Source organism: Harpegnathos saltator, unplaced genomic scaffold (assembly GCF_003227715.2).
Source record: "Harpegnathos saltator strain DR-91 unplaced genomic scaffold, Hsal_v8.6 scaffold73, whole genome shotgun sequence".
NCBI classification, from domain to species: domain Eukaryota; kingdom Metazoa; phylum Arthropoda; class Insecta; order Hymenoptera; family Formicidae; genus Harpegnathos; species Harpegnathos saltator.
Window position 1 is genome coordinate 8,990 of NW_020230571.1, and position 63,454 is coordinate 72,443.

The 63,454-nt window shown below is 40.6% G+C and overlaps 5 protein-coding genes and 1 pseudogene across 5 annotated transcripts; 4 read left to right on the plus strand and 2 right to left on the minus strand.

Annotated features, from left to right (window-relative positions):
- Nucleotides 1-7,555: 7,555 nt before the first annotated feature.
- On the plus strand, nucleotides 7,556-8,136 carry LOC105190434 (protein ALP1-like; annotated as a pseudogene).
- An 8,751-nt stretch (nucleotides 8,137-16,887) lies between these two features.
- Nucleotides 16,888-17,481, minus strand: LOC112590149 (sialidase-like). The gene has a single exon (XM_025305943.1). It carries the CDS (start codon nucleotides 17,479-17,481, stop codon nucleotides 16,888-16,890), a length of 594 nt encoding a protein of 197 aa, XP_025161728.1.
- A 2,405-nt stretch (nucleotides 17,482-19,886) lies between these two features.
- Nucleotides 19,887-23,216, plus strand: LOC112590151 (uncharacterized). Its single transcript, XM_025305946.1, has 4 exons — nucleotides 19,887-20,988; nucleotides 21,984-22,521; nucleotides 22,663-22,882; nucleotides 22,988-23,216. Exons 1-2 carry the CDS (start codon nucleotides 19,896-19,898, stop codon nucleotides 22,007-22,009), a joined length of 1,119 nt encoding a protein of 372 aa, XP_025161731.1. The 5' UTR covers nucleotides 19,887-19,895; the 3' UTR covers nucleotides 22,010-22,521; nucleotides 22,663-22,882; nucleotides 22,988-23,216.
- A 7,752-nt stretch (nucleotides 23,217-30,968) lies between these two features.
- LOC105192630 (histone-lysine N-methyltransferase SETMAR-like) lies at nucleotides 30,969-31,583 on the plus strand. Its single transcript, XM_011156888.3, has one exon. The coding sequence runs from the start codon at nucleotides 30,969-30,971 to the stop codon at nucleotides 31,581-31,583; it is 615 nt and encodes a 204-aa protein (XP_011155190.2).
- Nucleotides 31,584-44,447: 12,864 nt separating this feature from the next.
- Nucleotides 44,448-45,740, plus strand: LOC109504396 (histone-lysine N-methyltransferase SETMAR-like). The gene is made up of 2 exons (XM_025305944.1): nucleotides 44,448-45,312; nucleotides 45,699-45,740. The coding sequence occupies exons 1-2, from the start codon at nucleotides 44,482-44,484 to the stop codon at nucleotides 45,738-45,740; spliced, it is 873 nt and encodes a 290-aa protein (XP_025161729.1). The 5' UTR covers nucleotides 44,448-44,481.
- A 13,318-nt stretch (nucleotides 45,741-59,058) lies between these two features.
- LOC112590150 (glutamic acid-rich protein-like) lies at nucleotides 59,059-59,960 on the minus strand. Its single transcript, XM_025305945.1, has 3 exons — nucleotides 59,940-59,960; nucleotides 59,292-59,841; nucleotides 59,059-59,189 (listed from the first exon to the last, which is right to left on the minus strand). Exons 1-3 carry the CDS (start codon nucleotides 59,958-59,960, stop codon nucleotides 59,059-59,061), a joined length of 702 nt encoding a protein of 233 aa, XP_025161730.1.
- Nucleotides 59,961-63,454: the final 3,494 nt, after the last annotated feature.

A 63,454-nucleotide genomic window follows, 5' to 3' on the forward strand; every position in this document is an offset into this window, starting at 1 on the left:
CAATTGTGATGTTTTTGCAATATTTATTATTTTTATAGAATTTTTCGTTATAGCTTCTCGTAATTTAATTGATAAATTTTGTAATATTTCATCAGTTATTTTTTCCTGAACATTATTTTTACATATGAATATTAAATGTATTTTATTTCCCCTTTTATTTATAATTAAATCTCCGGGTTTTGTTTTCCTTATTTGTGGAATTAAATTTTAAGATCGGAGTTCTTTAGCTCCTTAATCACAAGGTTCTCCGTTTACCGTTAAGAAATATAAATAATTATCCTTTCTCATAAATATTTGATCACGATTATTAATGATATTTTGTTTTTGAGTCCGTGTAAATATTTGGTTATTAATTAATTCATCTGTTTCGCAGCCTAATTCATTAAACGTTTTATCGATGTCTTGTTCATTATTTTCTTGTTCATCATCGTTGCTTTCTTCTTCGTCTTCATCATCTTCTTCTTTTTCACTATTATATTCCTCAAACTGGTCTTGATTAATTGTTTCTTTCTCAATTGTTGAATCTGGTTTATCTGATTTAAATTGATCATCTTGATATCTTATTAAATTGTCAAGTATTTGTAAAAGATTTTGTGGTATGTCTGTTGTCAAATGGGAAAAATTTGGATTATTTAAGTCATTATTTTGTTCTGCTGGTTCCTCGTTTATTTCTGAAGTTGATTATTTAATTGTTCCTGATTGTCTGTTTCATTATTATGTATTTCTGCCTGAACTATATGTCTTGTGAATGGTGGTTCGTTTAATTCCCTTTTTGTAAATGGAAAGCTTTCTCCTTCTGATTTTTTTGAGTTACGTGTTGTCATATGTTTCATCTCAGGTTCTGGTTCCTCAATCATTGAGCCTGTCCGTGGTGAATTTTTCAGTGGTCTTGGATTTGCATTTCTTTGCCTTGATTCTTCGTCGGATGAACATTCTTGTATTTCATCGTACATAGGATTCATAGGATAAACAGGTTTGGGAGGATTCCGGGATAGAGCGTCAGCATTTAAATTGACTTTTCCTGGTTTATATATTATTTCATAATTATATTTAGCTAATTTAATTCTCCATCTTATTAAATGTGAACTTGGGTCTTTTACTTTATTTAACCAAGTCAATGGTTTATGATCAGTTACCAAAATGAATTTTTTTCCGTAAAGATAAGGTCGAAAATGTTGCACAGCATATATAATTGCTAATAGTTCTTTTTCTATTGTTGAATAATTTTTCTCTGCGTCATTTAATACTCGTGAGGCATAGCTTATTGGTCGATCTTTTCCTATTTGTCCCTGACTTAAGACCGCACCTATTGCTGTTCCTGACGCATCTGTTGTTAAAAGGAAAGGTTTGGCAAAATCAGGATATTGCAATACTGGTTCTTGACAAAGAGCGATTTTTAATAATTCAAATGAATTTTGTTCCTTTTCTTTCTTTTGTATTCAACTTCTTTTTTTAACAAATTGGTTAATGGTTTAGCGATTTTTGAAAATCCTTCTATAAATCTTCGATAATACCCAGCTAGACCAAAAAATTGTTTAATATTTTTGACATTTTGTGGAACTGGAAAGTTTTTAACGGCTTCCACTTTTGTTGGGTCTGGGCGAACCCCTTCTTCTCCAATTATATGTCCTAAATAAGTTACTTCTTTTCGTAGAAATTCACATTTGTCTGGTTGTAATTTCAAATTTGCCTTTCGTAGTCGGTCGATTAATTTTTCAAATTTTATTGCATGTTCTGTTAATGAGCTTGAATATAATACTATGTCATCTAAATATACAAAAATTTCATTTCCCTGAATTCCGCTAAGTATTATATCCATTAGTCGCTGAAAAGTTGCAGGTGCATTTTTAAGTCCAAAAGGCATTCTATCAAACTCGTAATGACCATGTGGGGTCGAAAAAGCAGTTTTATGACTATCATTTGGATGCATTCGTATTTGGTGAAAACCTGAGGCAAGGTCAAATACCGAAAAATATTTTGCTCCTCCTAATTGGTCAAGTATCTCTGTTATATTTGGAAGAGGATATGCGTCGCCTATCGTCTTGTCGTTTAGTTTACGGAAATCTAACACCATTCTCCAGCGTTTATGACCGTCCGCGCCTGCCCTTTTAGGTACTATCCACACTGGCGTATTATGTGGTGAATTAGGTGGTTTAATTATTTCTTGACTTAAAAGTTCATCAACTTGTTTATTTATTTCTTCCTTTTGGATTACTGGAAATCGATATTGTCTTGTATTTATTGGTGCTTCGTCTGTGGTTACTATTCGATGTTGTAATGCATTTGTATGTTTTAGCTTTTCTCCGGGTAGATGAAAACAATCAGCACCCTTTTCAATTAAATTTTCAATGTGTTCTCGCTCTTCGTTATTTAGATGTTTTAGATTTAGTAATTCAATTATTTTGCCTTTTCTAGTGTCATGTTGTATACAGTAGCAAGAGTTTATATTTTCATCTGAGTTAGGAATTGAATTTCTTTTTGTCTCTAAGATTGAGTGTGATTCTGATTCTTGAGTTTGATTATTTTTTGTTTCGAATTCACACACTTTTATTGTTGGTACATATATTTTGTGATCTTCTTCTGTAGTATTTATTGCTTTCAGATATGCTTTCCCGTTTTGAACTGTAACTAGGGCATTACCTAAATAAATTCCTTTGCTTACAGTTAGTTGTGGTACATATCCTTCTTTTAATTCTGGATTAGCAATGTTTATGTGAATTTGAAAAATTGATCTTGCAGGAATTGTTAAAGTTTTTTCTAGATCTTCTTTGGGCTCAAATGGTATAACAATGTTGTCCCATTCTAGACGATTTTCTTGATAATTGACATTAACTTGGAATTGCTTAAAAAAGTCTGATTCTAAGATCCCATCCTGCGGTATAGGAAAGTTATCTTCCACTAAATGAAAAGAGACTGGACATCCTAAGATATCTATCAATGCCAGCCCTAAGGTGGTCACGTGATGTGTCGTAATTCCACTCAGTTTTAGAATTTTATTCCTATTTACCCAGATGTCTGATTCTAAGCAACTTTGTTTAATTAAATTCGGCCCTGATCCACTGTCTACAAGAAACTTTAAGTCCCCCTTTAAGTGTGTGCCTGCTAGTTTTACTGTTGGTACTTCTTCTACCTTTGCCAAATTTACTGTTCTAAATTTTGCGTAGTTTCCTCTGCGGTAATTACTCGTGAGGGGCGCGTATTCATTCTTCCCGAAATTGCCCCAGTCCTTTCGGGAGGATATTGGTTTCCCTGATTAAATTGATAAAATTGATTTTGATTTTGATTAATTCTATTATTATATTCTTTTTTCCGACATTCTTCAATTTTATGACCAAATTTTTTGCAATAATTACATATAATTGAATTTGATTGATTTAATTGTGCAGCGGAAGTTGAAGGCTGATTAAAATAATTGTTTCTTTGATAAGAACCAGTGTTTTGAAGAGGATTTGGATGTCTTGGTTGAGGGTTTTGGGAAAAATTTGTATGTCTTGGTTGAAGGTTTTGAAGGAAATTTGGATATCTTGGTTGTGAGTTTTAAGGAAAATTTGAATATTTTGAGTTGGGTTGAGAGTTTCGTGATTCTTGTCCGACTTTCCGACTTGTCCGACATTTGTATAATTTCGATTATTGTTTCCAGAAAGCCTTTTTTGATTTCTTTGTATTTCTCTACATCGATCAGCTGTATGATCCCGTTTTCGACAGTATTGACATATCTCTGTTGCGCCTATATATCGCGACGAAGCATGCCTCTGTGTGTTCTCAGCTAACACCACTCGACGAATCATGTTTATGATTTCAAGTTCTTCTTCCGCGTCTATTGCTCGGCTTTCTATTTCGTCAAATGTTCCTTCTCTAGATATGGTTAACTTTTTATTTAGTCCTCTTAAAAAGCTTGTTTTTAAATGTGCTTCAATTGAATTTTGAAATTCAGCACTGATATTTCCAATTTCTCTCTTTTGTGTATCTAATATTCTTTTTCCTAATTCCCGAACACGGTTTGCATACGTAGTTACTTGTTCATCTTTTTTCTGATATACATAAGCTAAACGTTCCTGGGCTTCATAAACTGTTTCTCTGGGACCATATTTAGCTCTTAAAAATTCTATTAATTCGCGCATATTGTTAAACGTTCAGCCGAGTATTGATCGATGTGCATCTCCTTTTAATTTATTTCTTACTGCTCGTATTAAAATATTTTCTTGAGTTGGTGCAATCATACTTAAAGCTTCTTCGCATCCCTCGACAAAATATACGAACGGTATATTTCCTCCATCATAGGTAGGCACAGCTTCGAGCGCGTCTCTTATTGAGAAATGAATCAGATTACCTTCAGCCAAGAGTCCCATTCCCTGATTTCCAATTTGCTGTTGTTGCAAACGCTCGATCGCTCTTTGTTGTTCAGTTAAGGTTCTCATTAATTCGTTGATATCCATGTTAGCTTGCATGTTGCCTTGGTCTCCTGCTCCACTACTAGGTTCTGGTGGAGGACTTCGTGTCAAGTTTGGCATTTATTCTTAGTCACTATCACTCACTTTCTTTTTACACAATCCTTTGACTATCCCACCGCTGTCACCAATATATGTGTCACGACGTGAAACGTGAATGTATGTAAGTTAGTCCTTTTCGAGGTCAATAGATTTAACTAATTTACCCCGGGACGGACTGGTTTGTGTGAATTATGTTTTAACTCGGAACGAAAAAGGATCTTTAGGATTTAATCTGAGAAGACAAATATTTAAGTATCAAATCTTTAATTGTTACCTTTTACAATTGAGAGTCAATAGATCAGCGTTTTAAGAATGTTTTTTATGTGTGTTATAGTCATGAAATACAAGAATGTGTAAGTGAATGAATGGTATGGAATGAATCTTTCTGAATGAATGAACGACAACCGAATCAATGAATCAATCTCTATCTCTAGTCTGCGCGTCGCTTTTTATAGGCAGGTGGTGAGATACCCCCGCGCGAGTTCTTACCACCTTATTAGTAGTAAGGGAAGGATGTTTTCCATGATATAAGAGTGATAATCAATAATCATGGTTATGATATTTGTTATCTATCCATTGTTCTTTATATCTTCTCCGATGAAGAAGCATTCGGTGTTGTATTTATTACGTCTAGACTGAGGATCAATTGACCAAAATATCCGGTCTAAACGTTATTGTCGAATTGATTTTATGATTGAATTTATATTGTTTAAAGTTAAATATTGTTTAAAGTTACGTGGATGTAACATCCCATTGGTGGGTCTTTGGAGGGAACTTCGGCCAATTTTCCGAATACAAGCTCGTGAGGAGTATATTGTGTGCTTTCGTGGACGCTAGTGTTGTACGAGAACGTGGCTAGGCGTAAATACTGGTCCCATTCGTGGGTTTTATCTACGTATTGTTTTAGATACTCCCACAACACGTGATGACTGCGTTCGAGGGACCCATTTGATTGTGGGTGGTACGCGGTGGTTTGGTAACGTTCTATGCGAAATTTACGAGTGATATTACGTATCAAGGCGTTTATGAAATGTGAGCCCTGGTCGGTAAGCAATGCTCTCGGGGCACCGTATATGCAAATGAACTCCTGTAATGTCCCACGACGTGCCCCCTTCCATGTTCACTTTTTTCGCCTTGAAACCAATATGCCAATAAGAAACATAATTGATTTTAATCATCCAAAATATTTATTCACAGTCGAAATAGAGAATAAAAGCTTATATCTTTTAAGGCAATAACGATTTGACCAAATTGGTTAATGCAATTGGAAGATCTTTTAAAATGCTACAAATATTGTGTTAACAAAATTCTTGTCCAATCAATAGCTTAAAGGTTATAGCCAATTAAACTTTCAACCAATTAGAGAAAAGTCGATATATAACCATAACCATAACTCGATAACCATAAGACTCGGAACTAAAATTCAAAATGCTGTAAGAAGCATAAAAGAACCTCTACATAATGGCTATGCCAGAATCCGATTATGTGTTAAGAATTAAGAGTTATATTAAGAACAAACCGTTTCTAGCGACCGAAAATTCTGAGATTGAAACTAAGAGACCCATAAGATCCCACCAATCCGTACAATATGCGAAAGTCAAGAAAAAATTGAATACATTTTTTACACCTGCGTATTTAGAAAATAGTCAGACTAAGTATATGCTCTAATCAAAATTAAGATTCATTTAATAGAAAAGAAACTAGAGTCAATTGATAATTATTAATTCTTCGTCAAAATTAGAGAATCGCTCGAAACTACCATTCACAAAGTTTAGTAATTTTTACTTGAAAAATAACGAAACTCGTTCAGGTTCAAAAGACATTTGAATACCCTATTTGATGCGTTCAGTGACTTGCGACCTCTTTATATGTTACATATGAACCAATTATATTCTAATATACATCAAAGCACTCGCAGATCCATATTATAAGCTATACACTTGCACTCTTAGTCACTTAAGGTTTGTTATTTTTAGCTGAACTAGTGCTGAACTGGGACTATACTGGAACTGAATTGGAACTGGTGAGGACAGCAAGTGCAACACCAGTGTTGCACTGGTACAAAAATACAGAAAGGTTAAAAGAACGCAACAGTACAGTGATAAACATGGCGCACCACATTGTTCCAAGTGTTTTTGATATTTATAATGCATTTGATTCCGATTCTTCCGATGAAGATTTTATTCTACCACCACCATTTCATTATTTAGAACCTTTGGATGAAGAGGATAATGGTAATATATTATTTCATTGGCAAATTGATTAATACTAACAACATGAAAATCTCAAAAGAAAGTAATCTAAAAATATATTTTAGATTATAACAATTTATAAATTCTTCACCCAGTTTCTGGACTTGTTCAAAGAATAGAACATGTGAAGATACTACACTACATAGAAAATATTGTCCGCAATTATAATAACATTTATTTTATTATGCATTTTCGTATATCGAGAGAGAAAACATATGAATTAATTAATAAATTTAGAATATCTGAAATATTTACTTCTTTAGAAGGTATGTATTTGCATATATAATATATTTGTATGTGTATATGTGTATTATAACAAAATTGTGTTATTTTCATTATAAAAGAAATTGACATATTATTTTATATTTAGATGCAGGACGTCTTACTATAACTGCTGAAAAACACATATTGTGTTACCTATGGTTCATAGGACATGAAACCTCATCTTACCGTGATGTAGCTGATCGGTTTGGGATAACTTTAAGTGCTTTATACAATCTAATAACTAGAGTAACTAATTTCATAATGTCACTTGCACAGAACATTATTAAATATCCGACGTTCGTTGAAAAAGAGGAGATTGCAACATTTTTTAGAGAAAGAAAAGGGTTCCCTCGTGTAATTGGTAACATAATCATATTAATATTTATGTACGTATATTTTATTCATTACTACTTACTACTTTTTCCTGTCTTTTAAGGTGCTATAGACGGATCACATGTCAGAATAGATAAGCCATTGGAAGATTCAGAGTCGTATATTAACAGGAAACAATACTTTTCGTTACATATTCAGGGTACAGTAGATCACAAGATGAGATTTATCGATGTTTTTATTGGATATCCTGGCTCTGTGCACGATGCAAGAGTTTTAAAAAATTCATCATTGTATAATGATTTACGTGATTTATGTGCAGGTTAGTTATAATACAATACAAATAATATATGCCATAAGGATTGATAACAAGAATTGAAGTTCTTCTTTTAGACAATTATTTTTTGCTAGGAGGTAGCGCTTACTCATGTTTAAAAGAATTAATAGTACTGTACAGAGATAATGGACATTTGACACATGCATAGAGGAATTTTAACCAAAAACTAAGCTCTATTAGTGTAATAATAGAAAATGCGTTTGGATGTCTGAAGCAACGTTTTCGACAACTGTATCATCTTAAATTACGAAATATAGTACGTATGGTACGAGTAACACATGCCTGTTGCTTACTTTACAATATAGCGAATATAGAAGACTTACAATATTTCGGAGCACCTATAGATGATCAATATCCTGATATAGAAGCGCAAAATTTACGTGCTGATTTCGATGAAGTGCAAGGAGAACATGAAAGTGGAATGCATATTCGAGGTGAATTGTGTAATTTATTATTTCAATAAAATATTAAAATCAATAATATTAATATATATGATAGAAGGAATAAAAAATATAGAAAATAAGAGTGCAATGGTGAAGTGAGGATAACTAATATATTTATTATATAACTTATGTCACTTAAAATAAAACTTTTACTTTAAAAGTAAGCAGTGCAGTTTTACAACAAATAACGTACTCCTTAAAATATACGAATAGAACAAAACTCAATTCAAAAACTCAACTCAAAAATTTCATACTTTTTCTAATAAGTAAAATAGAGTAGTTAAGGAAATAAAAAATAAAATTTCTTCTTATTTTATAAATTCTATACTTGCAACTACTTCAATTTATAAGTTTATAACTTATATTGTATAATTTAAACTGTATTAAAAAATTCTCTTAATAATTGATTTTTTCTTCTCTGAGTTGATTAGCTCTTATTAATTGTTCCTTTATTTTTTTTGTTGAGTCTTCATATGTTTTTCTTATTTCTTTATATTCTGCAAGTATCTCCTTTTGTCATTTATCATTTCTCCTAACCTTTTCTTGATGGATATCATTCAAAAGATTTTCGACCGCTTTTTTACAGGTCTCTAAAACTCTGGCCGTGTTACCTTTTTGTTGTCTTACGTTAGTATTTGGTAATAATGAATTAGTCTGAAACGCATATAGGTTCCAGATTATATCAATATCAATTATATATCAGTTATGCGCGATTATTAAGTTTGATGAATACAGTACTTACTTGATTTAAATGATTATTTGCAATATTATTCATTTCATTAGAGACAGTATTTATTTCATTAGAGAGAGATATAGTATTCGTTGATAAATTTGATTTTGTTGATTCCATATTAGCTTCTGTATTTAAAGTTACATTTTCGTTATTAACATCACTGATAGGTCTGTAATAAGTATATAATTGATTAGTAAAACAATTTTTGTTTTATAATATATTTCATTATATCGTTAAGGAAATAACAGACATAAATTACAATTTAGATTTTAATATTTCTTTTTCGCAATACTTGTTTCAAGTTTATTTACATAAATGTGCTACTTTGAATGTCATCCCTTAGAATTAAGCCTTGCTTCCCTGATAGTGCCAATGGTTGGATATTATGTTTGTGACCCATAATTTCAGTAAACTGTCTGCAATAATAATCAAATATATTGTATTGTATGTTTTTTGTACGTTTCTATTAATTTTAAAATTAAATACATATTTACGTTTCATATGGACATGACATGCGATTTCTGCCTGTTTTCTTATTATTTAAAATCATATTTTTGTATGATCTCTCTAACGACTTAAATTTATTTTCCACTTGTACAAGTGTGATGTTATAACCATGTTTTTGCATATTTTCTCTTATTTTTTCCCATAACATTTTCTTGTTTTTTATTTTCCTGTTTTTTAGAAGATCTTGTTTTTCTTTTGTTACGTCCTGGAGGAGGAGCGTAACTTGGCGTTTGCTTTCGCAAGCTCCGACGTACTCGCAAGTCAGCGGTACAGATCAAGGATCGGAGCGATCCCTTTATCTGACGCGGACGTACGCCGATAGTCCTTGATTTAGGTTAAGGAACTGAATCCTTTTACCTGGGATAGGACCGTGAGCGACGGTTGAGGGAAGGGAGAATTTTTGTTGAGAATAATTAGTCGGAAATCGTAATTGGATTGCAATTACAAATAATTTGTTTTATTGATGATTAAGCGGAAGTTTATGAAGAAATAAAATTTGTACGATTTTATTATGTATACATATGTGTTATGTAATTACATGGGTGTGGTGGTGTGGTGGGGTTCTGGCGAGAATTCTTAATTAGTCCGAGGGATATTCGGATAAGGAAAGATCTTGTGTCGGGGTGGCTGGCGATGAGGGAGAGGATCGTCGCAAGGACGCCTCTGAGGGAAAAGGAGAATAAATGGGGATGAGCCTGCGAAGTAACGCCGCGTGGAAACCACGTGTGCCCCCTCGTAACGGTGAGGTCGACGGGGAAGGTATAGGGGATGGACTTTTAAGGAACGGAGAGGTTGTCGGAGATCGGTTCTCAGTGGGACTCAAGGATGTAGGAGAGAAGATATGGGAGGGGTTTCGGGAGGAGAATCTGGAAAGAACAATAAGCTCGGGATTTTTGGTTCGTTAGGGCGGACAATATAATCCGGACGATCTTGTAATGTAAAATTTATAAAAGCTATTTCTAAATCCTCGCGGTTTTCGTACTCTCCTGCAGTAGTCAAGTCCGTTTGCATTAGATAATTTTGAGCCACTGCAATTGTATTTTACGGTTAAGGAGGAATGACAAGGGGAATAGAAAAGGAGGTGAAACAAAATGAAAAGAAAAGAGATCACTCAGATGAAAGAAAATATAAATGACTTACTGCTGGATTTTCTCTGATATTATTTGATTCTGGGAAACGTCTCTATGCACGATAACTCAGCTTCCGTACCAATGACAGGCTGCTAGTTCTGGCAGGATCTCTCACAAGGGCCCAAGACGTTGCACAAAATTAATAATTCAACAAAATTAAAAATACTGGTGAGTCTACGCCACAACTTGGGTAGATGATTAGAAGGCCCTGAAGGGGTGTTGGAGAGAGGATTCTGTCCTGGCTGGCGGATTGGCGAGAAGTGGTCGAGGCTTTCGACTTTTCTCAAAAAGTCAGCTCGGTTGAGAGAGTGGGGTTTTGGGGGAAATATTCCAGAAGATAAGAGATATGATGAGTGTGACAATAAAAGGGTTTCGAAAATCTTTGTAAATAAAAAAAACGTGGCATCTATCTTAAAGGGTAAATATCGATATTTATAGGAAGGATGTCGTGATGCTGGTGGTCAGTGACTAAGTTCGTGGGAAACCAACTAGGGATTGGGTTAAGATTATTAGTATTTTCGGGGTATCAAAATTTCCGGAAATTGTTCGTGTGATAACTCGTGAGATAGGTCGTGTGGTAACACGCCTGAGCGCATTCGGACGCATAATCAGTAAAAATAAATTCGATTTCTCTTATTTATATAAGAATTTTAGGGTTCGCTGAGTCAGCATGACGTAACACTTTGTATAATTGCAAAAACAATTTAGTTTTTGCATCGTCCCATGAAAATATCTCTCTTGATTCTCGCTCTGTTCCATTATCATTATTTGCATTATTAGGATCGTTTTCATCATAATTATCAATATTATTATTTTCATTATTTATTTGTTTGTCGTTTCTAACATTTTCATGCAGTTTAATAAACATTAAACTTTTGTCAACAGTACATTGTACTGTATCGTAGTCAAAATCAATATCTTTATATTTTAATTGAAATGTTATACCTCTTACAAGAATATTATATTGTATTAAAACTCTTTTACCTTTTTATAAAATATTTTTAAATTAAACTGTATTTATTGACTGCATTTAGCAGAAAAAGCTTAGTAAGTGCTTCGTGTTGCGTTTCATCAGCTTTGCAACTGTTGCAAGATTTTCTGCTGAATAATTCTAGCTGTTTGCATTTTTCTAACATATTTATTAAGTAGTTTAGTATATAAGAAATATACTGAAAAGAATGGTGATTGCTTAATAAATATGTTGAGAAAACATTAACCGTTAGGAGCAGAAAATCTTACAACAATTATAAAGCTACTAAAGTCCAGCATTAAACATTTACTAAGGTGCTTTTTCTACTGAACACAACTATTGAACAAATTAATATTTAAGATTTGTTTTGTTATTGCTGTACAAGTGTGCACTTTTAGAATTTGTAAAGAAACAGTATATAGTTGAGACATTAAAAAAAAGAGGAAGAGAATGTAACCTAGTGTATAACAGGCAGCACAGCAATAAAAAATTGATCATTTAATAACATCTACTCATATTTATATAAATAATTTTAATATTTTCTGATTCACACGTAATATATCCATTTATGTCAATTAAAATGTTTCCTACTCCCTCTTTATATATGCAATATCCTTCTCTTTCTCCATATTATTTAAATTTATAATGATTTTTCTTCCACGGCTAAAAAATTTAAATATTTGTAGGAAGTTAAATATAAAATACATAATTATAGTCAAGTTTTACTCACTAATCTACATTTTACAACAGATGTATATTTATTAATAAACAACAGTGGTTACAACCGTAAACAAAAGGAGTTGCTGCAGTTGGTGACTATCTATGTTTCTTGTTACATATTACTTACGAACTTTTAATTTTAATGTTATGCTTTTAGGTTAACAGATTAATGACACTTTCGTTTTTCTTTACGTATGGACGCTGCCATATTGAACTGTACCGCTGCACTACCTTGAAAGCTAGGGCAAACAATGCAGTGAAGTTCTGTACTGAGTACCGATATACTGCTAAAAAGAACGGCGTATCTGACGTCACTTCCACTAAAAAGAACTCTTTAGTGTACACTACTTGAACTAATGCAGCCAGTTCAGCTAAAAAGAACAAACCTTTAGTTACTAACTTACATTTATACAGGGTGTTATAAAAGTCCCGGAAGAGCAGAATAACTCGAAAACTATGAGTCCTAGAAAAAATACGAAGTACAGAGTTTTTATGATTTTTTCCTGGCTATCTGATGGTGACCTTGGACTTGATCTTGACAATGACCTTAAAGGTCATTTCAAGATCAGGTCAATTTTTTAAATGGGATGTAATATTTTTGACCTAAAAGGTCAAAAGGAATGAAAAGAGCGGAATATTTTACGTTCGGATATGACCTTGAACACTGCCAAATTTGACCTCTGAAGGTCACATAAAGGTCTAAGCTTGTTTTAGGCTGAAAACGCGAATATCTTCGAAAATGCACCTGCTAGGGAGCAATGTTACGCATAAGAATAAGAATGTAGAGGTCAACGAGGGACATTTAGCCGTGATCTTGCCCATATTCTCAAGGTCATGAGTTAAGATTATTATTAAGGTCAAACCGGACTTTTTTAGGACTGAAAATCCATACTTTTGACCTAAAAGTGTCAAGGTTGAAAAATTTTACGTTCGGATGTGACGTTTTCAACCTTGACTTTGTTCTCAAAATTATGCGTTTTACGTTACTTCACTGATCGTGAAGTCTATTAAAAGTAAAGCGTCTCGGAACCCGACCACTGAAGGCAAGGTATCTCAAACCCGACCACTGAAGGCAAGGTATCTCAAACCCGGCCACTTAAGGCAAGGTGTCTCAAACCCGACCACTGAAGGCAAGGTGTCTCAAACCCGACCACTGAAGGCAAGGTTCAATTAGTCCCGAAGGCAAAGTATCTTGTAACTCGGCCTGAGATTACAAGAGATGCTCAAAATGTTCTCCATTGACCGTTTGACAGTGTGCTAAGCGGACGTACAAATTGTCAGTCGCACTCCTTATCATTTCTGGAGGTGTTGCAGCACATTCGTCTATGATCCGTTGTTGAAACTCTTCCAGGTTACGAGGTTTAGTGAAATAAATTTTATATTTTATGTCCCCAAAGAAAGAAATCAAGTGGTGCAATGTCGGGCGATCTCGGTGGCCATTCAATTGTTCCTCTTCTACCTATCCATTGATTAGGGAAAGTATCGTTTAAATAGTTCCGAACAATGCGTCCATAATGTGGCGGTGCCCCATCTTGCTGTAACCAAACATCATCAAAATTATCACTAACAATCTCCTGTATTGATGGAACAATTTGGTCTGTTGGAAGCTGCAGATAGGTTTCTGAGTTCAAATTCCCATTTATAAAAAAAGGCCCAACCACTTGATTATCATAAAGACCTGCCCAAACATTCAATTTTTGAGGTCGCTACGTATGTGCTTCAAGCATCCAATGAGGATTTTCGTTGTCCCAATATCTAAAATTATGATGGTTTACCTTACCAGTAATTTCCAAAGACGCTTCGTCTGATAAAACGATATTATGCCAAAAGTTCGGTTGCTGATCAATTCTTTGCATCATAACTTCTGAGAATTGCACCCTGCGGTCAAAATCATCCTCATTCAACTCATAGTAGAGATGAATTTTGTAGGGGTGGAACTTAATGGTCTTTAGATTTTTGGAAATTGACAATACACTCATTTGAAGCTGTTGAGATGCTTTTCTAATTGACAATCTGGGATTTTTAACAAATGATTGGGCTACTTCAAATTGTCGCTTTTCTGTCGTTTGGGACCTTGGTCTCCCAGATTTTTGGCGGTTTTTATTACTCCCAGTTTCTACAAATCGTCTGATGGTGCGAGATACAGTCGATATTGAAATACCTTCGCCTTCATTACGAAAGTTTTCATCGAACAGCAATTTCACTTCACTGTATGACCTTTGTCTCCCCCCATCCTTTCATCATCAATAGCGAAACTCTCTCATGCTCTGTAAGAGAAGCCATTTGGAATTGAAAACAAAAAATTTGCAAATTTGGTATAAAAAATTCGGTTTCTTTACCTTTAAATAAAAATAATAGGTAATGTACCATTGATCGTTAATAATAATATGATAGTAATTCAAAACGGACTAGGATGGCATCAAAACTTGTTAAATCGATGAAAACTCAAAAACAATCTATTATCTGTTTGACACTGATAGAATCGAGACAAATGAAAACCTTGAAGCATACACTTTATCGATGGCGAATAAATTTTTCGGATACCGATCCTGGGATTTTTGAGCTCGCTAAAACTGAATCCAACGTCGGATTTTGCAAATTCAAGATGGCCGATTCAAGATAGCGGCCGATATTTAAGAATAACAAAAATTGGATCTCGTTTAAGGAGTTTTTGAAGTCGTTTCTGAAATCGAATCCGACGTTGGATTTTACAAATTCAAGATGACCGATCCAAAATGGCGCCCGATATTGAGGAATTACCAACAATCGGAGTGTGACCTCGTACGTAACGTAAAATCTCACTCTTCACATTATGAGGGGGTAAAAGTATGTGTTTCCAGCCTAAAAAATTAATTGACCTTGATATGACTGATACATAACCTTAAGAACAAGGTCAAGGTTGAAAACGTCACATCCGAACGTAAAATTTTTCAATCTTGACGCTTCTAGGTCAAAAGTATGGATTTTCAGTCCTAAAAAAGTCTGGTTTGACCTTAATAATCTTAACTCATGACCTTGAGAATAAGGGCAAGTCCACGGCTGAATATGTCCCTCGTTGATCTCTACATTCTTATTCATATGCGTAACATTGCTCCCTAGCAGCCCAGTAAGCAATCTGTGCGCAGACTGACGTCAGACTGTCATCAAATTCGAGCAGACCCTGTCGGCAGATCTATATCCATCTGTCGAGCCAGTATGCTGTTAGACTGTGTCAGAACCTGCCGATAGGCTCTGACAACAGATTGTCGGCAGTATGCGCGCAGAGCTTGTCGACATGCTGCGATAGCAGACTAACGGTAGAATATACATAGTACCTGTAGACATACTGCGATAGCAGACTGACGACAATATACGCACAGAGCCTGTCGACATGCTATGCCAGCAGATTGGCGGCAGAAATACAGGAGATTCTGTCGCTTTTAAGGTTATGTAATGAGAGGGCCAATAAAATGGAAGTTAAATTTTAAATTGTTCTGATAAAAATCTTTATTGTTATATATATTAAATGATATATAAAACAAAAAAAGCTACTTTCGGCCGGTCAATTAAAAATCCAACATTTGTCCATCTAAATATTTACATATATACATCTTGTTAATTTAATCTGTAACTTCTTCCTCCTCTTCTTCTGGCCAGTCATTGTTCCACAGGTCCCGATCATTTTCTTGTCCTGCTGACTGATGTGGGCGACGATTTTTACTCCGGACTCTCTCCTTTGCAGCTCGGAGAGCTTCTCTTATAAATTGTTGAAAATCTTGTCGAGTCGGCCTATGAAAATAGGGATTTCGACATACAGCATCTGAAATAAAATATAAGATATTACTTATTGGCTGCGTTTTGAAATTCACTGCCAGTGCTGAAAACCTATTCACGTTATTCACCTATTCGCTGTTCACGGATGTTATAAAATATCTGTACTGGCAGTAAATTTCGAAATCTAACTATTATAAATTACTACATATATATTTGCATATATATGTGTGTGTGTGTGTGTGTGTGTGCGCGCGCGCGCATGTGTGTGTGTGTGTGATGTGTGTATAAATAGAAATGTTAAAAAATCTTACCAAAAATTGCAAGTATAAGTCTTACATTGTATAATGCTTTCAGCCCTTTTCCACCTTGCCATGAAAAGAGAACGGAAGCTGAATCTGCGATGTTTTCCTTTAGACATAGAGTTATCGCTTCTTTGGCATTGAAGCCTCCAATGTTTCTAAGATATTGCACTTGCTAAACATAAATTTCTATTATTACGTTTAATAAGTATTACACATGTCATAAGTCTAAAGTTTTATTTTTTACTTACAACGTTATTACATTCGTCATCATTACTTTTTTCAAATGCCTCAACGTCCTCGACAGATTTTATCGGTATGACGCTTGGTTTTATTATTTTTGACCTGTTATTCTGTTTCTGTGTATCCCGAAGAATAGCATATATTTCACTGAAAAAGAAAATGTGTGTTGAAACATTGATATTGACAAGAAATGTATTATACTAAACTTTTATTTAATCCATTCTACGTTATACAAACTTGACTTTTGCCTCAATTCGATTTAACTGCTCTTTTTCATCATCTCTCCTGGAATGATTAATGAATACCACATGCTTAAATATAATTGTATTGACTTTAAACAAACGTTCTAACGCGAATTTGCACCTGTGCGAACAAAGGGTATATATATATATATATATATATAAATGCATATAAATTTACCAATTATTTGTCCTGTCTCCAGCCTGCGCAAAGTTGTGATAAGTATGTCCATACATGCTGCTGTCTCCCTTCCTCTGTACGTTAGTTGGGACTATGTTTGTTGCTTGGCCATATGGGCCCCTTCGCTGTTGTAAATGTGTGTATGTATTGGAGTCATTTTCATGCTGTGAGTGTGTATCTAGCTGTGTTTCTGGCTGCGAGTGTATATGTAGCTCTGCTACTGTTACTGGCTGCGAGTGTGTGTGTAGCTTTGCTACTGTTTGTGGCTGCGAGTGTGTGTGTAACTCTGCTACTGTTTGTGGCTGCAACTGTGTGTTTAGCTCTGCTACTGTTTGTGGATGCGAGTGAGTGTGTAGATCGGAGTGTGTTTGTGGCACCGAATATGTGTACAACTCTGATCGTATTTGTGGCTGCGAGTGTGGTTGTGGCTCCATTATTTTTAACTCAGTGCACAGGTCAGATTGTTGTTGCGCATTACAATTTGGTTGCATAAAACTATGCAATGAGGCATCGTTGCATCGTTCAGCATCTTGTTTCATCATTCTTCGAAGATCATTGATATCATCATCAATATCTATTGCCTTTGCCATTCTCTATCGCTTAGGGGCTTCATCAGATGACGAGGTTGTCATATATCGCAAAGGTTTGCTTACAATACGTTTTGTTCGGAAACTTCTGTAAAACAACAAAATCCATATTTAATATATTTAAATATTGTGTATAGATTGTTTTTCATTCAACGTGATCTCTGCGATACACATACGTAATTCAATACAATATACGCTCGTACTTACTTCTTTTGCGAGTCTGTCATTGTAAGAAATTATATACGACGTGGATATATATATATCCACGGGATTCAACTCTTCACGTTGAGTGAAAGTGCGGTCACTTTGTAAAATAAAAATGGATGAAGGATGCAAAATAATAGGAAAGAGAAAAGGCGAGAACGAAAAATGAAAGCAGCTTTTTGGAACAACAACAGCGTGCACAGCTATCTTGGAAGCAATTCAGCGAGGCTCACCACGACCAGGTAACTGCCGGCTGAAAATCGGCTTCGAAAAATGTTAGCACGATTCAACTGTTTACATTTCCTTCACATGGTTACCAATGCTGCGTTCCGATATTTACTGCCAACACTGAAATTCTATTGTAATGCGGCACACGGTGCTTGTTTTCGTGCTGGATTGCTTGCTGGATGAAAACACTGCGTTCTGATTGGTATATTTCCATCCATCTCCGGAAATGCACCAATCAGAAAGCAATATTTTTATCTAGCAAGCAATGGCCGCGTTCAGTAGAACAAAGTGATCAGAGAGCGCTTACTGATTATTGTCTGTGATTGGAGCATTTTTTTAGATTCTTCATAGACCCTGTAACGGCCGAACTCCGCGGTTCGGTCGCTGCTACGCGTTTCGCGCGGATAAGGCTCGTCGGAGTCCGGGTTCTGTGAGGAGGAAAGCAGCGAGACGTTCGTGAGTAATATAAGTACGTTAGCTTTATTCTATATTTAATTTGATACAAGAGTTCGGCCCCGAAGACGGTGTTGCGGGTTGCGTCTATAAGGCGCGTAGGTACGGTACGGTGCGGTGCGATGAGCGGTACAAGCGCTGGTATGAACGGATAGGCCGTGCGGAAGGCGGGGCCTATTACGCGACGCGTGTAGATCGGAACGACGGTAACGGCGCGGTGATCGGTCTCGCTTCGCGACGCTGGGCGTCTCGGACAATTATCGCCCAATACTCGCTTCGGATTTGCTCGCGTAAAAATGGTCGCCGGACCGGAGATTTCGATTCTCGGTCGAACGCACGCACGCGAGTCGCGGGAGACGCGAGATGATTTCGTCCGTCGGGGCCAAGGACTCTCGACAGAGAAGGCGTACGCACCTTCCCTTTTCCCTACGTTCGTGGAGGAAAGCGACCAAGTGCTGCGGACACTCAGCGGAGACGGCGAACACACCGTCCCGGGTTCCTGGTCGCTAGACGGATCGCCTGAAGGCTGAGTACGCTCAGCGGAGTTCGCCGACGGACGAACCCCTGACTCGAGGCGGCGGGTAAAGGCGAGATACTGTCGAGTACGCTCGACTGAGCACGCCTACACACGAGCCCAGGAAGACGGGAGACGGCCAAGTATCGAGAACGCTCGATCGAGACTGCGGACGCACAATCCCGTGTTCTTAGTCGCCGGTCGGGTAGTCGGAAAGCGGAAGGCAGAGCGAAACGGTCCGGATATTCTCTCTTTCGGCATGAAGCGTCTAGATCGAATCGGCGGTACGGATCGGTCTGGTGTCTAGGAGCTCGATCGCCGCCGTTTTATAGTTGTTCGCGCTACGATTGATACGGCGGCGATCGAGCGGCGCGCCTATCGGCGCGAGGCATGATGACGGCGCGTGATCGCGGCCGCGCGCGCTAGCAGCAGCGCGTGATCGCCGCGGCGCGCGATAGCGGCGGCTCGTGATAGCGGCGGCGCGATCGTCTTCGCTAATTTATGGTGGCGCAAAGCGCCGTTCTTCGGCCCGACAGGTGGTCGGTCGGGCCGGTAGTAACGAGGTGCATTTGCGCCTCGTTACAACCCAGAAGTATTTACCAATTAGGAGCGAGATTCAGTGGAAAATCTAGTAATGTTGTCCAACTGTTGAGTCTGCTGAATGCAGCCAATCAAATGTAAAAGCTCATTGAGCACTCAGTGAGCGGTTGTAGGGTGCGTTCCGAAATTTACTGTCAGTATTGAAAATACGTAATTTGTGTCACGTATATTATAGATTTTCAGTGCTGCCAGTGAATATCAGAACGCAGCCGTAGTACTGAATGCACCCATTGTATCCATAACAGGTATACGTACATTGCGTTCACATACGATCTTCGAGTAGGATCAGAACGTGAATAATTTCTCTCTTTAGTGAGCACGAATAGCAACTTTTGCATTTGCGACGATTAGCGATATTACAGATTTTATTACAGTTTATTACAGTTATACGTAAAACTCGCACGATAAACATGCACATATGAATAATTATGTGAATAAATCATTTGTGTCGCGGAAACCGGCACATAAGTTATCGCTACGATACCGATCTATAGTTATGTGTAAAATAAGGGAGCGTTTAAAGTTGGCACATATTGCAACATATAAAAGTGTAGATGGAAAATCAAAGAATAGTGCCAATTTGCAAAGCTGTGATTCCCATAATTCATTAACTCCAGAATGTAGTTCCTCTGAATTTCGTTTTGTTAACAGTGTTCCGCACTTTGCTGATGTAGAGTATACTTTTTGCAATGATTCCATGTCAAATGATAATTCTCATATAGTACATAACAGAAACATTATTAATGATGATTCTTCTTCATCGTCTTCAAATGCATCTGAATGTGGAACATTGTTTCATGACAATTTTGGCCAATCATCCTTTCGTGAACAGCTAGCTTCCTGTTTTGTTGACAACAATTTTACTCATGTTCAAGGTAATAGTGTATTATCTCTTCTTAGAACACACCCATGCTTCTCTAATTTGCCCAAAGACACTAGAACACTTCTTAATACACCACGCAATAGTATTGTTGTGTTAAACGTTGAGCCAGGAGAATACATTCACTTTGATTTTCAAATAGCTTTAATTGAATATCTTTCATATATGTCCATGGCAGCAATTCCTTCACATATTGAATTAGATATTCACACAGATGGGTGTACATTAGATAGAGCGGGTAGTGTTCATCTATGGCCTATTCAATGTAGAATAGCGAATGTACAACACGCCAAACCAATAATTGTTGGTATATACAAAGGTTCACAAAAGCCCCATAATCCGAATAGTTTCTTCGAAGCATTTATTACAGATATTCTAACAGTTGTGAACAATGGAGGCATACAGTTCAATGGCAGTAATATTCCAATACGACTTAGATGTTTTATAGCAGATGCACCAGCTCGAGCTTTTATTCTAAATCATCGTGGTCATCTTTCTAGTAAACCATGCTCAAAGTGCAAAGTTAGTGGAACAATAAGTGAAGGTCGCAATGTTTTTAAAGGAATAAATCATTCTGTAAGAAGAGATGAAGAATATGTTGCAGTTGTGGACGAAGATCATCATAAAGAAGGTACAAGTCCATTATCATTAATTTCTATAGGAATGGTTTCACAAGTTTCTTTCGAGTATATGCATTTAGTGTGCTTGGGCATCATGAAAAAATTATTATCTGCATGGGTTTCCGGACGATATTCACGTGCATCAAAACTTTCTGCAAATGCCATTAGTGTCATATGTGAAAGATTAGATAATCTCCAACAATATATTCCCTCTGACTTTGCAAGACGTCCCAGATCTCTCTAAATATATTTGAAATATAAAGCGACAGAGTTCAGGCAGATTGTGCTTTATACAGGTCCAGTTATTATTATGGTGTGTTAGGTACCCAGTTTTATAAGCATTTTTTGTTACTACAAGGTGCTATAAGGGTTCTCGTTTCAAATTCACCATCTAAACAACTTCTCAATTTTGCAGAACTTGCACTGCAAAAATTTGTTCTTCGTTCAAGTGATCTCTATGGTGATAATTTTCTTTCTTATAATGTGCACAGTCTTCTTCATATGACTAACGATGTCCGGCAGTTAGGAAGTTTAGATTCTTTTTCTGCTTTCCTATATGAAAGCAACATGTCCATTTTTAGGAAATACTGTAGAAAACCGGGTCAGCCACTTCAACAGTTCTTTAATAGGATGAAGGAAATAGAAATGCATGGCACAAAGTGCAATTAGGAAATAGATTCGTCAATTCGTGTATTTATGCCACTGAATAATGGTGCTACTTTTTCACAGTATTGTAAGATACAATTTAATCAGATACTTTTAACAGATTACAGATTACAGATGTACGTGATAGTTGCTGCATGTTGCATGATGGTTCTATATGCATTGTCTTCAGTATATTCGTACATGATTCTTCCTATTACTTGGAAGTAAAGAAATTTTTAAAAATAGACGACTTTTACGATATTGATATACCATCTTCATCTATTCAAGTGTTCAAATGTAGCAATTTATGCAGTGATTTTCTTTTAGTGAATGTTAACGAAGTAAAAGTTAAATGTTTCAGAATGCCTTTTTGGCACTGCTCTTTAACGGATGACACTGAAAGTGACGATTATGAGGAAACCCACAGAGAAACAGGCACATATATTGTTGCAACAATCATACATAGTGAAGTGATTTAGTGTTTTTCCTATTAGTTATCAGGAGTTTAATATTTACGCAGAGTGAACTGTTTACAGTGTTTCTGTTAATAATTTTCTTTTCAATGCACGTGAAAAAAATATTTTAGAATACATCGATGGCGATACTTTTCGACCAGTCTTAAAAAATGAATGTGGATTAGGCTTATAGGGGAAACCACAAAAAAAACGCGCCAAACTATGTACCGCAAGGTGGTGAGGAAACCATAGTCTTTGCAAAAAAAACTTCACCAAATGTTGAACGAATCTCATAAAAAAATCCGCGTTGAGTATAAAGAATTGGATAACGTAATCTTTATGATATCGCATCTGTACAACTTGGAGGAATTTTTTTAAATATTAACGACGTAGAGCTATTCTGTGCGACTTCCCATAAACTCACCAGTGAAATATGTAGTTACGGTAAGTGACTATAACTTAAGTACAAGGTTTCTTTAAAGTTTGAAAAAAAAATTTTTTCTTGTAAGTAAATATATATATATTTTTCTTTTATTGAAACATTTGCATCTTGCAATATTGAATATTTTTTCTATCGCATTTTAGTTATACCCAATGCCAAACAAAGCAATGGCTAGACGTATAGCTGCCTTATAATTATGCATCGACTTGCATCGAGCAAACGAGATAAATGATAATTTGTTACCTATGGGAAAGAAGCATTTGAAAATGAAGCCTAAAAACGGCGAAGTGCCTACTTTGCCGGACGAAAGGAGGGCGGATTTTTCGGACCTGGTATAACAGAAGACAATATTATTTTAAAAAGGTAGCTACTAATTTTTCTATTGAACAAATAAGAAGAAATCTGATATTCCCTCTTGTTATTGTGTTGTAAACGGTTCTTCAAAATATGTATTCTGTTTTTTTACAGATAGCTGGGGCATTGACGGATTGTAAGCCAATAGTCGGAGTGCCGTCTTATCTATATTAATAGGGAATTAAGTTCTTCTCTACCAGAGGAGTAAAATACACGCGGCAGATGTACTTATCCTTCTGAAGAATCGGCCGTTGGATTTGACATATTCACATTGGAAAGTAGCTTCTTTTATTTTGTATATCATTTAATGTGTATAACAATAAAGATTTTTATCAGAACAATTATTTAAAATTTAATTTCCATTTTATTGGCCCTCTAATTATATAACTTTAAAAGCGACAGAATCTTCTACATTTATGCCGCCAATCTGCTGGCACAGCATGTCGACAGGCTCTGTGCGTATTCTGCCGCCAGTCTGCTGGCACAGCATGTCGACAGGCTCTGTGCGTATTCTGCCGCCAGTCTGCTGGCACAGCATGTCGACAGGCTCTGCATTCTACCGCCAGTCTCCTGTCGGTCTATGCATACATTCTGCCGCTAATCTGCTGTCAGAATCTGCTGTGAGACTCTACGCGCACTTTGCCGCCAGTCTGTTGTCAGAATATGTTAAAACGGATTCTGCATGCAACCTGTTGCCTTTCTGTCACTAGACACTGCTAACAGGCTCTGCGCAAAATCTGTTTGCGCAGGTTTGACTTTCTGGAAGGTGCATTTTCGAAGATATTCGCGTTTTCAGCCTAAAACAGTTTAGACCTTTATGTGACCTTCAGAGGTCAAATTTGGCAGTGTTCAAGGTCATATCCGAACGTAAAATATTCCGTTCTTTTCATTTCTGGGGTCAAAAGTATGGGATCCCATTTAAAAAACTGATCTGACCTTGAAATGACCTTCAAAGTCATTGTCAAGGTCAAATCCAATTTCACTATCTGATAGCCAGGAAAAAATCATAAAACCTCATTAATTCGCATTTTTTGCAGGACTCATATTTTTCGAGTTATTGTGCTCTTCCGGGACTTTTATAACACCCTGTATGTATACTCACATGTGTATGCGTATTCATATACATGAACAGGGTGATTGATTTAAATATATATATATATTAGGTTGTTCGGAAAGTTCGTTTCAAATTTTGGAAATAAATTAAGAGCGCAATATTTTACACAAAGAGGAACTTTATTGAAGCAAATATGTATCGTTTTGTTCAACGACCTTGGCCCATCTTTCAGGAAGCTGCATGGTGCCTTTGCTCCAAAATAAAGGTTTCTTATTGGCGAAGAATTTATCAAGATGACTTTTGAGGACTTTCAAAGACTCGAATTTCTTGTCCCGAAGAAAATTTTTTAAAGAAAGAAATAGATAGTAGTCAGATGGGGCAAGGTCGGGAGAATATGGAGGATGAGGAAGAACATCCCATTCGAAGTCTAACAGCTTCCTACGGATAGACATTGCGACGTGAGGTCTGGCGTTATCATGATGGAAAACAATTCCACACCTGTTGGCCAATTCAGGGCGCTTCCGTGCGATGACAGTCTTCAGTTCGTCCAGTTGAAGGCTGTACTTCGCCGCGTTGATGGTTTCGTTTGGTTGAAGAAGCTCATAATATACCACGCCCTTAAAATCCCACCAGATACTCAGAAGAACCTTTTTCGCGTGAAGCCCTGGCTTGGCCACTGTTTGCGTAGACGCGTCGCTGGTTCCCCACGACCTCTTACGTTAACATAATTGTATAGGATCCAACTTTCATCGCCTGTTATGATCCTCTTCAAGAACGGTTCTTTTTGGTGCCGTTGAAGCAGCATATCGCAGACGTTCACACGTTCCAGCAACTGCCGTTCATTCATTTCGTGCGGCATCCACACATCCAGTCGACTTGAGAATCCTAGCTTCTTCAGATGGTCATGCACGGTGGAAACAGACTTGTGCAGAGTGTCGGCGAGTTCTCTAACTGTCACTCAAGGATTTTCGTGCACGAGATCCATAAGAAGCGTTTCATCAACCTCCTGAGGCCGGCCTGAGCGAGCTTGATCTTCCATGTTGAAATCGCCAGCTTCGAATCTTCGATACCATTTTCGAACTGTCTGGTGAGTGACGCAGGCATCTCCATATACTGAGAACATCTCATTCAGAGTCTGCGAAGCCGTGAAGCCACGTTTAAAGCAATATAGCATCACATGACGGAAATGGACTTTTTGGTTCTCCACTTTTCAAACTGATTTCTGACGAAATAGTTGTACTTAGGAAAATCTGCGAAGTTTCCTTAGCGGGCTCATAGATCCGGGAATGTTTGTTGACTAACATAAAATCGTTTAGAGCGCCCTCGTTCTTACTGATTACATAGAAATGTGGAGTGTGCGAAATTTGAAACGAACTTTCCGAACAACCTAATATATATATATATATATCCGTCAACTTTGAAGAAGTATAAAATGTGTTACAAAAGACAAAATGTTATTTAAAACTAGGAACACATCATACAAAAAATAAATAATAATAACCTCTTTGTAGGAAACATGACCAAGGTCAGGCATAGGTCAACAAAATTTCCTAAAGGAAACCTTATATTTCTCATAACTAAAATTTCGAGAATAAAATACCTTGAGATCTTTCCAAAGCACAAGCTGGATGCCTTTTTCTATTGACCAGGTCACAAGTTATGAAATTCTGGAAAATATATTATATATATATATATATTGTTACAATTTCTTAATTAACACCCTCAATAATGCGTAAATCCTCATATAATTCATGATATAAAGCACTTTTCTTGTCAATTAAGTCATACAATATCGTTAATTATAATGCTTTTACGCATATTACTAAACTCATATAGTTTATTATAGCTCTAGTTATATTCTATACTCTTATTCTTAATATTTGTGAGTAAAACGCATAATAAGAAGAAATTATATCAAAGGTAACGGCAACACGTCGAAACTTTAAAATTTTACACTCACCCGTATATACACAAAATGGCGGGACCAGCATGGCCATAAGCCTAAGCTGAAACGTCTAGGCAGTCTTGAGACGCGTGGCGCCGCCTTTGCACCGCGGTCGCTGAATGAACCCACTCGCGCTTTTCTGGTTCTTATCCAAACTTGTCCCCATGAAATAATATTAAAATTATTAATTCGGCTTAAAAATGCAAAAAGGTTACAATCACATAGCTAATATAGCACCCACAGACACTCTATCGCAATGACAGTATTATTTTAAGATGCTTTATACTGCAGCCTTTTTCTACCAGTCACTTATTCAGTCCAACACTAGATGTATTTATTATAAAACAACTTTTGCGCCAAAGTAACCGCTGATAAAGGAATTAAACGATTCCATAATACTTAGCTTAACAATTAGATGCAAAACCGCGCCGCAACAGGTTCTATACGTCTACCTCACTACATTGCTTTGTCCCCGTTTGTCGGTGCGATAAAGACGATGACGCATAACGCAGGAAACTTGGTGATAGTGCAAACGTATACGATTATTATTCAAAGCAACAAAAAAGGAAAACAACGACCACGGCATACCTACAGGACATTCATACGGATTAACGGATAACGGATAGACAACTAGAATTTGGGACAAAAGAGGGGAGCATTATTATTACTATAATACTATTAATTATTACTAATATACGTACATTTTAACAAAACTCATACACAATTATTATAAGATTGTTATAAATTACAATACACAATATAAGAAAATACGGCGCGTATCCCTTCAAGCCGTGACAGCTAAAATAAGCTAAAATACGCTGTTATAAATAATTTAACATTAAGATTCATGCATACGCATATGCGCATATAATAATATAACACACACGCTTGCGAATAACAATGCATGAAATGCTAGGAACCACACACTTAACCACACCGTTGTATACACACATTCAAGCCTACACCGCGGAACAAAGAACCGCGCAAAACGGAGACCGATAGGCACGGACCTACGCATAAGTACTAGAGGCACTACCCTACAAACTAAAATATCCCCATAAGGTGCGATCGAACACACATCCCTACATAAAACTAGGCCACACGAAATGGCGGAAGCCATTTGAACAAAACTGAATAAATACTATTAAATCATAGGAAATCACGGTTAAATTAATAATATATGCAATCCATTGCTAACAAACAAAATTGCATAAATAAATTATCAAAAAGATCCTAATTGCAAAACTGATTAAAATAGGGAAATAACTATTTTTCGACCTTTAAACTTTCGGGAATAACATTAACACAACCTCAAATGCACGAAAATTACAAAATTATACATAAACAAATTAATTTTACAAAATAATTTTGAATTTTCACTACCGCTAAAAATACACCGGACACTCTCAATATGGTACCTCCGAGCTTGAAAATCAGTCTGCTGCAATATTTTAATTTGTTTATTTAAATAATCAGACAAATAACAATCAACTCGCTGCGGACCTACATTACTATAAAGACATCAGATTATAGTCACAAAAAGAGGGAACTAATGTTTTAATTATTGTTCAAAATGTAAGGTCATTATTTATAACCATTACAATTAATAACAAATACTTGTTACAATAAGGCCAAAGCATTCCTTTAATATTATAGAAACCTTTTTTCAGAACACAAAATCTTCTTGCACTTCATCAACAGTTCGAAATTGCACATACACTAATTAACAAATAAATACCTGCTTAACCAATAGAGACCGAAAAATCGCGCTACCTACATAACATTCTGTGTCACTCAACGAGTTGATAACACGTAAAAGAAATTATTCGTCAACCAGTCATAATCAATAGCAAAATTATAATAAATTTATTACAAGACAGAAACACAATGTAATACATATCGCAATGTAATACATATCGCTGTATTCGCTGTATCGCTATATCGCTGTATTTGCTTTCAAAGCACTAACGCATTGAGATAATAATAACCCCTCCGGCAAACAAAAATCATCAAACATTTTTCGTCTCCCTAAAAATTGCATCACTAATCATGGATTATCTCGACGGCATGTAATGCGCAACGACGAAAAAGCTAAAGGCATAACATTTACTTTTCCGGAAAAACGAACAGAACACTGAGAAAAAGGGCAAAATGTACAAATTTGTTCAATAAGTTTCTAGAATATCGCTTATATCTATATATTACGAATCCTAAATCAATGAATTATAGTATTGATACCTAAAATAAGAACAGATAAGCAAGGAAAGCCTTAATAGCCAAATACTAGAAACAATTATAATCCATTAATAAAAACCGCAAGAGCACAACACCCAACACATTCAATGAGAATTACCGAAACTTTCATTCGAATTATAAGAACGCTCCACCGATACCATAAGAATGCGCCGCGTAGAAAATATGTAAGTGAATACGTGAAGGACAGAGATAACACCGGAAACAGTTATAATAACACATGCATGAAATCATCCCTAAACATCTGTCTCTCTCTACCACTACTCTTCCATAACAGATATTCCCATCAGGATCCTTCCCCGTCCATACCCACCTCACCGACCTAACGAGTTGAGCACAGAGAACTCAGAGAGTCAGTCGATCCCCGGAAGCCTAACCAACCAGTCGATCTTGGAGAACCCAACAGATAGTCACGGGCAACTAAGAATTTAGTCGACCTCAAAAGCTGCACTAAAGCCGAAGCGCTTGAACAAATCATTTTGACTCCGGTATCTCGCCTCAGGTATAACCTTCACGTATTCTTATGCGAAAACATCCCAAGCCACCTTTGTTAATCGTAAGTTGCATTTTGTATTGTCCCAGGACAAGTTAATTGTTGTAAAACTTTGCACTAAGAATTAACGTCGTAACGGCTATTCGGTTTTTCGCAAGCATTTGGTTAACCTGGCTGAGACTACAGAGATATCGAAATTTTCCGTAATTCCAAAATTCAATATACAACCATGACATTCAAACACATTACGACACACTCATGAAACCACACAGCACCTTTTATAATTACACAACTTAACTTAATTCAGAAACCGGTTTAAGTTTCATTAATCATTCCTTACCTTCCATGTATCCCTGGTAGCTCATACTCAGAATTTCCTTACTAATCACCTGTCGGTAGCTCCACTCGGAGATCTCCTCCTTGTAGGGAATATATTTAAAATCTGGAAGCTCCACGCATCGTTGAGCCCTTGTCTTGGCAGCTCCGCGCTTTGTCGAGCCCCAAGCCAGGCCACCTCGCTTATAGTTGTTGTTGCGGGTTGAATCTTAGAGATAACCCGTTGAACGCCGGGATCGCCCAGATCTTGGGCGCTAGAGCGAGTACGACTGGAGCTGACGGAAATCAGCCAAAAGGAGAGGACCGGTCGGTTCTCTGGACAATAATGTGTTCGACTCTCCGATTCCGAAGCGTTTATTAGCGTTGACCCAGTACAGCGGCTTGTAGATCGCGAACAATGAAGTTGTGTCTCAAGAACGAGACGGAGAAAATAATCACGCGCCGGAGCGACGCGTTGTTGAGATTCGACGGTAGCCGAACGGAACTTGAGAATTGAGTTCGACAGCCGGATTCTGCCGAAAATCTATCGTCATGATATTGATCGTGATATTTATAATTTTATATCGCTGATGCGGCTCAAGCCGATTGGCAGATTTGTACACATCGTTGATTGACTGACACGAAGATCTAGACGGTAAATACATTGTTTTGCCGTTAGTCACGAGACATTAGACTGCCGCACGTTTCTTCTGATGGAAAGAGCGTTATTGTCACCGACACAATGAGACAGTGTAACGCGCCGAGACAATACCAGGCGGCAAGACAAAGATCGAGCAAATAATTCGTTTGTAAATATGGGTGATTTGCCCGAGCGGTGACTCGCTGTTACCGGCGTCCAGCACACACTCCGCGAGAATCCGCTGGACGATTTTAATGAGCACGCAGAACCGCCGATATGATTTTCCAATTCGGAACAGTTGTGCTCCAGAATAGATTTTAGTTTTAAGAATCCATCTGGTAGCTCTAATTGATTGAGCTCCATTTTATCCACAGATTTCCAGGTAGCTCCGGAAGAATCGAGCTCCTACCTTCCCCTGTCATGCTTTTCCATCGGTAGCACGACAACCTCATCGACGCTCCAACCAAAAACTGTAAGTAAACTAAAGAATACGAAACCCGCATTATAATTAGAATATCAAGTGAGAATAGCCAAAATTCATGTAGATGCCAAAACGCAGCAGTGTAGAAGCGCGCAGGCGCAGCTTATTCAAGATAGCCCGCACAAGGGAGTGGATTAATGAACAAATAAGGAGATTGAATGAGAATACTACCCTATCTGATCACACACAACCAAAAGAAGAAGTTGGAGAAGATGAAATAAGAGGGACATTCAAACAAATACACGATTAGTTTGTGTCGGAAATAACCACATACCCTGACAGAGACACTTTCACTCTTAGTACTGCATCGTCATCCACATGCATTCAAACACAAAACCCAAAACGAGCCAAAATTCCAGGGAACAGTAAAAAGGGAAATGTAGTTAACAAAAATAGCGTGTCCGGCCAGAGTAGCCCAGTGCAAAAGTCCACTCAGTGGAACCGCTCACATCAATTCAAATTCGAAACCTCGTTCTTTCGGAGAGCTATCCGAAAATGAAATTGTCACTCTATCCGAACAAGGAATAGAGGCCGAAAAGGCATATTTTCTAGCCATATGTCCCTTCTTGAGTGGAGATTCAGATTTTTAATGCCACTCCACAAACTCTATTAATATATATATATATTCAATACTCTGTTCAAATAATAATCAATATATTCGAATATTTTTCACTAAATACCTATTTAGTAATAGTCGCTACACTCTAGATTTTAAGTACACTTTACCATTTACAAACTATATATTAGGGGGACCGGAAAGTAATGTCGTTTCTGCGCGTGTCGATATTTGATTGTCATTTGTCAGCTCATTGTGTATCTCGAAGGCGTGCTAAAGCCATTTTAAGGTTATTGTGACTTGTTCACTTCTAAATAATAATTCAATATTAAACTTTTTTTTTGCAATTTGGGGTGAAATGGCCAGCCAAATACCAGAAGAGCATATCCGGCATTGTATGCTTTTTGAGTTTCGCAAGGGTAATAACGCAACAGTTGCGACCAAAAACATTTGCGATGTTTATCCAAGTGCATTAGACGTTCGTAAATGCCAAAGATGGTTTTCCAAGTTCAGATCCGGTAATTTTGATCTTTCTGACTCCTATCGATCAGGAAGACCAACAACATTAGACAACGACATGCTAAGGGCAGAAGTGGAAGCAAATCCATGTCAAACAATCGAGGAACTGTCAAACACCCTTAACCAACCTTGGTCGGCCATCCAGGAACATTTACAGCAGATTGGAAAAATAAACAAAGCAGGTGTTTGGGTCCCCCATAATCTGTCCGAAGAGAACAAAGCCAACCGATCCATCACATGCAATATATTGCTTCAACAGCACCATACAGAACCGTTTTTTGATCGTTTGACACTGGAGACGAAAAATGGGTCCTATATGATAATCCAAAACGCAAAAGGCAGTGGCTCTCTCCAAATGAATCACCACGAAGTACTGCGAAACCGGGTTTACATCCCAAAAAGGCGCTGTGTGTTTGGTGGAGTACTCGCGGAATTGTTCACTTTGAAGTGCTGAAACCTGGACAAACTGTTAATGCAGACCTTTATTGTGAACAATTGGATCGAGTGAACCAATCTTTAATTGAAAAGTATCCGGCGATTGTCAACAGAAAGGGCGTCATTCTGCAACACGACAATGCAAGACCGCACTGTGCAAGGCGAACACTGGAAAAAATTAATGAATTGGGGTGGGAGGTACTGCCTCACCCACCATACTCGCCCGATATCGCACCCTCGGATTTCCATTTATTCCGATCCCTACAACATTTTCTTAGTGGCAAAAAATTTGAAAATTTGGATGATGTCCAAAATGCCATCTCGAGATATTTTATTCAAAAACCAATTGACTTTTATCGATCCGGTATTGAAAATTTGCACACTAGATGGCAATAGGTTGATGATAACGAGGGTGATTATATTATTGATTAAAAATAGACTTATTAAAAATTTATTCGTTTGAATTTAATGTAAGAAAGCGACATTACAAAAAGAAAAATATATATTTTCTTTTTTGGCTTTATAACCATTATTTGTCGACTTACACTTATAAGAATATCCCACAATCCTCCAAACTTTAAGGAACCGTATATCTCCCTTCAGGAATTTTTAAATCCAATCTCTCTCGGCATAGTCCTCGGTGCCCTCTGGCTATTACCGGTGAATGCAGGTAGGCCTAAAATGAAATAGAAGACAACCGTCATCGTTGTTCTTAGGAAGGACGAGACGTTACAATTTATATATATATATATATATATATATAAGTTAACTATATGATAGATGTCTACGTAGCGTAAAAGATTTTTCACCGAAATGACGCTATTGGAATTACAGCATACCAAACTCTGGTTTTGCATACAGCAAAACCAGAGTTTTAAACCAAATAAATTTAGTATACGATAAATGACACTGGTTTACTCGCGTTGTAATATTCCTAAGAAATCACTTGCGATTCGGTACTTCACTGACTCTAAAACATGAAACGCAGTGTGTGTGTGTGTGGTGTATTAACAAAATGGGTACATACTATTACTGTTTTCCTATAATTCCTTTGTATTCTCTGCGTGTTAACCTTGGCTGAGAAGTCTCAGAGGGCAGGCTTATTATTTCAAAATAATTTCGTACTGTCGCGGACTACTCGAAGCACGATGCAGTCCGAGCAGGAGTCGACAAGTCCGCACAGCACAATTTCCAAAAAGACGTAAAGCACTGTTAATCCTCGAGGAAATTTCCTAAGAAAATCCCAGAACGCGTGCTATTTTGGTGAAGGCTCGGAAGGAGCGTAAGAGAAGGTTCTTTTATGAGACAGTCGTTGTCCTGGGTGGTAACAATGTCAAAATTCTTTACAAAAACCATTTTCGAATAGTGCATTCAGATAAACTCAAAATCTCACACATTGATCCAGGATGAATGCTAACATATTGCATCTGTTTCAGGATGCATTAGTTTTACGATGGACCACGCTGTGCTACAGCAAATACTACGGAACATCTACAACAACCAACCGTCCGTATACCCTTATGTATGAGAGCAAAGGGATATTCTAACCTAAATCTTAAAGTCGTATTGTTTTCACCCTGCTATTATATTCAAAACCCCGTCGACAACGCTGAGTATACGTTCTCCATCTTACATGCTCTAATTGACGGCTCTTATTACTCACTAAAAACCTGTTCCAACTGTTCCACACCCATAACTGAAACCCATCCCATTCTAAATTGTTACTACTGCTCAAAAGCTCATATATCAATTGTTAACTCTTCTACAACAACGCGGCAGATTCATCGAAGAGTTCGACGATCCTATAACTATCCGACATTCCCTGCGGACCTACTAATAAACAGAATCATTCATCTTTAACTATCACTTTCACCCTTTAGTACTAACCCCGCTTTCCTTCCCAATGTGTATAATTAAAAATTACAAATGCAAAGTACACCCTTTACTAACTCTATTTTCAGACATATACATGAGCCAATGCATGTATACTATTGCCCATGTGAACAATAACGTTACCATAACATATTGCGATTCCTGTTATTCAGATTTAAAATACCCACTCGGTTATACTTACGGTACCTTGCACGAATTCGTTGACGGGAAGCCAAACCCACACCATTGTTCAAAATGTAAAACCCTTTTGACGAAATTTAAACCAGTTCTTCAATGTCCAGATTGTTTTGCGAAATACTTTGAAATTATATCTGGACTATGCGTACAAGGCTTCAATATTAATAACCTATCCCATTTATGCTATGACCACATACACAATCTTATAATGAACTTAGTATTAGTAGAAAACGAAGAAGTTCGTATTATAAATACACCCGTTACTAATGTGTAACATTTTACTAGTGTACCAACCATGTGTATTACACAGCGATACATATATAAGCCTCATGTACTTATTAGAATATACCCTAGGATAACTATGAGTCTCTGCATGACGGGATACGGATATTCGTCTCGAACAACTCAATTCTTTTATTGTACTAAATGTCATGCCGAAAACAAATGTCCTTCAGACTGCAAACCCACCACTTTTCACGGTTTTATAGATGGCCGCGGACGAGTAGCCGCTTGCCAAATATGCGAAAAATCCATGGTCATTTTTAAACCCGTCATGAACTGCACTGAGTGCTTTGCAACTTATCTGTTAATAGTAAGTAATATTCTAGATCAGGGACACGAACTCGCTGATATAAGTCTACTCGTTTTTGATGTCTTATATAATCGTTTATTAATACTCGAACTATGGCCTAATGAAAGAGATCCTTAATTAATAACCCTTAAATAATAACGAATATATTGAGCAATTATAATATTGCTATTGTGAAGTTTATTACACTCACTACGACATAACTCTGATTATGTAGCAAAGTGCCAGTAAAGACTTTGGTCAATCGTTAGCACAATCCACATTTACAACTTTAGTATTAGGACTGCGAACTGCGAACTATTCTTATGATATTTACCAAATAAAATTTATATCTTTGTATTACAGATTATGCTACTCGTATTCTCATTCATACTCGTAACCACTTCTTACAGTTTAATCGGGTTCGATTGCGGAGGACAATCTCTTAATGTAACCTCAGTTTCTCTATTGGAAGCTGGAGCGTGTGACATTCAAATCAAAATTGCTAATCATACTAATACTTATATGCAGCTACTACAATTATCTGAATATAATTATGCTGAAGTACAACAGTGCAAAATTGAGCTATTGCATACAATTTACTATTGCGGAATGCACTCACATGTATCGGTGGTGCACAATGGACATGGTGAATATTTACAATGTAACCAGTGACCAGTGCGACCGCATGCAGAAAGACGGTGTTACTGTCCTGGGAAACAACAACATCATCACCGGACTCAAACCCAATTCAACAACAAGCTACAGCATCACATTCGCTGGCGAAATAAGAATGGACGGATAGTGCAAAGGAGTCTCTTACTCGGATCCACACGGCTCGTGGACTGACATCGTAGTCCAAGGAGTAGCAAAAATTTCACTGCGATCCTCCTACGTTCCTGTGCACATCAACACTGAAAAAGTCCATCTGAAGTCTGGAACCATTTGTACCCTGACGGAAGAACATTGTGTAGACTCTGAGAACGGTTATACTTACTGGAAATCAATGCCTACCTCCAGTTGCGACTTTCACCAACATGATATTTTGTACGAAGGGCAAGCTACTAAGATACGAGATGACACTACCAACCAACGAAGTGACATCCCCGCAATTAACCCCTCAACTGTATATTCCTTAATCACTCAAGACATCACTTTTGCTTTAACTACCACCAAGTCACAACAACTTTGTGGATATACAATTCTACAAGTAGAGCATCCTAAACTTTTCATCGTCGAGGTCACAAAGGGAGACACAGTCAAACCACGGGGAAGTATCCCAGTAGACATTCTCGACATCTTTGCTTACGTGAACTCCAAATTTGTATACGTCGAAAAGCACGTACGCAGTCAGATAATCAATTTATACTATAATGTTATGAAACAAAGATGCAATCTAGAACAAGTTCTCAAAAATACCCTATCCTTAGTGTCACGTCACGGTGAGCCCGTCCGAGTGTGAGGCAAACCCGGTGTCGAGCTCTCTACCGTGGCAAGATCGCTTTTCGGGTCGAACGAACCTGAGTGGCTCTCCCCGAGGATACGCGCGATCTAGGCGTTTCCGCGACAACGAAAGGGATATTGGAATTTTAAAACTTACCCTCCTTCTTGAAAATTTAATCTACGGTAATCACTTCGGGAGCGGCGATAGCTCGTAGAATCGTGTGAGTGTAGCGTCGGAGGTCGTCGAGCCCGGGCAGGCCCTGGTTGTCTTCCTGCTCACTGGTCGATTTTGGGGGCATGGAACCGCCGTAGTAGTAGTGGATGATCTTGGCCCTCAATAATTGGTAGAACCGGACTCTCGGATCGCGGGCCGCGTTCAAATGCTCAAGATTCTGGAGAGGCGGCATCGGTTCGAACTCGATTGGTTTTAAGACTCGCAATGCTAGTTTTATATTAGCGGGTTGTCTAGTCGGAGGACACTGAGGACGTCGAAAGTGTTGTTCGTACTCGGGGTCGGGATGATATTCCACACCAACATAAGAGCTTGAAGCAGCTGTTGCAGAATGATATAGCTAGGTCTTTAATTTCCTAAGCTGATATTCGCGACCTCCACGACGTGTCTTTGGCATTTGTCCGCGAGTCAGGGAAGTTCTCAAAAATGCCGCCCTTCCCCCCCCCCGTCCCGCCTTCCACCCCACCACTTGGGACCACATGGGCTCGTTAGTCCCCGCCGGCTCCTGCTGGGGTCCGGTTGGCCGTCGGATCGCTTTTAACAGCTCCCTCGCTGGCGTTCCTTTTCCGTTCTCTCGGGCCCTTTTCTCTTCCTCCTTCATTTTCCTATCCCTTTCTTTCTTCCTCTTCTTCTGCCTCTTCCTCTTTTCCTTTCTTTTTCCCTCTTTGGACCCTTTCAGCTCCACTGATGTCCGCAGTGCCTGGGTGTCCACCTGGGTCGTGATCGTGGCTGGGGCCACCGCCACGGCTGCCCGGCCCCCTCCGCCCGCCGCCATTAGGGAGTCGAGCTCCGCTCTCATGCGGCGGAGCTCCTCCCCGTGGCTGCAGGCATTGCGGGCCGAGACGGCCATGGCGGCGTCCAGCTCCTCCTCCATATTTTCGGGTCTCCACGTTGGTGGTGGTGGGTGCTCTGGCGGGTTGTCGTCGTATGATGGGATTTCTGCCGACATCCCCACCACTTCTTTCCCTTTCTGAGGAGGAGGAGGAGGGGAGGGAGGGTTGGCTTCCCTCCTCCTCTTCTTCTTCCTCCTCCTGTCCTCTCTCTTGGCTTTGTCGTCCTCCTCCGCCGACATCGAAGTCGATATCGATCCCCCTGCCGCCTCCGCATATGACAATTTTCTCCCCCTGGGGAGCAAGGAGGGGAGAGGGGCGGGGGCCGAGGAGGTGGAGGCCTTTAAGGCCTTCAGTTCCTCGCCCAGCCTCCTATTCTCAACTCTGAGCTTTTTCAGCTCCGTCCTGAACTCTTCTGCCTCTCTCTTAATCTCTGTGGGTTCCTCCCCCCGACTGTCGAGTTCCGCCGTTCGAGCCAGTAGGGTGGCCATCACCGCCTCGAAGGTGGCCACCGCGCGGTTCAGTAGTCCCCACGAAGGTCCCTTTCAAGGTGCGGGACCTTCGCGAGACTAACCGAACCGCGCCCAAGGCTCGGCCCACCTCCGAGGTCAGTTCTGCTACCCTGGCCTCTCTGAGGAGATTAATTGTGGCATTGTCTCTGAATACCTCCTCGACCGGGCGCTTGTCCTCTAGCGAACGAAACATGCCCGTGTCGAGGAGGATTCTGATATCTTGCTCCAATTTTATATTCTCCTCCTCCCTCTTCCTCTGCATTTCTGTCTCCTTCTTCTTTGTACTCACCCTTTCGCTCGTGGTGGGTCGTCTGCCAATTCCCCTCCTAGTTGGCTCCAGGGTTGGAGTTTCCCTGCTTGAGGAGCTGCTACTAGTACCGATGGCCTCCCGCATCCTTTTTCTGCCTCCTCCGGTGTCCCTCTGTTTGCCGGCTTCCACTTTTGGACCCGGCAATATCCCGTCAGGAGCCCGGACCTGCATTCTGCTACCCTGCGGAAGCAGAACGTCGGAGCGCACCACCACACTGGTGGTACGCCCCGACGCCCCCACTACTCCGTCGGTCCCTTCTGTCCCCTTCTGCTTCTGCTCTTGTTTAGAGCAGAGGGGTCCCGGTCTGCTGGTCCTTATCATTGGGGTTTTCTCCCCGGACACCGCTACCCCTGCTATCCCACGCTGGGTGGCCGCCTGCGTCACTCTAACCGGCGGGCTCACCGCACCATCCCCGCGGTCAGGGAGGTGCTGTATTGAGGACGGTGGTCGGTCCTCAGTTATAGGCGGCACTCCAGGGGCTAGCCCCCTGGAGTCCACCGGCTCATCCTCCCCGGGGGGAGGGGAGGAGGCTTCCGCCTGGCGGATTCTCTCCACCTCTTGCAAACCCCCCATCCCTACTGAAAAATCATCCACGAGGGGTGGTCGACCCATGGACGGGCTGTTACGCCCGTCCGTTAGGATCGTTGAGCCCAAGGGCTCAGAGCCCGAGAGCTCAGAGTTTTGTTGTTTAAAAAATCGAGAATCCATATTGAGTCCGACGAGAATGGCGGGAAGTGGGCGTCGACCCCGGGTAGAGCCCCCGCATTACCCGGGATAAGGCTAGCATGTCCCTTGGGTTCGCCAGGTGCCCAGGGTGAGGAACCACTAGCGACAGGTCAAGCACCTGCCATAAGCGTGGCATGCCTCAACCGTAGGATTACGTGGTGTTTTATACAGGACTCGCCTCGCGGTCCGGCCAATTAAGGCAAGATCCCCGGTCTTGACCTAGGGAGACCCCAGAGACATGACCTAGGGTTACGGTGTAATAGGCTAGGGTCTGCCGGGGATGCCTGAGCCCCCTGTACCAGAATGCCGAAGCACCCTGGCCCCTCGCAATTGTGTCGGGTTATATGTCCTGACAAGTACGGGTTTGCAATCAGGGTGTTCCTTCCCCTAGAACGGTTGCCTTCACCCGGCTCACGAGCCCGTTCTGTCCGCGCTGTAGGGTCCTTTGGATCGTACAAGTACGGTCCTCCGATCTCTGTATGAAACTCGGAGGCAGCTGCCTCTCCGAGAGTGAATAAGGACTCTCATTGTCTGACCTCTCAGTACAGATCTCTTCGGCATGATAGAACCTGCCAGGGGTCGAAACCCCCGCCGGCACAGCTCTGTACTTCATCAAGGCACACAAGCCCCTCCACCACGTCAAGGTGGCGCCCACGGGGGGAAAGGTGTGTGGGGGTCCCAATGGGACCCCCCAACCCCCCCTCGGTGAGGAACCGAGGGGGACCCTGCAGCATCCACCCCCGGGGGGTGGATCTCCCCCCCCCAGGGCTCCGTCCGTATCAAAAACCGGAGTCGGGGGTCTCACCCTGGGGGGAGGCTGTCCCTCCTAGCGCGGTCAGGGGTGTTCTCACAAGGGGTCGGCCCACCCCTGGCCGCTCCTACCTGGCCCATAGGTCCCGGTGCGGGGGCCTCTAGCACTGCGAGGCCACTACCGCACCGGCAGATCCCATGGGCCTAGGGTGAGGGAGTGGGTGGGGAGAGCTACTCGTGCTCATTGCCCCCACACTCCTCCCACCCCGCCTCCGCTAGGAGGGAGATTGAGGCCTCAACCTCCATGGTCTCCGCCTCGGAGACCCCCTCCGGCCTAACCACCGGAGGAGGGTCCGGCGCAATTGGAGCGGCCGACGCTCCACCCGCCCCAGGCTCTACTTGATTCATGGGCGGCGGAGGCTGGATCTTTCCAGCCTCCGTCGCCCCCATCCCTTCGCTGTCGGCCCGGCTCGGGCCGGTAACCGATTCTGTCGCCATATTGGCGGCATCGCCAGGAGGCTGCGGCTGGACGTCAGCTGCAACCCCCCCGCGTGCCGCCTTCTTCTTTTTCCTCCTCTTACGAGGAGGAGATACCCCCCTCTCGGGGCAGTCGGGGGACCGCCCTACATGCCCGGCCACCCATACGGTGGCCGGCATCCCGCCCCTCTTTATCGCACAGGGAGTACCGCACCGCTACAGCGCACCCCTGCGCGATGTGACCGGCCCCTCCGCACCTAAAGCAGCGGCCTGCCAGACCGTTGTCGGTCTGGCAGGTCGCCGCCATATGACCGTAATGGAGGCATTTGTAGCACTGGAGGGGCCGGTCCTCCAGTGCCCTAACCTGGGCCTTCCCCCACCCCACTACGAGTCCCCGGCTGCGACCAATTTTTGGCCGGTGCAAGCGGACACCTGACCCCGCACCAAATCCTCGCGTGAGTAGCGATGCGTAGAGATTTCTGCTTGGAGGACTTTAAAATCACTACAATCTCGTAGAGTTGTGAGTGAGTGGTCGAACTACCATTCACTATGTTGGACTACACCACTGCACTATGTTGGACTTGCCGTTGGTAGTGGGAAAGGAAAGAAGGGATTGTGAATGAATAGTAACTCAACTCTATAATATGAGTATATTCTAAAACTTTCCTAATATACAAGGTTTACTACCTATAGTTCTAAGTCTAAGTTAACAGTCTTCAGAAAATATTCTAAGTTAGAACCAGCGAAAATATTCTAAGTCTGATACAGCGAGAATATTCTAAGTCCGAAATGTCTAAAATATTCTAAGTCCGAAACAGCGAAAATATTTTAAGTCTGAAACAGCGAAAATATTCTAAGTTAGAAACAGCGAAAATATTCTAGGTTCGAAACAGCGAAAATATTTTGAGTTAGAAACAGCGAGAAGTATCTTATTTCTAGAAACAGAGCTTACCCCTAGATTTGGAAAGGAAGTGTCGTATCCGAATTTTCACTACACCGACACAAAAATCCTGTAGGCCCTATAGGCACAGCACGCACGAACCGAACTCGAGATTTGGACGCCCTGAGGGGTATTGCAGAACTGTCTGTAGGCTCTGCTGCGCCTCCTTATACAGGGTGTACGATTTATCTGAAGACATTGAAATATCTCGAGAACTATGCATTGGATAAAAAAAAGTGGTAAATAAAAGTTGTTAGCCTCGAAGGGGGACATCTAATGATACCAAACTCGACCTCCCACCCCACCCCCTGGGGGTGGGGCTTGAGAGCAACTTTGAAATCTTAAATGGAAACCCCCATTTTTTATTGCAGATACGGATTCTACGCCACAAAATACGTAAATTTTGTCCGAAACTTTTTTTTTGATTCGTAATAGATGGCGCTGTAATCGCAAAAAAATATATTTTCCGCTTACGCTGAAATTCCCGCAGATATGCTTCTATCCTGTGTACAGTCATTTGAAAAAAGGATCAATAAGTGTATTGAAGTTGAAGTCATTTGAAAAAAGGATCAATAAGTGTATTGAAGTTGAAGGTAAATATTTCGAACACTTACTCTAATTAATTGAACAGTGAGAGGCAAGGAGACTCACATTAAAAAATCACCCCGATCTGTGAGAGGCAAGGTGACTCACATTAAAAAAGCACCCGAAGGGAACATAAAACTACTACGTCCTCGTCGTTGTTCCTGTGTAACGCTAAAAGTAGTTTCTCGGAAAAGTTCAACGCTATCTATCACGAATGAAGAAAATTGTTTCAATAAAAATTTCACGTACAATCTAATTCTGCAATGAAAAATGTGGGTCCCCATTTGAGATTTGAACGTTATCACCCACCCTACCCCGAGAGGATGGGGGGGAATAACTTTTATTATGTTCTTTAAAAATATTGAACAGGTATTTTTTATTTCTCAATCCAATGATCATTTCTGGAGAATTGCGGAAAATATAATTTTTTGCACAGCGCCATCTATCACGAATCAAAAAAAAGTTTCGGACAAAATTTACGTATTTTGTGGCGTAGAATCCGTATCTGCAATAAAAAATGGGGATTTCCATTTAAGATTTCAAAATTGCCTCCAACCCCCACCCCCAGGGGGTGGGGTGGGAGGTCGAGTTTGGTATCATTGAATGTCCCCCTTCGAGACTAACAACTTTTATTAACCACTTTTTTAATTCAATGCATAGTTCTCGAAATATTTCAATGTCTTCTGATAAATCGTGCACCCTGTATACTGTGGTAGTTCGACTTTTGACTGTGAGAAAAGGACGCCGCCTATCGGCGGAGTTCGTACTAGGGCCTTGTAGCGGGTCCTAGGGATTAGATAACGGATATAGGAATTAGTTAACGGGTCTAGGGATTAGCTAACGGATCTAGGGATTATTAACGGGTCTAGGGATTAGGTAACGGGTTTAGGAATTTGTTGTGCGCGCCACATGGAGGGAGAGGAACTACTTCGAGCTCTCAGTCGATAACTAGATATTCGAAAATCATTTTCTAGTAGAATTTACTTGTCTGTGCGTCATTTAAGCAAAATTTTCGTGCTGGATGTGACAGCGTCAAAGATTTCTTCACTGGTTTTGGAACTGGTGTCATCTATGTAGTCTGGTGATTGAGAATCTAGGCTTTCATCGTCAGAGTCAATTATTGGTATAACGTATCGTTCAGGTTAGTCCAAAGGGATGGGGGAGTCGGAAGGTTCAGTGACTAAGATGGGATTTTGCATGGAAAGAGTATTTTTGTCTAAATTTTCAATGGCAGGAGTATTAAGTCTAGTAGGCAGGTCAGTGGTTGGTCGTGGAGTTGCTGAAGGAAAGGTGAAGAGGGACTCATCAGAGTCTTCGTCATTGAAATTAAGGGTAATATAGTAATAGCAGGAGGCTTCCGAGAAAGAGCATCGGCATTGCTGTTTATTCCCCCTTTTTTATATTGAATTTCGTACTCATATTCGGCCAGCTTTGTTTTCCATTTCCATAGACGGGAAGAAGGATCTTTAATGGATTGAAGCCATATGAGAGGCTTGTGGTCAGTGATGATTTTGAATTTGCGTCCATATAAGTAAGATCTAAAATATTGGACGCAATATATCAGGTGTAGTAAAAAGAAATCCATTATTTTTGCATGAAATTGAAGGCTTTAATTACCATAGTTAGAATGATCCGATTTAGGTCAAATATGCGCCGTTTTGTTCGATAATTTGTTGCCATTTTGAAGGTAATTTCATTATGCCTCTCTTATAGAAGCCCTCGTCCCTATTGACAAAAAATTGAGACAGTCGATTTTCACAAGCCTCTCTTGAAGCGAATTTTTCACCAGCAAAATTGTTCGCCATGGACAGAAACAGATGGTAATCATTTGGTGCCAGGTCCGGACTATAAGGTGGATGCATAAGAACCTCCCAACCAAGCTCCCGGAGCTTCTGGCGAGTCACTATCGATGTATGTGGCCTGGCGTTGTCCTGATGGAACACAATTCCTCTCCTATTGGCCAAAGATGGCCGCTTCTGGACGATTGCTTCCTTCAGACGGTCCAATTGTTGACAGTACAGTTCCGAGTTAAGAGTTTTGCCGTAGGGGAGCAGCTCATAGTAGATAATTCCCTGCCAATCCCACCAAACACACCTGTCCCACCTTCCTGGCCGTCAATCCTGGCTTGGCCACCGTTTCCGCCGGCTCACCGCGATTCGACCACGACCGTTTTCGCTCGACGTTGTCGTAAGTGATCCACTTTTCATCACCAGTGACCAACCGCTTCAGAAATGGGTCGATTTTGTTGCGATTCAGCAGCGATTCGCAGATGGACATTCGGTCCATGAGGTTTTTTTGCATTAACTCATGTGGCACCCATACATCGAGCTTCTTTTTGTATCCAGCCTTATTCAAATGGTTCCAAACGGTTTTTTGTATAATCTTTAGCTCTTGGGAAATCGAAACAGTGCTTACATGACGGTCGGACTCGACAATGTCCATGATTTTATCGATATTTTCGACAATTGGCCTTCCAGTGCGTAATGCATCTTTGACATCGAAATTACCGGAACGGAATCGACGAAACCAAAATTGCGCGTGATTGGCTGTTACAGTATCAGGACCATAAATACTATTCACATTTTCAGCCGCCTGGCTTGCGTTTTCGCCTTTATCGAAGAAAAAACTGTAAAATATAGCGTATTTTCTCTTTGCTAGTGTCCATCTTTGACGCGCGCTCAAACAAAACTGAGTCAACTAATCACAAAACTGTCAGAAAATTTTTCTTAGTACGAAATCTCATCTTTCTAATGCCATCTAGTGGAACCCGATCGGACTTATACAACGCGAGATACAGATAACTAAAGCCAGCTATTGAAAAATAATGGATTTCTATTTACTACACCTGATACGAAAGCAAGACATTCCTTTTCGATTATAGAATAATTCTGTTCCACGGAATTTAGAACACGAGACGTATAGGCAATAGGCAAGTCTGTTCCAATAGAGCCTTGACTAAGGACGCCTCCAATTGCGTATCCAGATGCGTCCGTGGCAAGGTTAAAGGTTTTGGTGAAATCAGGATACTGGAGTATTGGATGAGAGCACAAAGAATTGCGAAGAGTATCGAAAGCTTGTTGTTGAGTTGGTTGCCACATAAAGACTTTCTTTTTTCAATAAGTGAGTCAATGGTTTTGCAATTTTTGAAAAATCCGGTATAAATCGTCAATAATATCCGGCTAGCCCAAGAAATTGTTTGAATTGTTTTTGTGTACCCGGAGAAGAAAAGTTCCTTATAGACTTTCTTTTTCCGGATCAGGACGTTAGATCCTATAATATAACTTAAATATTATACGAGGGCAGTTTGATAAGTCAGTGACTTTTTGAATTTTCCGCGCAGTAACTTTAAATGCAGCACTGCTCCCGTCAACTGCCATCTATTAATAGACTACTGTACAAGTTTGGGCAAGCTGCGCCATTTAGTTAGTGTTTGACAGCCATTGAAAGCAGACAACCTCGTGAATTTTAACGAAAATGGAAAAAAGTGAATTTCGTGTGCTGATTAAGCATTATTTTTTGCGTAAAAAAACCATCACCGAAACCAAGGCAAAGCTTGATAAATACTATGGGGACTCTGCACCATCAATTTCAATGGTTAAGAAGTGGTTTACTGAGTTCCGTTGTGGTCGTACCAGCACAAGTGACGCCGAACGTTCAAGTCGCCCAAAAGAGGTCGTCACGCCAGAAATTGTCGATAAAATCCATGGAATGATATTGGACGATCGGAGAATGAAAGTGCGTGAAGTGGCTGAGGCTGTAGGCATCTCAACTGAGCGGGTACATCACATTTTACATGAATATTTGGACATGAAAAAGCTATCCGCGCGATGGGTGCCGCGATTGCTCACACTCGACCATAAGCGCAACCGTGTGACCATTTCAAAGGAGTGTTTGGCGATGTTCAGCCGCAATCCGAACGAGTTTTTGTGCCGTTTCGTTACCGTAGACGAAACATGGATCCATCACACCACACCAGAGACCAAGGAACAATCAAGACAGTGGGTTTCTTCGGGTGAACGTGCACCAAAGAAGGCCAAGTTGGGTCTGTCGGCCAACAAGATCATGGCCACAGTTTTTTGGGATGCACGCGGTATCATTCACATCGATTACCTTGAAAAGGGTAAAACGATCACCGGCGAATATTATTCAGAGCTTTTGGACAGATTCGATATTGATTTGAAGCAAAAACGATCGCATTTGGCGAAGAAAAAAGTGCTGTTTCATCAGGACAATGCACGGGTGCACACGTGTGTAGTCACCATGGCAAAAATCCATAAATTGGGCTACGAACTGCTACTCTATGCAGCATATTCACCAGATTTAGCCCCCTGCGACTATTTCTTGTTTCCAAACCTGAAGAAATGGCTGGGCGGTAAGAGATTTGTGTCGAATGAAGAGGTCATCACTGAAACAAACGCCTATTTTGAGGGCCTTGAGAAAACCTATTATTTGGAAGGAATAAAAAAATTGGAAAAACGGTGGACTAAATGTATCGAGCTAAAAGGAGACTACGTTGAGAAATAAAACGCTTATTTGCCGAAAAAAATATCTTTTATTAAAAAAGTCACTGACTTATCAAACTACCCTCGTACTTCTCGTTGCAAAAATTCACACTTATCGGGTTGCAATTTTAAATTGGCTTTGTCTAACCGTCACATTAATTTATTAAATTTTATTTCATGTTCATGCAGAGAATTTGCGTATATAACGATATCATCCATATAAACGAATAATTCATTGCCTTGAAGGCCTGATAAAACGTTATCCATCAATCGCTAGAAAGTTACGGGCGCGTTTTTAATCCGAATGGCATTATTTTGAACTGATGTGCCCGTAAGGGGTGGAAAAGGCTGTTTTAGGAGCGCCATCGGTGGACATAGGAATTTGGTGGAAACCTGATGCTAAATCAAGAACTGAAAAATATTTCGCGCTACCTAGTTGATCGAGGATATCGGTAATATTTGGAACAGGGTATGCGTCTCCTATTGTTTTCTCATTTAATAGGCGATAGTCTATTACCATACGTCATCTTTTGTTATCGCTCGAATCCGGCTTCTTAGGAACTATCCATCTTTATGGATTCCCCCTTTGGGAATTTTAAGGGGATATGGAGTATCCAATAATGTTGCTTTTTAATAGTTCGTTTACTTGTTTGTCTACTTCTGCTTTATGGACAGGAGGGAATCTATATTGTTTGACGTGTATTGGTATGTTATCCGTCGTCATTATATAGTGTTGTGTGGCACTGGTGACTCCTAGGGTTTCACCTGGAATATGAAACTTATCAACGTGCTTTATCACTAGTTTCTCAATATTTTGAGCTTCCTCCTTATTGAGATGAGAAAGGCGTAATAGTTGCAATATTTGTTTATTGCGGGACAACAATGAACTGGGGCCTACATGTGATTCTAATATCTCAGTGGCTACGTAGTTGGTCGCGCTTAAGCTATCAGGGATGGAAACCTGATTTCCATGGGTATTGGCAGTTAGTGAACTGTGTGTGTGTGTGATAAGGGATCACAGGCTAATGGACATCCTAAAATGTCACCAGCATCGCGAACGAGTGGTAAGTCTAATCCTTCGCTCGGTCGCATATCCACAGTGTGAGAGAGTGTATTGGAATCAGAATCGGAATTAGAAGTTTGAAGAGTAGTACCGAGAGGACCTGTGGCAACAGCATCGCAGAATGTAACCGTCCCTAAGTGAGGGCTTCCTACGATATCCGATGTACTGTAATCTAACAGTTCCATTACCGAGATCGAGAATGTATATGTGTCTTCAGTAGTGTTAAATATAGGGAGATGGCCTTTGCCATCGGAATTGGAAATGAGGGCGTTTCCTAAGTAAACTCCCTTTGCTAGATTTAGGAGAGGAATATATCTGTTGGATTTCTCGGGATTAGAAATAATAATGTAGAAAGGTGTGACCGTACGTGGCTGAATCACGATGGTTTCATTTTCTACGAAAGGTATACTAAATTGCTCGCACCGTACGCGTTTGATGCTATAATCGATGTTCGCGTTATGTTGCTTGAAGAACTCGTTTCCTGAGATACCGTGTTCTTTGAATGGGAACCCGCTTGGTAGCACGTGAAAATTGGTGAGTTTACCAAGAATTTGGATCTGCAAACGTCCCGTAGTTATTATTGGTTCAAGTGAGATACCTTGTAAAGATATTTGCACGCTGTCGTCCACGTGTGCATTGCGATATAAAAGATCGCGTCGTGTTAAGTTTACAGCGGATCCAGAGTCAATCATAAAGAGTGCGGTTTTATTTAAATTTGGTGACGAAAGCATGACGTTCGGTACGTCTCCGGAAATGGCATTTAACTTTATGCGCTGGAGGCTCTCGGGACCTTTTGAAATTGGACGGTCTTTTGGATTGGACGCCTGGTTGATTCCGTATCGCGGTGGGTGTCGCTTGGTACCAAGACGCGCATTGTGTTTTGCGAAATAGCAGGTTGGCTCAAAGGGTCGGCTGCTTCTAAGGATCGTCGGTATGCTAACTTACGGCATTCGGACATCACACGTCCAGGAGTTTTATAGTAACGACATATAATTAAGGAAGGGGCATTAGGGCCGATTTGACCTGGAATTAGAGGTTTAATAATAGGAATAGGTGGCTTCTGCATTATATGACGAGGTTGGTTTTCCTGAGGGGATGGGTTTTAGAGGATAGTCTTGAATTAAATAAGGTTGTATCCTGTCGTGCTAAAGGAGCTGGTCTGTTAGGAAATGAGGATTTGCGTCTAATGTTTTCCGTTTCTAAGGTTTTTGATAGGTGAATAGCTTTCGTAAAAGCTTCCTCTAAATCTTCGAATCCCTCTAATTTAACGCGGATTAAGAAATCTCAGGGGAGCCCATTAATAAAGCTCTCTAACGTGTCGCGATCTATAGTATCAATTATCCATCTGTCAAGATGTCGGTTTTGAATAAGTTCACAGTCTAAAATAGCGGTTTTAATTCTTTGATGCGTGCGATGTAGTCGAGAATGGATTCATTATGCTTCATGTAAGCGTTGCCTAGTTCACCGCGATACTGATTCAGTGACTTGTTAGGTCCGAAAATTAGTTTTCATTTTTGTAAAAGTTCAGCAACACTATCGTAATGTGACCCTTCTATAGCTGTATACGCGTGTCCTTGTAATTTACTAAATATTAATTGTATTAGGTATGATTCATGATGTGCGGGGATTAATTCAAGTGCTCTCTCGCATATTTTGCAAACCTGGTATACGGACATCCGTTGTCCATCGTATTTAGGAATAAAATCAGCTACGTCTTTTAGTCGAATGAAGGGTACGTCAATAAGGGAATTTGGAGGAGGAGGACATGTATTTGTTTCAATTTTGCGTGAAGCAGATTATCGAGGATTACTGTTTGGTGGTGGTATATGAGTGCGTTCATATTCTGCTTGTAAGAAGGCTATTTGCCTATTCATGTTATTCACGTGAGAAGGCAGGTCTTTAAAATTTGCAATGTCTTGTTGTAATGCTTCTGCTAATCTAGCTAAAGTTACCAAGTCGGAGGAGGAATTAGTGTGTGTAGCTTCGCGCGCCTCGATTTCTGCTTGTCGCCTGTCTAAATCTAACTGTTGAGCCTGAAGGACTTCGCTTTGTTCACGAATTAATTTTTCTTGTTCCCCTACCCTTTTGGTGAAAATATCTACCTCAGTTGCTGTTAAGGCGGGTCCCTGTTCCTCAGACTCGGAATGCGATTTCTCTGTCCCAGACAGGGATTTATTTGATCGCGTATGATATGCCATTGTGACGGAGAATGGAAAAAGAAAATGCTCCTATAAGTCTGTAATGCTATATAATACAAAGTTTCCTAAGAGTATAGCGATTTCCCCAGTTGCCGGGTATTTTATTGACAAATCCCACCGGTGCCACCAAGAAAAGTTTTTCTGTAACGTCTCGTTTCTCCTAATAGTCGCGAAACGCCTGCTCTCTATTTGTTTGTGGCCTACCTGCATACACCTGCACTGCCCCGGACACCGAGAGCTATATCCGGAATAAACTGGGGATTGAGGATATCTATTGATATTTATATTATGCTGTCTTATAACCTAACTATAAAGAAAATTTCAAATGCTCTAGGGGGATTTGTGAACTAGGATGCAAATAAGTATGCTATCATTGAGAGTGAAGAATGTAACAATAACTTTTATTCGACAATGAAATAATAAGTTTGATATAAGTTTAATAACAGGTTGTTGTATTGATGATAACGATTACAAATAATAAGAAGCTTATAGTTTTGGCGGTAAAGTGTATGCTTCCAGCTGAAAAATGTATGTAGCTGACTTGTTATTAAAGGTGTCGTCTTGTGTCAGGTCTATTACCTCTATGTCTAGGGTCTCAGGTGTAGAGCGTGGTATAACGGAACGAATTTTATGTGAGAGTGTCTTGGAGATAGTTGGTAATGGTTCTGGTTCAGGAATAAATCGTTTATGTGCAGTGTTACGTCCTGCAGATTTAACTAACAAAATTGTCTTTTCCTCTTGCGAATTTATATTCTCCTAATATAACTATAATAGGAATATATACATATATAAATATAAATTAAGAAACAGACCCATCTGGTGAACAGCCGTCGCGCCAAACGAAAGGCGATTCGGGAAAATTTCATAACAGAAAACAGTGCCCTGTTGTAAAAATCTACACGTCTCCGTCGAAGGTTTATATTTGGGTAGTTCGCCAAGTGTGTCCGTCGTCCTAGCTATAAAAATTTGAAACTCCGCGCTAACAAACCTTCAGTAAAACAAAGCAACTCAGAGCATTCCTGCTCTAAAACTTGAAACTTACATCTTCCCAATCCAAAACCATATGTGCCCTATCAGTCAACCAACAAAGTTTACTTCACTGATAGTCGTAAAATCTGATCTCAGGCTTTGATTTACGGCATTTTGATTTTTCCAGCCGGCCACTTGTATACATTTCTCTATCTCAGGAATCCACCACCTCCACGCTTGTCGCGCCTAATTCATTCAGCCAATCATATCATATTCACCTAAAAATATGAGACACCCACGCTCCACCCTTTAGCCCTTTCATATTCATATCTCCAAAAACTAACCGTCTCCTCCCATGATGTCTTTTAACTTCATCCTTAATTTCTAATGGCTGAGACTTTTTCCCACTAAGACCAATTCACCTCTTCATCAAAGGCCATCTCTCTACCCACCCTGATAGCTTCTACCTCCGATTATCGGTATAAAAACCGCGGTAATCCGCCTCCGCGACACTACTCTGAAAGACAGAAAAGAGTCAGACACATTCTCATTCAGCTATTCAGATTTTAGAAGTCAGACTTGCAAGAACGCGTCCTCTTTCTTATTTTTGAAAAAGAAAAATTAAAATTTAGAATCAGTGCTATTGTGCCATAATCAGAAGGGACAATCAGAAGAGAGTCGCACAACCCATCCCAACCAACCGAGCAGGAGCCACCAATCAGCCGGTTATTTTGTGCATTTCTCGCATTCCAGTAATCAACACTATGTTTCATTTTCTTTACTTCCACCTTCTCTACTACCATTTTGTTAATTCCATCCGCTATTACGGAATCCGGTTTTAGTAGGCCACTACTATCATTCACGTGTAACCATCCATCGGGTCCTCCACCTCTTTGACGAGATAAGAGACCCATACAGTTTTGATCAACAGTTACCGTATATCAGAAACATAATTAGCAATCGGATTAGATATAGATTTCCATCCAGACCCGACAATCCTACCTCCTTTCCTATTCTCTCAAATTTTATCCCTTGATACTCCTACCTTTTCTCCCACACGCGCATCCACTCCTTCTACCCCTTCAATCTCATATTCTCCCGTCTCTTTTATCACTCTCGTTCCCCTTCACCTGATTAACTTCCTATTCCTATTCTTTCTCTTTCCCATCCTTTTCTTCTTCCATTTCATACACTCACACACACACACATACACTCATTCGTCTAAATGTATTTATCTTAATAAATCTGTAAAAATCCAAACCGTGCTGTTATTATCAAATTTGCTAATTCAAACCGTACTGCAATATCATTTTGTCATCTGTATTTCAATAAATCTGTTAATAGTTATTATCACCAATTGATTTCAAAATTACACCTCACCTTCCAACAGTCAACTCATGGTCCTATCCCCGGTAAAGGAACTCGCGTCCTTGACCGAAAAATGGACCGCTCGTCGTACGTCGGTGTCCGAGTAAAGGGACCCGTCAGGTCCCTGACCCGTTCACTGACACGCGTGTACGAACGAGGTTCGCCTTTCCTGCGAACGAAAAGGTTGCGTTCTTCCTCTAGGACGTAACAGCAGAGAGTCGGGCGGGTGACACATATTTAAAGGCACTAATGAGTCGGTTTCGCAGTAAAAATTTCACGTAGGACGAGGGGATTAAATCACACTCTGTAATGTCCTGAATGATTCTGGGTTTGGATGGATCCATATGTAGAGACAGCGCGGCTGCTCGACGGCAGGCATCCCTGCGCAGTTGCCTCGCCTTTTGTTTTACGTCCCCGCGATGTTTGTCTACCGGGTTAATTTTGAAAATACAATTTCTATCAAAGTTCTGAACTTTACTAAAGGGGATATCAAAGGTAAATGAAAAGTACTGAGATATAAATGAATTAAAGTTCTTTAATTAAGAGGTCTATTGCCAGGGTACGATAACTAAGTTAACTACTAATATATTTTGCCATTAATTGATACAAGTGCTTCAACTGGGTAAGGTAGTGCAGGTTGAAGGTATAGGATAACCGAGGCGGGTGGCGGCTGTTAGCTGCGCCCCTGAATGTAAAGGATGTTGTTGCACTGTTTGGCTTACAAAATTTGCAAATTGAATTTTCCGATCTTGTTGGATGAGTGGTGATCTTATGAGTTGGACGGGAGGGCTGGGAAATTTGAGCCAAGTGGCACCTGTGAGGCGCTCCTCAGTCTGGAAGGGAAAGAGGTGGGTAGCACCTGTGAGGCGCTTCCCAAAGGTAGGCAAGATTAATATTCGCAATAAATTAATATTCTGGGTTTGGATGGATCCATATGTAGAGACCGGCTGTTCGACGCCAGGCATCCCTGCGCAGTTGCCTCGCCTTTTGTTTTACGCCCCCGCGATGTTTGTCTACCAGGTTAATTGCTGAATAAATTAAGGTTCAGGGTTATTATCTAGAGAACAGAGTCCCTCTGTCAAGAGACGTTAATGATGCTTCAAGTAAGTTAAATATTTAAATAGAAGAGACTGCACTTGATTAAAGTTAATTATCTGATTTCCAAAGAGATGCTCAATTAGAAGAAATATAGCTGCGGATAAAACTAACAAGTAACATTACCCAATTGATACTCACCGATTTGAATGAAACTTAACACACTTATTCAACACCGAAAAATATTAAATACGTGTTTTTATGTTTCGGCTAAATATACTTTTTAGGGATAGAAAGCACCCCTCAACCCCTGGAGGTGGAAACAGTTATGGCTAATTATTTCTGAAACGACACATTTTCTGTAAAAAGTGCTTAGGACCAAAGTTGTAGAGTTCAAAGTGATGCACTTGATGGCGACTTTGAAGTCGACCTTGAGGTCGATTTTCATGGTCATTTGAAAATCATTTCATGTTTTTCAAAGGGAGAAGTTCACTTTTCATCCCGAGAACCGATAGAGCGTAATATTTTGAATTCAGAACGTTGGTGATTTGTAAATAAAACTAGCGTCTGCAATTTGAAATTGTTCATTGATCCAACCAGTTAATTATGAAATTAATTAATTATGAAATTTTACAGATTAACAATGCTTTAATAATATTATAACAGAGATGCAAAGTAAATTCATAGAAAGCAGAGTTTATGATTGTATAAGCCTAAATGAAATTAACACAAAGATAGTCGTAGGAACAAATGATGGAAAAGTACTTGCAGTAAATACTTTCCGAAAGAATTTTGAAAACATTCACAAGAAACAGCAGTCGTAAAAACAATTGACGTAAAACTATAAACAATGAACACTCGCCCAAGTACAGATGTGAAAATGATGGTTGATGGTATATTCGAACGAAATTCACGAGCAAGATAGCTCATAGCAAATAAGTGATCAAGAAGTAATTTTGGAAAACGCTTGCTCAACGACAGTCGGGAAAATAATAATTAATCATGTCCGAATGAAATCCTAATACAAAATAAAGAGTAAAAGGTATTGTGGATAACTCCAGAATAGCAATAAAAATTTTAAACAGTTTGAAAATTTCTAATATAGCTTGAAGGTAATGTTTAACTTACAATTAGAGTGACATTTTGTTTTCTTATCTTTACTTCTATTCTGAAGTTACTTACAAAACTTTCTTCTCCTTCTTATTTTTTCTATAAATTTGCGCCTATTTTCCCATTACATCAGCTTTTTTCTTTTTTTAGGAAAATAACGCAACAAATCAATTCTGAAGACAGATTTAGTTAACGCATAAAATTATTGATTATAGATACAGGATGTGGTCAAAGTCCGGCAACGGCTAATTATTTCCAAATTTAATTGACCTTAAAAATCGACCTCAAGGTCGATTTTAAGGTCGCCATCAAGTGCATCACTTTGAATCCTACAACTTTGGTTCTAAGCACATTTTTCAGAAAATGTGTCGTTTCAGAAATAATTAGCCATAACTGTTTCCACCTGCAGGGGTTGAGGGGTGCTCTTTACCTCTAAGAAGCATATTTAACCGAAACAAAAAAACACGTATTTAATATTTTTCGGTGTTTGATAAGTATGTTAAGTTTCATTCAAATCGGTAAGTATCAGTTGGGTAGTGTTACTTGTAAGATGCAGCACAAAACTAAAATGAATAATAAGAAATATTGCAAAACCTTGTATTGCCTATGCAATGGCATTCGTCAGCGATACACAAATCAATGATTTCAATAAAATAAACAAGCTTACAGGTTATACAATGAGATGGGCAATACGCACGCTGATGCAATGGTATGCGCAAATATACATATTATTCAGTAGACAATAAAAATCAAATACATAAAAGTAATAGTATATATACATGTATAAGTACGTGGGGAAGGATGCACTTAATGAAATTGTCTTAATGAATTACAATATGATTTGAATATATATATATGTATATATATAATAGTATTTAAAGATTAGTGTAATAATTATAAATTGATTGAAAAAACTTATTGAAATGGTTGTTAGAATAAAACCTTGAAAGCTTAATCTGATAGTATAATATATTCTTTAAGGCAAAATATTAATTTGAAAATATAGTAAATCGAAAATGTATATAATGTGCGGGTCCAAATGGAGACAATGGATGCATAAAATTGAGTACGTAAATGCGAAATATAAGAGAAGTATATAAATGTCTTATAACTAGTGTATGGTGAGGAGAGAGAGAGAGAGAGAGAGAGAGAGAGAGCCCAAATGAAAGAGACGTCTTTTCAGAGCCTCTATTGTAAAATAATTATATTGATTATTTATGCCACTGTCTGTCAACGTTGTCAAGATGTAGGAGGAGAAAGCACACGCGTGATTTTCCAGAATTAAATTTTCTCTATCTTCTAACTTCGATGTCCGTATTGCTCCTTCGCATATGGTGATTCGCAAGGATGTATCTTCAAAGTGTTTCAAAATTTGCCGTTGTACATAATTCCAAGGGGTCACGTCTAAATAGTGTGTTCGTCTGATAGAAAAGGATTTTAGTTGCATTTCGTTCACAACATCTACAAGAGATTTAATACAATTTTTTATGTTCTCGTGCTCTATCATCATTCTGTCATCTAGCTTTACTGGCAAGGATATGAGAACATTTCTTCCTATAAAGCTCACTTTAGCTCTTTCGAGGATAATATCGATATAACTCGGTATTTTATTTGTTTCTGCGTATTCGTTTGAGCCATTATCAGTAGGTGTACCGTCACCTTTTATAAATACTACGTGATTGTCCTTTTGTGACATCAGGGAATCTCGACTGAGTTCAACTTTTAATAAGGAAGGATTTCTTATGACGTCGCCTATTTCGGCGGGTATGGAGAGGGCATCAAATATTTCTTCGCTAGAGTCGGAGCTAGTGTCGTCCAAATGGTCCGATAATAAAGATTCGTTGTCAGTGTCAATTTCTGGTACGACGTGGGTATTTTGTAGTGTAACGGGAGTATGTATCCTGGGTGGTTCTATAACTGGGGCAGGGTCAGGTGTGTCTCGAGATGATGAAGGATATATATTTTCATTAGTATTAAGGGTTCGTTGCTCAGGAGGAAATGTGAAAGGTGATTCGTTGGAGTCTTCGTTGTTAAAATTCAAGGGTAGAGTGGTAATAATAAGATTTCGTGAAAGGGCATCAGCATTGCTGTTCAAAGTCCCTTTTTTGTACTGTATTTCGTATTGATATTCGGCGAGTTTCGTTTTCCACTTCCATAGTCTAGATGAAGGATCTTTTATCGACTGGAGCCACATGAGTGGTTTATGATCAGTGACTATTTTACATTTTTGCCCATACAAATAGGGTCTGAAATATTGAACACAGTGTACGATGGCTAAACATTCCTTTTCAATAGTAGAATAATTTTGTTCCGCAGGGTTTAAAACGCGCGAAGTGTAAGCAATAGGAAGATCTCGTCCGATAGGACCTTGACTGAGAACGCCTCCGATGGCATAGCCAGAAGCGTCAGTTGTAAGATTGAAAGGTTTCGTAAAATCTGGATATTGGAGTATAGGATGCGAGCACAAGGATTCTCGAAGGATGTTGAACGCGTGCTGTTGGTTTGAATGCCATATATATTCTCTATCTTTCTTCAGTAAGTCCGTTAAAGGTTTGGCGGTTTTCGAGAAATCAGGTATAAATCGTCGATAGTATCCGGCCAATCCGAGAAATTGCTTAATTTGCTTCTGAGTGCGCGGAGGGAATTCTTTTATAGATTTTATCTTTTCCGGATCCGGTCGAACGCCGTCGGATCCTATTATATGGCCTATGTATGCTACCTCTCGGCGTAAAAATTCGCATTTGTCAGGTTGTAATTTCAAATTTGCTTTTCGTAATCTACTCATTAGTTTATTGAATTTGATTTCGTGTTCATGCAAAGAATTAGCATAAATAACAATGTCGTCCATATCGACAAATAATTCGTTGCCTTGAAGGCCTGATAGTACATTGTCCATCAGCCATAGGAAGGTTGCGGGCGCATTCTTGAGACCGAATGGCATTCTCTTAAATTGATAATGCCCGTAAGGAGTAGAGAAGGCGGTTTTGGGAGCGTCTTCAGAAGACATAGGGATTTGGTGGAAACCTGACGCTAAATCAAGAACAGAGAAGTATTTTGCACTACCAAGTTGATCTAAAATATCAGTAATATTCGGAAGAGGATAAGCGTTTTTTCATTTAACAGGCGATAGTCTATTACCATGCACCATCGTTTATTCCATTCGAATCTGGTTTCTTAGGAACTATCCATAAGGGAGAGTTATAAGGAGAAGTAGAATGTTCGATAATGTTATTCTTTTGTAAATCGGTTACTTGCTTGTATACCTCTTCTTTGTGGACGGGAGGGAATCTGTATTGTTTTACATGAACCGGAGCATTATCTGTTGTAACTATGTAATGATGCGCGGCGTTGGTGATCCCTAAGGTTTCGCCGGGAATATGGAACTTATCAGCGTGGTTTAATACTAGTTTTTCAATATTCCGTGCTCCTTCGCGATTGAGATGAGAGGGACGTAGTAATTGTAGAATTCGTGCGTTGCGAGATGAAAGAGGACCAGCGGCTGTATCAGACTCTAGTGCATCAACAGCATCGCAAACGATTGTACCTAAGTTACTAGTCGCGTATGTATGTCCGATAAACAGTGAGAATAATTATTACAGGAATTGGAATTGAGCGGTGTGCATGAGACAGAAGACCAGAGATCGAGGGACGCCCTAAGGTATCGCTGGTACTACAGACATTTACCGTTCCTAAGCAAGGTTCTGACTGTGTATCCGTTGTGTCTATTTGATTCACGTAATTAGAACGAAATTTGAAGTGTTTAGCTTCTGAAGATGTGTGTTCTAGAGGACCTGTAGTATTCGCCTGTTCGCAAGAGGCGTCAGCACCGCGGATCGTGTCAATACCTGAGTACAACCTTTCCGTGGTATCCGGTGTATGTGTGCGTTTAAGAGGACCTGAGGCCGTGTGATGTTCTAAAACATCATCGGCACCGCAGCCGGGTGATGTGCCTAAGCGTTCGCCCGATTGCGTATCCGGAGTGTGTAAAAGAGGAGAAGAAACGAGGTCGGAATTAGGAAGCTGATGTACGGCACCAAGAGGACCTATGGCTTCTGCTGTAACGTCCCGCGACGTGCTCTCTTCCATTATAATTTTTCGCCTTAAACCCGAAAGCTAACAAGAAACATGATTAATTTTAATCATCCAAAATGTTTATTCACGAGCGAAATTAAGAATGAAAGCGTATATTTTTTAAGACTATAACAATTTGACCAAATCGATTAATGCAATCGAAGGGATTTTTAAAATGCTACAAATTTTGTATTGAGGGAAGTCTTGTAAAATCAATAGTTTAAAAGTTATAGCCACTCAAAATTTTTACCAATCAGAGGAAATTCGATATATCTCAGTAACCATAAAACCAATAACTAAGATTCAAATTTCTACTACAGGGTGGCTCGTATGTACGAGCCGGCCGACGACTCGAAGTGGAACGAACAGCGACGAGATCGCCGCTGCGACGCCTTGCCGTACGGCGGTACGGATTCGTCGCGCGGTCTATCGATCGCTCGATTGGTCCTGGCGGTCGCGTGCATAGTTTTGATGTTTTGCGCGATTCGCGGTCTGTACCTCGATGCGTTTCGTCGCCCTCGAATCGACGCGATCTCGCGCGATCTCAAGCATGGTACGACGACGATGGCGAATCAATCGCCGTGGACGACTCATCTCGAAACAACGGTCGACGCGATCGCGCGTTGAGATTGCGCCGCGCGATGGACGTTGGAATCGATTTGTTGCCGCGAGTGCGATTCGTTGGCAATCGTCCGCCGCGATTGTCGCGTCGTCGTCATCGTCGAGAAATCAACGACAATGCGGCGCGCGAAATCGACAACGAGCGAGATCTCGCGGTGCGACGAAACGAGTGTCTGACGCACGGTGTGTTCGTCTTCGCGGACGACGATTACGTCGACTGTCGTTCTTACTGCGGGGCGACCGACGGTGTCGAGTATCGATATTACGATCGATTGGGTGCGCTCCTCAACGGACGCGTTACGCGCACAGGTAGATACTGTTTGCCGACGGACGCGGCGATGTGCAACGAGAACATCAGTATCGCCGTGTACGGCTCGGTCGGCTGGCGTTATATACCGCAGACGCGCGCCTTTGCTGGCGAAGGTGGCAATCGTATCGTGGTGTGCAACGGTCGACTGTTAGATCGCGCCACCGGCAAAATCTGGCTCGATCATATCGACTCGACTCTGGCGTTTGAATCGATCGACGAACCGTTACCGAACAACGCGGGCTTTCGTTTCGTGTGCCCGCCGGGTATGCGCGACGAGCGCGACAACGAGTACGTTGTCGCGCCGTTCGATCGATTGTTTCTCTTGAGCAACACTTGCGCGTCGCTGATTCCACACGCGGACGAGAGCATCGCACCGAATTTCGAGGAGAACACTTGCGAGTGCGGCGATAGCACGCGATACGACGAGCGATTGCGCACGTGTGTGCCTGATGAGCGCGCAAGCAACGACGACGCGTTCGATGCTCGCACGCTGCAGAGCGTTATTCGCGACGACGGCGAACCTTGCATAGAATTGTGGATGACCGTATCGCAGGCTCGCGGATTGCTCGACGAGCTCCGTATGTGCGGCGTGGAGCATGCTGATTCGGGCTGATCTGGGTGTCGCCGGAGTGGGATACCAACGAGCGTACGGGGCTCTGTTCGACCGAGCGGTGCCGTCGCCCGCGGCGATGCTGATGTCTCGTGTTATCTAATTTTCGCAATAGATCGTATTTGTACAGCGGCGCATTAATTTTAATGTGGGGTTCGATAAATAAATTTTTTAACATAACATTCAATCGTATTTTATTTGAACAATAAATCCATCGGCTCCTTCATTTCTAATTTTGGCTTCTTGTTGCATCTAGTGTTTATTTCTATGTTTTTCTTAGCGTCAATTGTTACATTTATTGTACTATAGGTACGTTTACGTATATCTCTATTTACAGATTGTTGTAAAATAACAATATCGTCATCGTCATCATCATCGATCGTTATTATATTGTTATTATTAATCGCATTCATCATCATGATCTCGCCATCCTCATCGTTAACGGTCACCACATCGACGTTCGACTCGGCAACAGCATCGTTCTCCTGCTCGTCCAATTCGTCCGACTTGGCGACGATTTCGGCGACATCATCGCTGTTCGACTCGGCGACGATGTCCGACGCGTTCTCCTGCTCGTCCGATTCGTCCGACTCGGCGACGATTTCGGCGACGACATCATCGCTGTCCGACTCGGCGACGATGTCCGACGCGTTCTCCTGCTCGTCTGATTCGTCCGACTCGGCGACGACATCATCGTTGTCCGACGCATTCTTCTGCTCATACCGCTCGTCCGACTCGGCGGCGACATCGTTGCTTTCAGACGCATTCTCTTGCTCATATCGCTCGTCAGTGGCATTGAGGTACAGCGCGTTCTCTAGCTCGTATCGCTGCTCGTCAGCATCTTCATCTGTGTAGCCAATCAGTTGACTGATTCGGTGCTGCGATATCCAATAATTTGGATATTGTGGATACTCGTTCACTGGCAACACTGAAACGTCCGTGGATGACGTTACTGCGCAACTGGCGACTTCGTACATCTGAAAAATATGCAAATGGTGATTTGGTACAAATATACAAATTGTTATGCAGTAAAATACCGCACTATCGCGCATAATGCTGTGTGTGTATGTCTTACCGTGCAAACAAATTGTGCCATTGTCTCGAGCAAGCGTCAACGATGTGCAGTCCGTGATGGTTGAACGAGAGTGAATGAAGCTCTCGCTCGCCATCGCGATATATACCGTTTCGTTATCATGATACGAACGCGCGCAGAGTGGTGTGGATCTACCATTTCCGATAAACATTTCGGCTACGTCTAGCGCGTGCTCAAAGACAACTCTCGTTATCGAACATTGCTACAAATAGTAAATAGCACGCGCGAGAAAAACAATTTTTTTGAGAGTCAGATAAATTTTGATTGACAAAAAAGCGATAATCTTGAGTAGTGCGCTGTCTTGATCATTCGCTTGAGTGATGACATTTTTAATCGTTGAGAAAAATAGTAAACACTCGAGCAAGCGTAAATACATTACGTAAAAATTGCGCGAACTGGTTACAAGTTTCCTATGATCATTATCGTTCATTCGAGCGACGGACGATGACCCACTTTGGAAAAAAAAAAGTAGTAAACACTCGAGCGAGCGTAAATATGTTACGTAATCTGTAGGCAGGGAGATGCGAAAGAAACTGGGCCATTCTGATAAGGATACACGTGTTTATTATTGTTACAAGCTCATCATCATCGGTTACAAGGAGCGTCCAGCGTGTGCAAATACGCTAATTTTACAATGTTTTCGAGAAAAGACAACGCTCGCGCGGTATGCTCGCAACGTAACCAAACGTCCGATTCGACGCAATCTTGCTTGTGCCTTCGATCGGTTATTTGCAATCTGATAAAGGGACCATCGTTGCGCAATACCGCCTCAAAAGTTCGATTGTAACACACAAGATTGGGCGAGTCCAAGTCCAATTGAAACATATCGGATCGCGCGTAACGAGTGTGGTGCCTAGACGCGGCAACGTACAGCCGATCGTTCCGGCTCTCCGATTTGTCTCGATAGTGTGTTCGATCTCGGTGGTACGGTCGACGTTCACTAACATAAAATAAAGTACATTCGGTACAATCGCGATCAATCGAACATCGCACTCGTTATCGTCGAGTATTATTTTTTTTCATTGATCTCGACGTTGCTCGTTGTCGTCGCGATACGCATCGTCTTCTTCCTCTTCCTCGTAGTCGTCGTTGTCATCCGAATAGTCGGCCGGTTCGTCCGAATAGTAGTCCGCCTCATCGTCGTCACTGACAAAACGTTCGCTCGAACGTTCGCGCGACGATAAACGAGGATCGTGATTGTTTCTCGTTGGTGGCGATTTTTTGGTCTGGCGCGACGACTCGGCGGCCGACGTACGCTGCGGTGACGACGACGCTCGCGAGACGCCGCCGATAGCGTTGGTTATTCTCTTGCGACCGACCCCGACGCCAGTTTGCCGAGGTTGGCGCCGTTTTACATTCGCGTCGTAATGATCAACCGTGGTCGCCATTGTCGATTGATTCGGCTCTACAATCGGACCTTTGTTTCTCCTCGGCGCGGGTCATTTGACTCCTCAGTCGTTGCTCGGCCGATGAATCCTTCGCCTCTTTACACCACCGCGAACAGTCCGGTCACGAGGCTCGTTGTCGTTATCGCGCGCCGTCTCAAGCTCCTCTTCGTGCTGCTGCTGCTGCTGCTGCTGCGTGGATGCGAGAAACAATTTCGGACAAAATTTACTGATGCAATTAAATCGCAAAAAATGAGCGGTGCACATGTTACACATACGACCGAGCGATTCGTCCACCCGGCGATTTTGCACGATCTTGGAGAATTCGGACGTGTTCATGCGCCGGAGCGAGCACTCCGACTCGTCTGAGTATTCGTACCAATAATCGATGAAGCGAATCATCAATTTGTCCGTGATGTCGGCGATATTGCCATACGTGCCGAATGAGCTCAACACCGCGAATAATCTTCGTTTCGCACGATCCGGATTGATGTCGGCGCCCTGCCATATCATGTGAAATTGATCGTGCGTATTGCGTCGCACGAGTGTACGACCGGAACACAGAATCGCTTCGTCGGGCGTCAGTGATCGTCTGAGCGGATCTGCCGAATTCGTTTGCGCGTCGATCGGCAGTACATTGTACGCGTTTGTAAACCTGATGAAATCATGAAGCGAATCGCGAGACAATCGTTTCAGCGTGTTCGCCGGATGAGCGCTAGATGTTCGCTGTCGATCGTAAACGAGCAACGTCTCGTTATTCTGTCCGATGGAATGGGTTTTGATCGTGTCATTCGGAACCGCTAGTTTGACTCCTCCCCGAACATCCGCCTGCGAGACGGTTGTTCGTTGTTTCCTCACGTTCATCGGCGACAAAGACGACACTGGATCCTGTGTGCCGTTGTTAGACCCGTTGGTGTTAGTAGTAGTAGTAGTAGCTCGATAATGCTGCGCGACAGCAGCCGGTGTATTCGCTGACGTCGCACCGCCGCTCACCGTCGACAACGACGCGATGGAAGACTCGACCATTGCGCCGACGTTTCGATCGCGCAATATGTTTAGCGTTTCTACCGCGTTTTTCACGTCGTAGCCCTCGCGAATGAGTTGAGCGGTCAACTCGTCGTCGATGATGTGATCATTCGGCTGACGATAAATCGACTCGTTCGGAAACAACGACGGCATGTTTCGCGATTGCTGACGTTCACTCGCGGCCACTAGCGAATCGATCGTCGTCGAAAAATCCATCGTTATTGCGTTATCGCCGGTTTGTTCCATCGTTCCGAGCACGATGCTTTTATACCCAAACGGACCGATCGCACTCACTTCTACTTTCCTACTGAACTTCCCCCCCCTATTTTGCGATTGTCACATCCAATCGCACTGCGATTTCTCGATCGACGCGCGACAAAACATCGCAAAATCTTCCTCGTTGTTAAGACGCGCGAGTAGAGCATTCATAAAAAAAAAGAAGAAATTAGCGTTGAGCGAATGTCAGAAGGAACACGCGCCGTTTGTCGTCGAAAGCATTCGGATAATTCGTCTTGATGCGCTCTTTGATCTTGATCACTATCTCGCGAAAGCTCACTCGAGACACGAGGTAACCGGTTTCCTCGACAAATTCCCGCAGAAATCGATAGACATCAGTGTCGCGCATAGTCACGGTTGAATCCTCGCGAATGCAATAACGTTGCAGCAGCAATTCGAACGGATCGATCATGACGTGCAAGTTTCGAGCATCGCGTATCATCGTATCTGGCAGTTCGTCTATGATTATCGGATCGTCGAGTTTGTCGCCGGTAGTGTCGCAAAAGATTCGCACCAACCGTTTGCGCATACGCGCATCGCGCCGTAGAGCAATCTCGTCGACATGTGCGGAATTATCGTCCGCCGCTGCGATCGAGTCTGCAAATTCGGAAATTACGCTCGGTATGTGACTGTCGAGTTGCGGCGCGATTGTCTCGGTCGACGATTTCTTCGCTGTCGCGTCACCATCACGCGTATCGTCGTCGTCGTCGTCGTCCGTTTCCTGCTCACAATCGGATGATTGCAACGACGACGAGGACGACGACGATTCATAGTTGTCCTCGTCGCGCGATTTCGAGCGATTGTACAATC

Bases quoted from the DNA above. Each gene is read 5' to 3' on its own strand.
- LOC105192630 (XM_011156888.3), top strand. From the start codon at position 30,969: ATGGCCAGCCAAATACCAGAAGAGCATATCCGGCATTGTATGCTTTTT.
- LOC109504396 (XM_025305944.1), top strand. From the start codon at position 44,482: ATGGAAAAAAGTGAATTTCGTGTGCTGATTAAGCATTATTTTTTGCGT. The intron at 45,313-45,698 runs GCATATTCACCA...ATGTTCATGCAG, and splicing joins ACGAACTGCTACTCTATGCA to AGAATTTGCGTATATAACGA.
- LOC112590151 (XM_025305946.1), top strand. From the start codon at position 19,896: ATGAATAATTATGTGAATAAATCATTTGTGTCGCGGAAACCGGCACAT. The intron at 20,989-21,983 runs GTACAAGTCCAT...TAAATGTTTCAG, and splicing joins CGAAGATCATCATAAAGAAG to AATGCCTTTTTGGCACTGCT.
- LOC112590149 (XM_025305943.1), bottom strand. From the start codon at position 17,481: ATGGCAAAGGCAATAGATATTGATGATGATATCAATGATCTTCGAAGA.
- LOC112590150 (XM_025305945.1), bottom strand. From the start codon at position 59,960: ATGGCACAATTTGTTTGCACG. The intron at 59,842-59,939 runs GTAAGACATACA...CATATTTTTCAG, and splicing joins TGGCACAATTTGTTTGCACG to ATGTACGAAGTCGCCAGTTG. The intron at 59,190-59,291 runs GCGAGATCATGA...CTGTAAATAGAG, and splicing joins GACCGTTAACGATGAGGATG to ATATACGTAAACGTACCTAT.